The 72,089-nt window shown below is 46.4% G+C and overlaps 1 protein-coding gene and 3 long non-coding RNA genes across 4 annotated transcripts in view; all 4 read left to right on the top strand.

The window, feature by feature from the left end:
* The first annotated feature begins 33,975 nt into the window (after positions 1-33,975).
* Positions 33,976-35,406, top strand: LOC118472188 (uncharacterized). The gene is made up of 2 exons (XR_004850173.1): positions 33,976-35,047; positions 35,152-35,406. It is a non-coding gene; the product is annotated as an uncharacterized lncRNA (long non-coding RNA).
* Positions 35,407-39,598: 4,192 nt separating this feature from the next.
* Positions 39,599-43,095, top strand: LOC109940128 (uncharacterized). Its single transcript, XR_002262643.2, has 2 exons — positions 39,599-42,733; positions 42,838-43,095. It is a non-coding gene; the product is annotated as an uncharacterized lncRNA (long non-coding RNA).
* A 3,590-nt stretch (positions 43,096-46,685) lies between these two features.
* LOC109940127 (uncharacterized) lies at positions 46,686-59,023 on the top strand. The gene is made up of 2 exons (XR_002262642.3): positions 46,686-48,456; positions 56,689-59,023. It is a non-coding gene; the product is annotated as an uncharacterized lncRNA (long non-coding RNA).
* A 13,044-nt stretch (positions 59,024-72,067) lies between these two features.
* LOC103631060 (ATPase 8, plasma membrane-type) overlaps positions 72,068-72,089 on the top strand; it is a gene marked incomplete at its 5' end in the record, with an annotated part of 19,594 nt that continues 19,572 nt past the window's right edge. The window contains one exon of the mRNA XM_020539940.1: positions 72,068-72,089. This exon is cut by the window's right edge and continues 263 nt beyond it. Coding sequence (XP_020395529.1) covers positions 72,068-72,089 — 22 coding nt within the window.

Genomic DNA, 72,089 nt, shown 5'->3' with positions numbered 1-72,089 from the left:
TCCTTTCCCCAAAGTAAACAGTACCCACGGGAAAGAAAAGGGTGGCGCGGCTTATCGGCGGCGAGATAGGTCCGGCGAAGGGCAGGGTTGGCTCGTGGAGGCTCTGGCTGTCACAGCGAGGTGCGGCTCGACGGCGGGGGTGGCCGGAATCGCTCGGTCCACGCGCGCAGGCGGGTGTTCTCGTCGGTGGCGAGTATATCGGCCAATCCACGGCGATCTGGTTCAATCCAAGGGCACTGTGAGCTTCACGGGGTAACGTAGAGACCGTGTGCACGAGGAATCGGAAAATGGTTGAGCGGATTACCCGGTCCACGTGCGTCGGCGGGGGAAAGAACTCCGGCGAGCACGGTTTCGCTATTCCGGTGATGCGGGTCCTCGGTTCAAGCTTGAGTAAGCTTCACGGCCTCACCAGGAAGCTATCTGAGGGCTTGGATCGAACGGAGGAGGACGGGAAAGGGGCTGGCCACGGTGGTTGCTCTCGGGCGGCACTGGCGGGTCGCGGGGAGGTCGCCTGAGCTAAGGGCTGGCTCGGGAAAGTCAGGCGAGGTACGGAGGAGGCAACGGGGAAGGCAGCCGAGCACTGGGGCGGGCTTTATAGCCGTGGCGCGGGCGTGGTCACGGGCGGCCGCGGGCGAGCGGGGGTTCGCGCACGGGCGTGCTCTGAGCGCGCCCCCGGATGTCAGCCCGTCGAACACGTGGAAGCTCGCTTCTGCCATGGTTCAACGGCGGATTTGAGCACCATAGCGTGCGTATCTTGGCAAAGCCACTGTGTACGGTCGCTTCCCTACTCCATATCCTACCTTTTTGCTGTGAGTTCCAAGTCAAGATATGGTCGGGGTAGGGAGATAGAGGGGTGAGAAGTTGGCTGTGTCAGCTAGGTCCAAGCCGAGACAAAAATGGTGTCAAGTCATGTCTAACGCCCTAGGGTAGGTGTCACCTCTTTCCAGGGCATTCTAGGGTTAATTTGGCGCCACTTTGTCAATTGGGTCGAAGTGTTTTGAATTTTGGATTAAGGTGAACATGTGGGATCTTTGTTCAAGGGTTAGTTTTTAGACTTAGGCAAATTCTGAATTTTCCCTTGTGCTCAACCTTAGGTGAACTTTTTGGGGCTTTTCTGAAAACTTTTTGGGGGTACTTCCTTACTATTAATTGTAGGTTATGAAGCATATTACAACTTTTATATTTGGCCCAAGCCATGATCATAAGGTTTACATGACCTTTTGATCCTAGCTTCAAATAGGGTTCCTATTGCCCAAGAGGGGTTGGCTTTAGGGTTTTGGGGAAATTTCCCACTTAGATGTGCATGACAAGCTATGGCATGATATCCAAGATGGTTTGCACTTGCTTAGGACCTTGAATTCCAAGTTTGATGTACTTGGCCCAATTCAATCCTCATGTCATAATAGGTTAAAAGGGGGTAGCCCTGGGTGGACACCCTAAGTAACACCTGGGGTGTTACAGCCCTCCCCCCTTAAAGGAATCTCGTCCCGAGATTTTAGGTAGAGTCCCTTGGAGGGGTGCTTGAAGGTGTGTGGGTGTGCTACCCCTTTTTATACTCAAGTTTCTCTTATTAACTGCTCTTCGAATGTCATTCTCTTTGCAACTTCAGAAGGAAGCCCTTTTAAAGTTAAATCCACAACTTAGACTACCCTTGTTATCTAAGTTTTTCTTATAATTGAGTTCAAAGGGCAGGTGGGGGTGGGGTTTTGGGGTTACGTACCGACTCCTTTGGGTAGAAAGTCGGGGAAGCGGGAGCGTAGAAAATCCTCCGTCTCCCATGTAGCTTCCTCCGCTGAATGGTGACTCCACTGAACCTTATACATCTTGACTGATCTTGCCCGAGTTGATCTCTCCTTCTGATCCAATACCTTGACGGGGTACTCTTGGTAGGACAAGTCTGGTTCTATCTCAATGTCCGGTTCCGGTAGCACTTCAGTGGGTAGACAAACACATTTCCGCAGTTGAGATACATGGAACACATCGTGAACAGCTGACATGCTGGGTGGCAATTTTAGTTGATAGGCAACGGGTCTACAAGCTTCCTTGATCTCGTAGGGTCCAATGTAACGAGGAGCTAACTTGCCCTTGATCCCAAATCTCTGGACACCCTTGGTTGGTGATACCTTAAGATAAACATGATCTCCCACCTCAAACTGTAGAGGCTTCCGCCTCTTATCATGATAGCTCTTTTGCCTGGCCTGAGCAGCTTCTAGGTTCTTCTTGATAATTTTGACCTTGGCTTCTGCTTCAAGTACCAAATCTGGCCCAAAAATTTCCCTCTCTCCTGCTTGAGACCAATTTAGTGGGGTCCTACACCTTCTCCCATATAATGCCTCAAAAGGTGCCATCTTCAGACTGGACTGATAGCTGTTATTGTAAGAAAACTCTATCAAGGAAAGACACTTGTCCCAATCCTTTCCGTAGTGTAGTGCACATGCCCGCAACATGTCTTCCAAAATCTGGTTCACCCTTTCGGTCTGGCCATCGGTTTGGGGATGATAGGCTGAGCTTCGTATGACCTGGGTTCCAAGTGATTCCTGCAATTGCTCCCAAAATCGTGCCACAAATGGTGCTCCTCTGTCCGAGACTATAGTCCTTGGTATCCCATGCAGACGAACTATTTGGTCAATGTAGATCTCTGCATATTTCTCTGTCCTGTGGGTGGTGTGCACTAGTAAGAAATGAGCAGTCTTAGTCAATCTGTCCACAATAACCCAAATAGAATCATGGTGCCTGGATGTATTAGGCAATCCCACTATAAAGTCCATGCAAATGTCCTCCCATTTCCAAGATGGTATGGGAAGGGGTTGCAAGGGACCTGCTGCCTTCAAATGACTGGCTTTGATTCTCTGGCAGGTGTCACACTCAGATATGTACTTGGCAATTTCTCTCTTCATTCTGGTCCACCAATATAAAGATCTGAGGTCATGGTACATCTTGTTGCTACTAGGGTGCATGGAGAATTTGGAAAGGTGAGCTTCATCCAGTATCTTCTTTCTGAGCTCAGGGTCCTTGGGAACAACCAATCGGTCTCCAAACCATAAAATTCCCTTGCTGTCCTAACGGAAGCACTTGTATTTCTCTGCCTTTTGCTTGATCATGTCTTTGACCACCTGAACACCCTTATCCTCAACCCATGCCCTGACTATTTGCTCTTGCAATGTAGGTTCTACCGAGATATAACTCAAATCACCTGAAGAAACAACTTCCAGGTTCAGCTTGCACAACTCATCGCATAGGGTGGTGACTTTTGTATCCATGCTCATACAATTGCACTGGGCCTTTCTGCTCAAGGCATCTGCCACAACATTGGCCTTGCCAGGATGGTAATGCACTTCCAAATCATAGTCCTTGATTAACTCCAACCATCTCCTTTGCCTCATGTTCAGATCTGCCTGAGTGAAGATGTATTTGAGGCTCTTATGATCAGTGTAGATGTTACAGTGAGCTCCCATCAAGTAGTGTCTCCATATCTTAAGAGCATGAACCACAGCTGCCAATTCCAGATCATGTGTGGGGTAGTTCTGCTCATGGGGCCTGAGTGCCCGGGAAGCATAAGCAATGACTCTGTTCTCTTGCATCAAGACACATCCCAATCCTGTACCAGAAGCATCACAATAAACTTCAAATGGCTTGGTGTTGTCAGGTTGAGCCAGCACTGGGGCTGTTGTCAAAATGCTGCCTCAAAGTGTGAAAGGCATCCTCGCACTTTTGGCTCCAATCATATTTGACTCCCTTCTTCAACAGTTCAGTCATTGGTTTGGCAATTCTGGAGAAATCCGGAATAAATCGTCGATAATACCCTACCAATCCCAGAAAACTCCGAATCTGCCTCACTGTAGTCGGGGGTTTCCAATCCATTACCTCTTGTACCTTCTCAGGATCAACTGATATCCCATCCTGAGAAATTGTGTGACCCAAGAATTTAATCTCCTTAAGCTAGAACTCACATTTAGACAACTTAGCATAAAGATGATGATCGCGCAGTCGCTGAAGCACGATGTGCAGGTGCTCAGTATGTTCGTCTTCATTCTTGGAATAGACCAGAATATCATCAATGAAAACGACCACGAACTTATCCAATTCTGGCATAAACACTGAGTTCATCAGGTACATAAAATAAGCCGGGGCATTGGTCAGCCCAAAAGACATCACCAAAAATTCATACAACCCATATCTGGTAGAGAAAGCTGTCTTGGGAACGTCACTAGCACGGATCTTGATCTGATGGTAACCCGAGCGAAGGTCTATCTTGGAGAATACCTTGGCTCCTACCAACTGATCGAACTGAACATCAATGCGGGGCAGTGGGTATTTGTTCTTGATAGTCACCGCATTGAGAGGGCGGTAGTCGACACACATCCTCAAACTTTCATCCTTTTTCTTCACAAATAATGCTGGACATCCCCATGGTGAAGTACTTGGGCGAATAAACCCCTTGTCCAACAACTCTTGCAATTGCTTCTTCAATTCTGCCAATTCCGTGGGAGGCATCCTATAGGGTCTCTTAGAGATAGGAGCAGTCCTGGGTTGTAACTCGATGGCGAACTCAATATCTCGATCAGGTGGCATTCCTGGCAATTCATCCGGAAAGACATCTGGGTAGTCACGGACCACTGGGATCTTTTCCACTGGGGACTCTATCATAACGAAGGCACATGAACGGGTACATCCCTGGTCGGGCAAATATAAAACAGTCTCACCATAAGCAGGGGAATGAATTTCAACGGCCCTGGCTGCAATATCCAATACTGCTTGATGCCTGGTCAACCAGTCAGCTCCCAATATAATATCCACGCTATCCAATCCTAAGATGAGAAGGGTGGTTCTAATTACCAGACTACCAAATTTTATAGGCACTTGCCTGTTGATTTGATAAGTGGCAACTCTACCTCCTGGTGTTGAAATGGTAATGCCCCCATCGGTGTGGTGAAAGGGCAACTGGCACTTGGCACTAAATTTGGCACTGATAAAACTATGCGATGCACCAGAATCAAAAAGGATAATAGCAGGATAATTCAAAACTGTAAAGATACCAGTCATGACGGGTGCTCCCTCTGGAATGTCAGCCATGGTGGTGAAGTTTAGCCTGCCCTGCCTCACTTGCACCTTTTGCCTCTTGCCTTGATTCTGATTAACATTCTGCCCCTGCCTCTGCTGGTTCCTAGGGCAATTTTTGGCATAATGCCCGGTGTTGCCACATGTGAAACACCTCTTGTCATTTGCCTGGCGGTACTGCTGCTGCTGATTGTTCCTCTGAGCTGGAAACTGGGTGTGGTTGGGTGCCTGCTGCTGCTGCTGTGGTCGGATCACCCATCTTCCTTGCTGTTGCTGGGGTCCCCTGTTCTGAGTGTTTGACACAATCCTGAAGCGCTGTGGCTGAGCTAAGGGTCCTGCCACAGGGGTCTTCCTCTTCTTCTCTGCATGTCGAGCTGTAATGCAGTCCTCCTGGGAGATAGCCATGTTGACCAACTCATTGTAACTGTTGGCCCTGACGGTGTTGAGATGATCACGGAGCTTAGTGCTGAGCCCCCTCCTGAACCTGTCTCTCTTCTTCTCATCCGTGTCTGCGTGATACCCAGCATACTGGCACAAGTCATTAAAAGCCTGGGCATACTGCAACACTGTCCTGTTGCCCTGAGTGAGTGCCATAAACTCGTTGAGCTTTCGGTCCATAATCCCGGCTGGTATGTGGTGCCCCCTGAAAACTGCCTTGAACTCCCTCCATTGCACCTCTCGATCCTCTGGCTGTATGCCAAGAAAATGGTCCCACCAAGTCCTTGCGGGTCCGCGAAGCTGCTGGGTGGCGAACCTGACTTTAGTGACCTCTGAACAAGCCCCATGGAGTAGCGGGAATTTGGATTCCACCACTCGCAACCACACATCTGCATCAAGTGGGTCCTCTGCCCTTGTGAACAATGGTGGCTGGGTACTGAGGAACTCCTGGTAGGTAGCTGCCGCGGGGTGACGCTGATGGTCTCCACCACCATAGTGCTGAGGCGGTGGCTGACGCTAAGCTAGCTGCCTCAAGATCTCGTTCTGCTGAGCCATCAGCTCCTGCAGAGTGGGAGGCGGTGGCGGCGGTGGAGGAACGCGCTCATTCTAGCCACGACGCTGCCTGCCGGCCATCTGAAAAACCACATACATACTTAACACCATATCTCCAAGTTCAAGATTTAATCACGGCGAAAAGAGTCAAAAGCAAAATGATAGACTCCAATTTTAACAAAAGGATTTAAAAAGGCATAATTTTTTTTCCTTCCAATTTAGACTGATAACAGCATCCATCAAACATGCTTCCAAGAGAGTTTAGCACGATTACATCAATTGTCCCAAAAAGACTCAACTCTATCTAGCCTAGTACCCCAAGGGTGCAAAAGCTAAGCTAGCTGCGAGGAGTCCTACTATTACCGATATCTAACTCTATCCTAGACATCTAGTGAGCAAATGAGGCAACACTCGACTCGGGGGAAGGTGGTCTCCCTGAGCCAGCAGTGTCCACACTAGAGGCAGGCTCATCTCCTCCCTCGATGTCGACGTCCTCGTTGGCCTCCATGTCGTGGATCTCCTGGTGATGCATATCCAGGTGCTCATTAGCCTCAGCAAGCTGCTGCTGAGTGTTAATGAGTTGATCCTCGAGAACCTCAATGGTGTTCTCCCTGGTGCCCACTAGTTCCTCCAACTCTTGGATATCAGTGGACAGCTGCTCCACCTGCAAGTCCTTTTCCACCATTTCAGTGGACAAGTCAACCACAAGCTCCTCCCTGTTGTCCAAAGTAATCTTTGTCGCCTCCAATAGTGCCATCAGATGGGACATCGCCTCACCGCGCATTACTTGCAGACGGTACAGAGCATTCATGCACCGTACGGTCAAGTGCGCAGTCTGTCCTGGGTAGATGGCCCAGATATCCTTGGCATGCTCCACCCTATCCTTCCACATTGGGTCATCCTCCCTTTCGGCGGGGAACAAGCCAATGGGGTGGGTAGCCAGCTCCAAAGGATGGAATCCGCAGAAAGTGGTCAATCCATGCAGAGCGATCGCCTCGATCGTGTCCTCAGCTCGGTATCCAAAAGACTCGGAGTCCAAAGAGTGCCAGCCTGGCTATAGGGGATGAGGCTCCAAGGTCATCCTCACCCTACAGCGGGGCACTCGGTGCTTCTCGAACTGCTGCACCGCGTACTGAGGGGGTGTCGCGTAACCGGCCCCCTGAAGTACTTCCCACAAAATGCGGGGAAAACCCTCTCGTGCAAGCCCGTCAGTGTGGGATAGTGTGTTTCCGTCCTCTGAGGATCCGTGGGAAGTCATCTGTGTACGGTTAAGCGTAAGTAAAAGAAAAGGAATTATAAAAGAACAAGAAAAATAAAACTCAGCCTTTCTCTAGTTAAATAAAAGGTACTGGGGACCTAGTTGGTTATTATCTTGTTTCTAAGTCTTTACTCAGTTATCCATTCGCTTAATTAAGAATGCATGCATGCTCGTCCTGAACGACCTCACAACAAGATAAAAGGAATAGGGAAGAACTCCCATCCTGTAAGAGTGGCCTGTAGGGCCTAATTACTTAGCCACCTAGCTACCCATCTATCACCCTAAGGCTTCACGTCCTAGGTCTATCCTGCTCGTTCTACTATCTATCCAACATTGTTTCTATCAAATTTTATTTTGGAAAATGATGGTATTTACATTTTATTGATTCCTCTGTGGTGGTACAAGCTCCGATACCAGCTGTGGCGGAACTGCCCGAATTATTCCCACTTAAGTGCCTAAGTCCCGCCTCAGAGGCTAGACCACACTTAAATGGGAATAACCCGTCAATCCCTCGGATCTAGTCCGACACGGCCACTGACAGGATCAAGTACCACAATCTCACTCAATGGTGAGTCATAGAGTAAATACAATATATAAAGCATAAAACCATGCATGAAAGAGTATTAAATTATTACATCATCATAGGAGTTTTGCAAAAGTAGTCATCATTGTTCGAAGTGCAGCGGAATAAAACTAACGGTAAATAAACAGAGAGATGGGGAAGCCTGTCCCATCACTCCTCATGCTCCTCCTCAGCCGAGGCGGGGTCCCACTCGACAGTCCAACCCGGTGGCAAGATGGACGGCCAAGTCACTCCAGCAACCATGTCCTCCAGAGAACCTGTAAAAATTATGCCACAAGCAAGGCTGAGTATACTAATACTCAGCTAGACTTACCCGGTGTGAGTTGTCTACTCCTCTACCTCTAGACATGCAGCTGTTTAGCTGTGGGGTTGGGTTGCCAAAAGCACTAGCTGAGTTTCTAAGTCAAGTTTTCACTTTGTCAAAATTAAGTGTGACTCTCTTAAGGCTAAAGATGTACTATCTATTCATACATAGTAGCAAACATTTTTAGCAATCAACATCTTGTATCATCTCAGCACCATTCCACTTGTTACTCAATGTAGCAGCATGGATCAAGCAGTCTCATTAGCTGCGAGAAGCAGACGATTCGAATCGAGTTTTTAAACCTTGCAAGGTAAACCTAAACACACGACATGTAGGGGCACTCCGTCCCCACACACATCAACCGTCCCCATCGATTCCCCGTCAGCAGAGAGGGGCTCACCGCCTTGGCGTACAATGCCTCACTGACCCCGACTGCCGTCGTGCAGTGACCGCACTTGTACCCACCATAACCGGAATGGGAGACCTCGTCTCAGGTCGCGTGAGGAGGGCAATCTGCTGCCAGGTTCAATCAGGTACTAGGCTTACCGATTTACCATATTTCTCGGTATATGTTTAGTACGTTCAAACGCTTGACTCACAGTACCACACCTTAATCCTTATTCAAATTTTTATCCCGTGAACAACCAATCCCCATGGATTGTTGTCCACAACCAGCATCATTATGAGAAGAAAGTGGATACAACCAATTTCCTGATCTCGCGCGAGTGCTAGAAAAATCACTCGTCTTCTACCGAGATCCTAATTAAAATAAAGCAACTACTCGACCTAGCATACTAGTATCCATCTCAAAAGGATTCCTTTGATCATGCAACTAGGGTTTCAAACAATTCCTACACCTAAGTGCACAATCAATCCTACAATCATTAAGTGAAGTAAAATAGCATAAATAACAGGTTATGCATAAACTGGGGCTTGCCTTCCAAAGCAGTGGCAGGCAGGTCCTCTGGTGCAGGCTCTGGTGCTGGGTCCGGGGCTACCTCCTGAACAGCTCCTTGCTCCGGCACGAGGACGTACTCTCCGTCAGCAAGGTTACAGTCTATCGAAATGCAATGAACATGTATGTCATGATTATGCAAGATTTAATAACATTATGCTAAAAGAAACTAAGTCAATAAGTAACTTAGGGTTTCTTAGTCATGCGGGGCTTCCAGTGGGTTAGGCTTATTACTTTTTAGGCTTAGGTTTTTATGGGGGATAAACATAGTGGATTTGTATTGTCTTTATACATTTCAGTGGACAATTTACGAGGGTTTTAGGATGACATTAATTACCATTATTCATTTTCCTTTCTTTTAATTTCTACTTATGGTTTCTAGTGTAGGTTTGAACTACGACAGTGGTTTAATATTTTCCAAAAATTCTGTAAAAATTTACAGTGGGTTGCCATTTGCTATTCTAGCCTGTTTTAAGAATTTGAGGCTCAACATATAAAGGCTATGCTTAAGACAAAAAGAATAAAAGTTGGGTAAATGGGCCACTTTGTACTACAACTCTTTATTAGATGTGGCGTCTGTCCTAAGGGTTATTTTTGTTGGCATCTAACAGTAATAATAGGCTTCTGTGCCAAAAACCACAGAAGGCTAAGGGGTGGTTATTTAGTTATGATTTTCTAAAGTTTAATGTCAAAAAGGCACTTTCTACTACATTGTTATTTGAAAAAAGTCAAACAGCAGATTTCATATTTTTCCTAAGTTCTTAATAACAAAACATTAACTATCCCAAGGGTGGGGGTGTTTTCACTTTGGGGTTATTTTTGTAGGGTTTTTCTAAGTTTCCCTTGTTTTATTAAAATAAAAGGTATCCTACTTATTTTATACTAAAACAGGGTATGATATATTTTTCCAGTGAACTACATTGAATAAGTATCTTAACAAAAATAGGGGTGTCCTCTGATTCACTATTTAACTCACATTTTCTATTTTCTTTAACCTTAAGCATATTGCAAAATAAGGGGCAAAAACTAACTTAATGGGGTGGACAGAGAGGTTTAGCATTTTTATTTGGGTCAGTAGGTGGATATAAACTTCTCCAAATTTTTCTATCCCTAGTCAATTAGTGCAACTAATTTTAGCCCTATTATTGAGCTTTTGGCCAAAACTATAATTAAATCAGAGCTTTAAAGTTTTCTATAGTACATAGGGGGTTTTATATTTTTCTTAAGTGGGTTACATTATTTAGAGTCTAACAAAATTGGTTTGACCAAATTTGGATGAACTAAACAGAAGTTATGAATTTTTAAAGTCTCTGTTCAAATTAAAAACAGATTTAATAAGAGTTTCCTGGAAAACAATTTACACTGAGGTCCCTGGGTTAAAGCTAAATCAATCTTCGCAGTTCTACCCTTGCGCCACTATTCCCCTGGGTCGCTGACAGTTCAAAAAGCCCCCTGACTTTCTCTTCCTCTCACCCGCAGTCCTTTCCCCAAAGTAAACAGTACCCGCGGGAAAGAAAAGGGTGGCGCGGCTTACCGGCGGCGAGATAGGTCCGGCGAAGGGCAGGGTTGGCTCGGGGAAGCTGTGGCGGTCACAACGAGGTGCGGCTCGACGGCGGGGGTGGCCGGAATCGCTCGGTCCACGCGCGCAGGCGGGTGTTCTCGTCAGCGGCGAGTGTACCGGCCAATCCACGACGATCTGGTTCAATCTAAGGGCACTGTGAGCTTCACGGGGTAACGTAGAGACCGTGTGCACGAGGAATCGGAAAATGGTTGAGCGGATTACCCGGTCCACGTGCGCCGGTGGGGGAAAGAACTCCGGTGAGCACGGTTTCGCTATTCCCGTGACGCGGGTCCTCGGTTCAAGCTTGAGTAAGCTTCACGGCCTCACCAGGAAGCTATCTGAGGGCTTGGATCGAACGGAGGAGGAGGGGAAAGGGGCTGGCCACGGTGGTTGCTCTCGGGCGGCACTGGCGGGTCGCGGGGAGGTCGCCGGAGCTAAGGGCTGGCTCGGGAAAGTCAGGCGAGGTACGGAGGAGGCAACGGGGAAGGCATCCGAGCACTGGGGCGGGCTTTATAGCCGTGGCGCGGGCGTGGTCACGGGCGGCCGCGGGCGCGTGGGGGTTCGCGCACGGGCGTGCTCTGAGCGCGCCCCCGGATGTCAGCCCGTGTCGAACACGTGGAAGCTCGCTTCTGCCATGGTTCAACGGCGGATTTGAGCACCATAGCGTGTGTATCTTGGCAAAGCCACTGTGTACGGTCGCTTCCCTGCCCCATATCCTACCTTTTTGCTGTGAGTTCCAAGTCAAGATATGGTCGGGGTTGGGAGATAGAGGGGTGAGAAGTTGGCTGTGTCAGCTAGGTCCAAGCCGAGACAAAAATGGTGTCAAGTCATGTCTAACGCCCTAGGGTAGGTGTCACCTCTTTCCAGGGCATTCTAGGGTTAATTTGGCGCCACTTTGTCAATTGGGTCGAAGTGTTTTGAATTTTGGATTAAGGTGAACATGTGGGATCTTTGTTCAAGGGTTAGTTTTTAGACTTAGGCAAATTCTGAATTTTCCCTTGTGCTCAACCTTAGGTGAACTTTTTGGGGCTTTTCTGAAAACTTTTTGGGGGTACTTCCTTACTATTAATTGTAGGTTATGAAGCATATTACAACTTTTATATTTGGCCCAAGCCATGATCATAAGGTTTACATGACCTTTTGATCCTAGCTTCAAATAGGGTTCCTATTGCCCAAGAGGGGTTGGCTTTAGGGTTTTGGGGAAATTTCCCACTTAGATGTGCATGACAAGCTAGGGCATGATATCCAAGATGGTTTGCACTTGCTTAGGACCTTGAATTCCAAGTTTGATGTACTTGGCCCAATTCAATCCTCAAGTGATAATAGGTTAAAAGGGGGTAGCCCTGGGTGGACACCCTGAGTAACACCTGGGGTGTTACAGGTTCACGCCAACCGAGAGCACAGTTACACCACCGTTCAGCCTCTTGCCACTGAGGGTACACGCTACTCTCGCCATCTCTCCACTCCCATTCCGTGTTGGCCTTTCTGGTATTGGTCTGCCCGAGGCAAAGCTTACCCATGATGAGGCATGTGGCCAGTTAAAGGGTCCTCGGTCAGCAGGCCAACATCGACATGGTCCTTAAGTGACTCAGACGGAGACACTACACCGAGACTTCCTTCTCGTGCAAGTCACCCACCCGGTCTCGTCTTTATCATTTAAAACCCAAAGTTTGGTACCTATCAGAGGTACATATTTTCCGATATTGAACCCATCATGGCCATGATGGATTCACCATCAAGTCTTTTCTTTTGAAAACTTCCCATCCCATATGAAGCACCATCTTTGTTTAACACAAATCATTTTGTTTTCTAAGGCAAGACTAAGCATTAGAAAACTTTTGTATAAAACAGGTATCAAGGAATGGTAAATAGTTCCAAGGAAGGAAATGCAGAAATTGTTTATCACCCAACTCCTATCACCTAATGCATCATTTCAAGTGATAAAGAGTTTAAAACAACAAGGAAAGGGGTAAATGCATCAGGGCTTGCCTTGTGTTGTAGGAGACTCGGGATCTGTTCCACAAATATCAAAGTAGAAACTGTTCTCGACTGGTGGAATTTCAGCTTGTGGGCAGTTTCTTCTTCGACAATCACTTCTTCTTCGTTTTCTATACATAGCAATATACATACATGAATGCCCATGTGATGCTATGAATATGCAGTTACAATAGAATACACCAAGTTATATCTTGAATATAACTTTCCATCACAGTACACCTCAGTCACTAGGGTTTCCTAAGTTAGTACCCTATTAGGGTCAGGCAAACTCTACCTTAGAAAGCTAGGGTTTTGGGTTTGGGATCAAACAATGTCCAAAACATGCCAAACCTTACCCAAGGGCTGTAATTTTCATATTAAGCTTACCCAAAAAGTTTATGATTTTTGGAGCTACCAACTTAATTCTAAAATTCTAAAAGGCTAGATTTAGGCATCTTTAAATGCTAAATAATTCATGGTTGGGACTAAAAATATTGGAACTATTTTTATTAAATACTAGAGGAATTTAGGAGTCCAGTAAAATTGGTCTCATGATTTTATCATTTTTCTAGAATTTCCTATAAATTTCCTAAACCTAACAGAAAAAGAAAAATGAAAACTATGAATAGTGAAGGGATCAAACCAGCCCAAGTCATCCCATCAACAGAATAAACGCGCCCGCGCTGGAAAATTTGCGCAGAGACCCTCGGAGATTTGAATAACTGGTAAAGAACCCTTAGCACTAATTCACTGTTTCTCTGACATTTACACAACACCCCTTGCACTTTTGTTTCTTCTCCAAACCGAACCCTGACAACGGCGCATTCATCGTCGGCCATCTCTTCGCGGGAACTCGCCGCAAACGGCGATGAATGTCTAAACCAAGCGTTGCGCTAGCATCCCTGATCCCAGGCGATCCTAGTTCATCCCCTAATTGAGCTAGTCAGACCCAGAATACCCTCTGCTCAGGATGACGGCAAATACCGAGGGAAGGTCGAGCTGTTCCCGGCGACTAGGTACGGTAGCGTTCAATTTCTAAGTACGAGGAGCATCACTATACTCTAAGGAAGCTAGAACAAACGGTAATTGGGCTGGAACTACCTCAAGCGACGCTGGCCACGGAGGAGCTATCCACGGCGGCGATGGCGATCGAATTGGGGGAAAAGCTAAATTCAGGCGCTATGGTGGCTAATTGGAGGCGAGGGCTGGTGCTCTGGCTTCGTAACAACCTAGCGGAGTAGGCTGGGGCATCAATTTATAAAGGCTTTGAGCGGCGGCTTCGAATTTGGATGGGAAACGCTGGCGGCCGGAGAGAAGAGGAAGTCACTGGCGCGAGTTACAGTGGCGGTCACTGAGGCAATGCCTCAGGCGATGGACAGGCTTCCTATGCCGGTTCACTGCGACGTGGTAATGCTTCGAGGCACGTGGCATTCGAGCGGCAGGCGGCAAACTCCGGCGAGGTCACCTAGACCGGCCGCAGGGCAAGTGGGTACGGCAACAGGTCGGCCACATTGCCCCAACTTCATCCCTGGCGCGAGATCTTTTTACCCTGAGTCGTTATCCGCTCGTCCTTAGGCACGAATCGCTTTCTCGGCACGAATCTAGGCGCAGGGGTCACCGGCAGCGAGGTGCAGTGCATCTGCTGATCTTCTTCAGACTACTGTACAATCAGGGTCTTCCTCAGAGCGCCTAACAGAGCATTTTCAGATATGTTTTTCACCAATTCTTATGTGGCAACTGTCTAATCAGTCTGCATCAAAATTAATCTCCTACAAACCATCTTTGATTTTGTTATAAAGACCTTGATCAAATTCTCATTGAATCACACAGAATTCAGCCTCCAAAGTTCATCCGAGCTCACTGTCAGCCCAACCCTAACCCCTGATCCGAATGACAACCTGACTTTGAGTCCATTTTACTCCAAATTTTGTACAGCACCAATACTTAGTCACTTAATCAAAGTTGTACTCCTAACATGGCTCTACAATTTTGATGTATTGACCTAGGGCAAAATCCTCATGAATTACTAAATACAAGGCTCCAAAGTTGGCTCAATCTCACTGAAATTCAGACATAGCCACATAGGTGTTCTTGAGACTTTTTGCAATTAAGTCCAAATTACTCCACACCACTTGAAAATTCTCTGATATAAAAGTTGCTTGGTTTTTTATGTTCTACCACTTTGATATTTACATTTTGGTCCAAAAGTGTATAGAATTTGAATTCACTCCCTAGGGTACAAATTAGGGTTTTCTAGGGTTTCTTTTAGGGTATTGGGCACTCTAAGGTTTTTGTGCCACTCAAGTCTATCAATCTTGATCTCTTATGAATATTTTCAATGGCTTTTGAGGTATTACTCATTTTGGCTTACTATTACCCTCTTGCCCTAAACCTAGGGTTGGTTACCCTACCCTAGGGTTAAGTACACTTCAAGTCACCACATCACAACTTGTTTTGAAGTTTTACCTAGTAAATGCATTCTAGGTGTTGCAAACAACATGAAATGTCAATGCATATGATGTCATGCTCAAGTTTTAGTGCCAGTAAGAGCAACTCTAGTAGTTCTCTAAAAGACTTCCTAAATCAATAATTTAGGTAGTTAACATGAAAATATTCTCCAACAGTTCTCTAAATGAACTTTCTAAATTTAACAACTTGGCATCTAACCTCATTTTCTCTCTACATTTGGCAACCATTTAACAACTCCCTAAACAAAAATGTTGACTGCATTATATAGTTTTTGTGACTTATTTTTTATGTGGATAGATACAAAACAAAATTACAACCTATATTTAGAGAACTATTGGAGAACTCACATTTTTTTACTACAAAAGCCATTTAGCAACTTCTTAAATCTGTGATTTAGAGAGCTAAAATTTATATAACTATTGGAGTTGCTCTAACACCAGGAGTGTTACATCCTTCCCCCCATAAAAAAATCTCGTCTCGAGATTTAAGGTCCTAGGGTAAGTAGTGGAAAAGGAAACACGTCACATCTTTATTTCCTTATTTATCTTACAGAGCAGGGGGTGATATGGGGTTTATTCCAACTTTACAATCATATATACACATTTTACAAGTTACATGAAGCTAAAATCCTAGGAAAATTTTTCTCCAAGAAGTCTTGAGTCTCCTAGGTAGCTTCATCTTTAGTATGCTGGTTCCATTGTACCTTATAAAATTTGAGGGTTCTTTTTCGAGCGATCCTATACTTCTGATCCAAAACTCGAATGGGATGTTCTGAATAAGTCAAATTTGGTTCCAAAGCAACATCCACCACATCGATGGTTCGATCAAGAATCCGAAGGCACTTTTTCAACTGGGATACATGGAACACATTATGTACTGCAGATAATGTTTCAGGCAGTTGAAGTCTGTATGTCACTGTTCCGCATTGTTCAAGAATGGGAAACGGGCCAATGTATCGGGGTGCCAACTTTCCTTTTACCCCGAATCGATTAACACCCTTCATCGGTGATACTTTCTTGTATACATGATCCTTGACTTGAAAGAACAAAGGTCGGCGTCGTTTATCCGCATAATTTTTCTACCGAGTTTGAGCCTCTTTCAAGTGGTGTCTTATCTGCTGAACTTTTTCTTCTATTTCTTTGACTAAGTCAGGCCTGAAATACCACCGTTCTCCAGGTTTTGACCAATTTAAGGGTGTCTGGCATCATCGCCCGTACAGTGCTTCAAATGGTGCCATCTTAATGCTTTCTTGATAGCTATTATTTTAAGAAAATTCTGCCAATGGCAGACAGTCATCCCATTTCTACGGAAACTCCCGAACACATGCTCATAGCATATCTTCAAGTATCTGATTTACTCTCTAAGTTTGTCCACTTGTTTGAGGATGATAAGCCGAACTATGGAGCAACCTAACACCTAAGGATTTATGTAGCTCTTCCCAGAACTTGGATACAAATTGCGGTCCCCGGTCCGACACTATCGTTTTTGGAACTCCATGTAAACTGAGAGTACGAGCAATGTATAACTGGGCATAGACAGCAACTGGGTGATCTGTTTTGACAGGAAGAAAATGTGCTACCTTTGTAAGCCGGTCAACTATAACCCAGATAGAATCAAATCCTTTAGTTGTCCTGGGTAATCCCACAATGAAGTCCATACTAATATCTTCCCATTTCCATGTTGGGATGGGCAAGGATTGTAATGGTCCAGCGGTCTTCATATGCACTGCCTTGACACGTCTGCAGGTGTCACATCTTGCCACATAGCGTGCGATTTCAATCTTCATTTTTGTCCACCAATAGTGTTATTTTAAATCTTGATACATCTTAGTACTTCTAGGGTGAATGGAATATTGACTAAGATGGACTTCATCCAAGATCTGTTGGCGGACTTCACCATCTTTTGGCACAACTATGCAATCTTTAAACCATATTATTCCTTGGTCATCTTTTCTGGAGCAATTTGCTTTGCCGGCTTCCATTTTCTCATGAATGCACTTCATACCCTTGTCGGTTCTTTGGGCATCAATAATTCTCTATAGAAGGATTGACTCAAGCTTCAACTGTGTCAAAGTTTTGTGTTGGCATAGAGTGGTGTCAGGTGTCCGTACCGTAAGACAATGACAGGAAGCTCTGCGACTCAACGCATCTGCCACCACATTGGCTTTTCCTGGGTGATAATGGATTTCCAAATCATAATCTTTAATTAGCTCAAGCCATCTTCATTGTCTCATATTCAGTTCTGACTGGGTAAAGATATATTTCAGACTTTTGTGATCTGTATATAAATGACAAGTATTTCCCAGCAGATAATGACGCCAAACCTTGAGGGCATGAACGACTGTAGCTAGTTCCAAATCATGAGTTGGATAGTGCTCCTCATGCCAGCGTAATTGTCGTGAAGCGTAAGCTATGACTCAGCCCTCTTGCATTAGGACACATCCGAGTCCACTGCCTGATGGGTCACAATACACATCAAAAGGCTTCTCAATATCTGGTTGAGCCAACACCGGGGCAGTGGTTAACAACACCTTCAGCTGCTCAAAGGCTTCATTGCATTTTGAGGACCAATCAAACTTTGTATCATTCTTCAATAAACCCATAATGGGTTTAACAATCTTGGAGAAATCCGGAATGAATTTGCGGTAATATCCAGCTAGTCCAAGGAAACTCCGAACTTGATGTACTGTAGTTGGTGAGTTCCACTCTAAAATATCCTTGACTTTGCTGGGATCGACCGCAATCCCTTTTGCAGACAATACATGTCCAAGAAACTGGATTTCCTCCAACCAAAACGCGCATTTGCTGAATTTGGCATACAACTGATGTTCCCTTAAACGTGTTAGCACGATCCGTAAGAATAGATCAGAATGTCGTCAATGAAGACCACCACAAATTTATCCAACTCGGGCATAAATACCGAGTTCATTAAGTATGTGAAGTGGATGGAGCATTTGTTAATCCAAAAGACATGACCAAATATTCAAATAACCCATACCGTGTGGTAAATGCGGTCTTGGGTATATCCGTGGGTCGAATACGGATCTGATGATAGCCTGACCTGAGATCAATCTTGGAGAGTACCCAAGCTCTAGTAAGTTGGTCAAATAAGATATCAATTCGAGGAAGAGGGTACTTGTTCTTGATGGTAACCTCATTGAGAGGTCTATAGTCCACGCACATTCGTAGTGTCTAGTCCTTCTTCTTGACAAAAATTGCTGGACATCCTCACGGTGATGAACTTGGTCTAATGAACCCTTTTTCAAGCAAATATTGTAGTTAAGTCTTAAGTTCTGCCAGTTCATTTGGTGACATTCGATACGATCTTCTAGAAATAGAAGCCGTACCGGGCTTCAATTATTTCACAAATTCCACATCCCTTTCTGGAGGCAACCCAGGCAAGTCTTCGGGAAAGACATCCGAAAATTCACATACCACCGGAATATCCTAGATTTCTTGTACGATAGCCTCATAAACTCGTCCAGATGCTTTGGCTGAGACAACTACAGGGATGGACAATTGGATCTCTTCATGACCATGGATTAATTTAATGGTCCTTAAGTCTGTATTGATGATGGCCTTATGCTGGGCTAACCAGATCATGCCCAAAATTACATCTATGTCTTGCCCCTTTATAACAATCATGTTTGTAGGAAATTCTCGTCCGGCCAATGTTACTGGTATGTGGAAGGCTACTTCCTTAGTAAATATCTGTCCCCCTGGTGAGTGGATAACAAATCTCTCCCTTGATTCAGTGCAATGTATGCAATATTTCTCCACAAAAATCTTGCTTATGAAGGTATGTGATGCACCACCAAGAGCGCTTCACCCATCACACAGACATTACATCACATCGGTGGAAAGAATAAGTGGAAGCGAATTACAATAACTTAATTTACATTCATAAAATATAGAGGGAAAGAGTATTATTACAGTACCGGGTGCTATGAGTGCATAAAATATTATTACAAACCAGGGAGGCAAAACACCCTCCCATACAAAAGTTTAGTGTTTTCAAACTGAGAGGCAGACATCCTCCCGCACACATGATCACTGCTTTGGCTCCTCTTTTGGTACCACCTTTGAACAGAAACAGCAAAACTCCGCTGTTTCCTCACCTACAACAACATGGGTTCGAAAACCCTAAGTACGGAGTGTACTTTCGCAAGTCTTACCCGACAAAGGAAAAACACTCTCAAGGATATGCTGGATTTTGGGATTCAAGGTAGAGCTGATCAAACATCAAAGACTCTGTTTGTAGAAATGCTTACTAATAGTGGATCCTTAAAAATCCAGTTTTATTGTCAGGTTAAGTAAAGTTGACTGCATCTAGAATTTTTTTTCTATCCTAGTTCAAGCACTTGTCCTACACTGGCCGTCTTTTATCCACCCTTCAGTTCACTGGATTGCTACGTGTAAGTCAGTGACCAAATCTTCATGTCCGAGAAGTAACGGTGATCCAAATCGATTAATACTCAGCCGAGGATCTCCAACCTCACGACATATGTAGCACTTAAGTATGTCAACTCGCCACCGGGTTTCTCAAGACCAGACCGGGTTCATGCCAACCGAGAGCATAGATACACCACCGTCCATCCTCTTGCCACGGAGGGTACACGCTACTCTCGCCATCTCTCCACTCCCATTGCATGTTGGCCTTTCTGGTATTGGTCTGCCCGAGGCAAAGCTTACCCATGATGAGGCATGTGGCCAGTTAAAGGGTCCTCGGTCAGTAGGCCCACATCGACACGGTCCTTAAGTGACTCAGATGGAGACACTACACTGAGACTTCCTTCTCGTGGAAGTCACCCGCCCGGTCTCGTCTTTATCATTTAAAACCCAAAGTTTGGTACCTGTCAGAGGTACATCTTTTCCGATGTTGAAACCATCATAACCATGATGGATTCAACATCAAGTCTTTTCTTTTGAAAACTTCCCATCCCATATGAAGCACCATCTTTGTTTAAAACAAATCATTTTGTTTTCTAAGGCAAGACTAAGCATCGGAAAACTTTTGTATAAAACAGGTATCAAGGAATGGTAAATAGTTCCAAGGAAGGAAATATATTAATTGTTTATCACCCAACTCCTATCACCTAATGCATCATTTCAAGTGATAAAGAGTTTAAAACAACAAGGAAAGGGGTAAATGCATCGGGGCTTGCCTTGTGTTGTAGGAGACTTGGGATCTGTTCCACAAATATCAAAGTAGAAACTGTTCTTGACTCGTGGAATTTCAGCTTGTGGGGCAGTTTCTTCTTCGACAATCACTTCTTCTTCGTTTTCTATACATAGCAATATACATACATTAATGCCCATGTGATGCTATGAATATGGAGTTACAATAGAATACACCAAGTTATATCTTGCATATAACTTTCCTTCATGGTACACCTGAGTCACTAGGGTTTCCTGAGTTAGCACCCTATTAGGGTCAGGCAAACTCTACCTTAGATAGCTAGGGTTTTGGGTTTGGGATCAAACAATGTCCAAAACATGCCAAACCTTACCCAAGGGCTATAATTATCATATTAAGCATACCCAAAAAGTTTATGACTTTTGGAGCTACCAACTTAATTCTAAAATTCTAAAAGCCTAGATTTAGGCATCTTTAAATGCTAAATAATTCATGGTTGGGACTAAAAATCTTGGAACTATTTTTATTAAATACTAGAAAAATTTAGGAGTCCAGTAAAATTGGTCCCATGATTTTATCATTTTTCTAGAATTTCCTAAGCCTGACAGAAAAAGAAAAAAGAAAAAAGAAAACTATGAAAAGTGATGGGCTCAAACCAGCCCAAGTCAGCCCATCAACAGAAGAAACGCGCCCGCGTTGGAAAATTTGCGCAGAGACCCTCGGGAATTTGAATAACTGGTAAAGAACCCTTAGCAATATTTCACTGTCTCTGACATTCACACAACACCCCTTGCACTTTTGTTTCTTCTCCAAACCGAACCCTGGCAACGGCGCGCTCGCCGTCGGCCATCTCTTCTCGAGAACTCGCCCCAAACGGCAATGACTATCTAAACCAAGCGTTGCGCTAGCATCCCTGATCCTAGGCGATCCTAGTTCATCCCCTAATTGAGCTAGTCAGACCCAGAATCCCCTCTGCTCAGGATGACGGCAAATACCGAGGGAAGGTCGAGCTGTTCCCGGCGACTAGGTACGGTTGCGTTCAATTTCTAAGTACGGGGAGCATCACTATACATTAAGGAAGCTAGAACAAATGGTAATTGTGCTGGAACTACCTCTGGCGATGCTGGCCATGGAGGAGCTATCCACGGCGGCGATGGCGATCAAATTGGGGGAAAAGCTAAATTCAGGCGCTATGGTGGCTAATCAGAGGCTAGGGCTGGTGCTCTGGCTTCATAACAACCTAGCGGAGCAGGCTGGTGCATCAATTTATAGAGTCTTTGAGCGGCGGCTCTGAATTTAGAAGGGAAACGCTGGCGGCCGGAGAGAAGAGGAAGTCACTGGCGCGAGCTACCGTGGCGGTCACTGAGGCAATGACTCAGGCGATGGACAGGCTTCCTATGCCGGTTCACTGTGACGTGGTAAAGCTTTGAGGCATGTGGCATTCGAGCGGCAGGCGGCAAACTCCGGCGAGGTCACCTGGACCGGCCGCAGGGCAAGTGGGTACGACAACATGGCGGCCACAGTGCCCCAACTTCATCCCTTGCGCGAGATCTTTTTACCCTGAGTCGTTATCCGTGCGTCCTTAGGCACAAATCGCATCACCGGCACGAATCCAGGCGCGGGGGTCACCGGCAGCGAGGTGCAGTGCATCTGCTGATCTTCTTCAGACTACTGTACAATCAGGGTCTTCATCAGAGCGCCAGATAGAGCATTTTCATAGATGTTTTCACCAATTCTTATGTGGCAACTGCGTAATCGGTATATAGCAAAATAAATCTCTTACAAACCAGCTTTGATTTCGTTATAAAGACCTTGATCAAATTCTCATTGAATCACACAGAATTCAGCCTCCAAAGTTCATCCGAGCTCACTATCAGTCCAACCCTAACCCCTGATCTGACTCACAGCCTGACTTTGAGTCCATTTTACTCCAATTTTTGTATAGCACCAATGCTTAGTCACTTAATAAATGTTGTACTCCTAACATGGCTCTACAATTTTGATGTATTGACCTAGGGCAAAATCCTCATGAATTACTAAATACAAGGCTCCAAAGTTTGCTCAATCTCACAGAAATTCAAACTTAGCCACATAGGTGTTCTTGAGACTTTTTGCAATTAAGACCAAATTACTCCACACCACTTGAAAATTCTCCAATATAAAAGTTGCTTGGTTTTTTATGTTCTACCACTTTGATATTTACATTTTGGTCCAAAAGTGTATAGAATTTGAATTCACCCCCAGGGTACAAATTAGGGTTTTCTAGGGTTTCTTTTAGGGTTTCGGGAACTCTAGGGTTTTTGTGCCACTCAAGTATATCAATCTTGATCTCTTATGAATATTTTCAATGGCTTTTGAAGTATTACTCATTTTGGCTTACTATTACCCTCTTGCCCTAATCCTAGGGTTGGTTACCCTACCCTAGGGTTAAGTACACTTCAAGTCACCACATCACAACTTATTTTGAAGTTTTACCTAGTAAATGCATTATAGGTGTAGCAAACAACATGAAATGTCAATACATATGATGTCATGCTCAAGTTTTAGTGCCAATAACACCAGGGGTGTTACAGTTTCCTCTCCGATTTAATGATCCTTAGACGAAGGTCACGAAGGACAAACCTTCATCATTTTTGTCATATAAAAATAAGTTTAAATAGACAGATGAAAGAATGTATAAGGATTGTCGGGGACCATAATTAGGGGTACCCCCAAGACTCCTAATCTCAGCTGGTAACCCCCATCAGCACAAAGCTGCAAAGGCCTGATGGGTGTGATTAAGTCAAGGCTCGGTCCACTCAAGGGACACAATCTCGCCTCGCCCGAGCCCAGCCTCGGGCAAGGGCAGCCGACCCCGGAGGATTCACGTCTCGCCCGAGGGCCCCCTCAAGCAATGGACACACCTTCGGCTCGCCCGAGGCCCAGTCTTCGCCAAGAAGCAACCTTGGCCAGATCGCCACACCAACCGACCGTATCGCAGAAGAATTTAGTGCAAGGACGGCCTGACAGCTTATCTTGACGCACGCCCCTCAGTCGATAGAGCCGAAGTGACCGCAGTCACTTCGCCGCTCCACAGACCGGCCTGACAAGAGGACAGCGCCGCCTGCGTCGCTTCCGACTGTTGTGCCGCTCGACAGAGTGAGGCTGACAGAAGTCAAGTCCGGCTCCGGGCGCCATAGGAAGCTCCGCCTCGCCCGACCCCAGGTCTCGGCCCCCGTCTCGGCCTCGGACGACGAACTCCGCCTCGCCTGACCCAGGGCTCGGACTCGGCCTCGGTTCCGGAAGACGGCAAACTCCGCCTCGCTCGACCCCAGTGCTCGGACTCAGCCTTGTCCTCAGACGATGGTCTCCGCCTCGCCCGACCTGGGGCTCGGACTCGACCTCGACCTCGGAAGACAGACTCAACCTCGACCTAGGAGGAGCCACCGCCTTGCCCGACCCAGGGCTCGGGCCGACCACGTCACAGGGGGGTCATCATTACCCTACCCCTAGCTAGCTCAGGCTACGGGGAACAAGACCGGCATCCCGTCTGGCTCGCCCCGGTAAACAAATAATGATGGCGTCCCGCGTGCTCCATGACGACGGCGGCTCTCAGCCCCTTACGGAAGCAAGGAGACGTCAGCAAGGACTCGACAGCCCCGACAGCTGTCCTTCCGCAAGGCTCCAGCGCTCCTCCGACGGCCACGACATCACATGAACAGGGTGCCAAAACCTCTCCGGCTGCCACGACGGCATGTACTTAGGGCACTAGCTCCTCTCTGCTAGACACATTAGCACACTACTACATCTCCTATTGTACACCTGGGCCCTCTCCTTATGCCTATAAAAGGAAGGCCTAGGGCACTCGTACGGGGGGGTTGGTCGCGCGGAGAGGACGGGACGGCGCGTGCAAGCCTCTCGCTCCCTCCCACGCGGACGCTTGTAACCCCCTACTGCAAGCGCACCCGACCTGGGCGCAGGACAAACACGAAGGTTGCGGGTTTCCCCTTTACGCCTGTCTCCTTTTTCCCCCCTCCGTGCTCCGTCTCGCGCCGACCCATCTGGGCTGGGACACGCGGCGACAATTTACTCGTCGGTCCAGGGACCCCCCGGGTCGAAACGCCGACAGTTGGCGCGCCAGGTAGGGGCCTGCTGCGTGTTGACGAACAGCTTCTCGTCAAGCTCCAGATGGGTAGTCTCCAACAACCTTTCTAGCCCGGGACGGTGCTCCATTTCGGGAGTCTTGAGTTCATGTCCCTCGATGGCAGCTACGACATGATACTCTTTCCCCCGTCGCGCGACAGCGACAATGGCGGCCGACAACCCGCCCGCCGGCGGCGGAATCGACGACGTCTTCCCCACGTGGCGGAAGAACAACATTCGGGTTTGCCCCGTCGCCTCCCCCGCCGACGGAGGAGGAGGAGGGGCAACCAAGGCCAAGCAGGAGGTGGCACCTCGTCGGCTGTCGAGCGAGTCGACGGCGCCGGCGCCCCAACGGGGGACACGTCGGGCATCGACCTCGTGTCTGAGACGAAGACGAGCGTCGTTTCCCCACAACACGCCAACTCCAAGCGGACGGACGACGCCAGCACGCTCGCAAAGGACTTGCTGGGCGTCACCCTCGTACCCGAGACGACGGTGCAGTCTGCCCCTGACGCGACTTCGTCACCGCCCGTCGACCAGGAGGTACCGACCGATTCACATCTCGTGCCTTTTGGATTCAGCCTCGACCCACCAAGCGACTTCGCTTTGGTGGAAGCCTTCATAGAGGCGTGTCCAAACCCTCCGGGGTACGGTATGCGGTCACCCTGGGACCGGCTGACGGCCGTCTCGACCTACGGACCCTCGGGTTCCGAGGAAGATGACGAGCCCGACTTTTGTTGGGATTTCTCCGGACTCGGTAACCCCAGTGCCATGCGGGACTTCATGACCGCATGCGACTACTGCCTTTCCGACTGTTCCGACGGTAGCCGCAGCTTCGGCGACGAGGACTGCGGCCTAAGTCGTGAATGTTTCCATGTCGATCTAGGGGGTCCCGGTGAAGGCAACCATCTTGGTATACCGGAAAACGGTGATCCCCCTAGGCCTGCGCCTCGCATTGACATCCTTCGGGAGCTAGCTGTGGTCCCAGTCCCTGCGGGGGGTCAGGACGCACAGCTCGAGCAAATCTGCGAGATGCAGGCCAGGCTCGACGAGGGAGCAGGAACACTTGAGCCGTTCCGCCGGGACATCGGGCAGGAATGGGCAGGCCAAGCTCCGGCCGGGGAAGCGCGTCATCTACCCCAGGGCATCCAGCACCGCATCGCCGACGATGTCAGGGCAAGGCCGCCACCAGCTTCCAGTGGGGTCGGCCAGAACCTGGCTGCAGCGGCAGTACTTCTCTGCGCGATGCCGAAGCCATCAACCACCGAGGGGCAGCGTATCTAGGGAGAGCTCATGAATCTCCTGGAGGATGCCGCGGTCCGACGGCCCGAAAGCTCTGCCTCCCGAAGGCAGGGATACCCCTCGGAGCATCGCGCCGCGACTTCCCGATTCATGCGGGAAGCCTCGGTCCACACCGGGCGCACGCGCAACACAGCGCCTGCGGCCCCGGGTCGCCTCGGCAACGAGCACCACCACCGCAACCGTCGAACCCACCTCGACGAGAGGGTGCGTCAAGGCTACCACCCCAGGCGTGGGGGATGCTACGACAGCGGGGAGGATCAGAGTCCCTCGCCCGAACCACCCGGTCCGCAGGCTTTCAGCCGGGCCATACGACAGGCGTCGTTCCCGACCCGGTTCCGAACCCCGACTACTATCACAAAGTACTCGGGGGAGACGAGGCCGGAACTGTGGCTCGCGGACTACCGGCTGGCCTGCCAACTGGGTGGAACGGACGATGACAACCTCATCATCCACAACCTCCCCCTGTTCCTCTCCGACACCGCTCGAGCCTGGTTGGAGCATCTGCCTCTAGGGCAGATCTCCAACTGGGACGACCTGGTCCGAGCCTTCGCCGACAACTTCCAGGGCACGTACGTGTGCCTTGGGAACTCCTGGGATCTCCGAAGCTGCTGCCAGCAGCCGGGACAGTCTCTCCGGGACTACATCCGGCGATTCTCGAAGCAGCACACCGAGCTACCTAACGTCACCGACTCGGATGTCATCGGCGCGTTCCTCGCTGGCACCACCTGCTGCGACCTGGTGAGCAAGCTGGGTCGCAAGACCCCCACCAGGGCGAGCGAGCTGATGGACATCGCCACCAAGTTCGCCTCTGGCCAGGAAGCGGTTGAGGCCATCTTCCGGAAGGACAAGCAGTCCCAGGGCCGCCAGCCGGAAGATGTCCCCGAGGCGTCCACTCAGCGCGGCACCAAGAAGAAAGGCAAGAAGAAGTCGCAAGCGAAACGCGACGCCGCCGACGCGGACCTTGTCGCTGCCGCTGAGTACAAGAACCCTCGGAAACCTCTCGGAGGCGCCAATCTCTTCGACAAGATGCTCAAGGAGCCGTGCCCCTATCATCAGGGGCCCGTCAAGCACACCCTTGAGGAGTGCGCCATGCTTCGGCGCCACTTTCACAAGGCCGGGCCACCTGCGGAAGGTGGCAGGGCCCACAACGACGATAAGAAGGAGAATCACAAGGCAGGGGAGTTCCCCGAGGTCCACGACTGCTTCATGATCTATGGTGGGTAAGTGGCGAACGCCTCGGCTCGGCACCGCAAGCAAGAGCGTCGGGAGGTCTGCTCGGTAAAGGTGGCGGCGCCAGTCTACCTAGACTGGTCCGACAAGCCCATCACCTTCGACCAGGGTGACCACCCCGACCGCGTGCCGAGCCCGGGGAAATATCCGCTCGTTGTCGACCCCGTCATCGGCAACGTCAGGCTCACCAAGGTCCTCGTGGACGGAGGCAGCAGCCTCAACATCATCTACGCCGAGACCCTCGGGCTCCTGCGGATCGATCTGTCCTCAGCCCGAGGTGCCCTCGGCTCAGCCCGAGGCACCCTCGGCCCCCGAGGGTGAGGCACTGCGTGTCGAGGAAGAGCAGAGCGGGGTCACGCCTAATCGAAACTGGCAGGCCCCGTACCTGCAATATCTCCACCGAGGAGAGCTGCCCCTCGACCGAGCCGAAGCTCGGCGACTGGCGCGGCGCGCCAAGTCGTTCGTCTTGCTGGGGGACGAGAAGGAGCTCTACCACCGCAGCCCCTCAGGCATCCTCCAGCGATGCATATCCATCGCCAAAGGCCAGGAGCTCTTACAAGAAATACACTCGGGGGCTTGCGGTCATCACGCAGCGCCTCGAGCCCTTGTTGGAAACGCCTTCCGACAAGGTTTCTACTGGCCGATCGCGGTGGCTGACGCCACTAGAATTGTCCGCACCTGCCAAGGGTGTCAATTCTATGCAAGGCAGACCCACCTGCCCGCTCAGGCTCTGCAGACAATACCCATCACCTGGTCGTTTGCTGTGTGGGGCCTGGACCTCGTCCGTCCCTTGCAGAAGGCACCCGGGGGCTACACGCACCTGCTGGTCACCATCGACAAATTCTCCAAGTGGATCGAGGTCCGACCCCTAAACAGCATTAGGTCCGAATAGGCGGTGGCGTTCGTTACCAACATCATCCATCGCTTTGGGGTCCCGAACTCCATCATCACCGACAACGGCACCCAGTTCACCGGTAGAAAGTTCCTGGACATCTGCGAGGATCACCACATCCGGGTGGACTGGGCCGCCATGGCTCACCCCATGACGAATGGGCAAGTAGAGCGTGCCAACGGCATGATTCGGCAAGGACTCAAGCCACGGATCTACAACGACCTCAACAACTTCGGCAAGCAATGGATGAAGGAGCTCCCCTCGGTGGTCTGGAGTCTGAGGACAACGCTGAGCCGAGCCACGAGCTTCACACCGTTCTTTCTAGTCTATGGGGCCGAGGCCATCACGGTTCCCCGAGGGCGAGGGCCTACGACGACCAAAGCAATCGAGCTAACCGAGAAGACTCACTGGACCAGCTGGAAGAGGCTCGGGACATGGCCTTACTACACTCGGCGCGGTATCAGCAGTCCCAGCGATGCTACCACGCTCGAGGGGTTCGGTCCCGAGACCTCCAGGTGGGCGACTTGGCGCTTCGGCTGCGACAAGACGCCCGAGGGCGGCACAAGCTCACGCCTCCCTGGGAAGTGCCGTTCGTCATTGCCAAGGTTCTGAAGCCCGGAACATACAAGATGGCCAACAGTCAAGGCAAGGTCTACAGCAACGCTTGGAACATCCGACAGCTACGTCGTTTCTACCCTTAAGATGCTTTCAAGTCGTTCGTACACCTTGTTCACACACAAAGTCTAACCATCAAGGAAGGGTTAGCCTTGCCTCGGCAAAGCCCGACCCTCCCTCGGGGGCTAGAAGGGGGGAACCCCCTCCGCGTCAAAATTTTCCTCGGAAAAGATCTTTTCTGCCAGAACGTCTTTCGTGCTTTTCGACTACTTCGAAAGTGGGATCCTGAAAACGATGGAGTACACGTAAGCAGCCAAGGCTGACCGAACCGAGGGACTCCTACGCCTCCGGGATACGGATACCTCACTCATCACCTTCTGCGATAAGTAACTCACGCTCGGATAAGCGATTCTGCGGACCGAACAAGTCTTCACGCTCGAAAACTCTTCTGTCGAAACGATTTTCCGTGCCTTCTCGACTATATCGATAGCAGAATCCTACGGACGAGTAAGAGTACACCTAAGCGGCAAGGCCGACCAAGCCGAGGGACTCCTACGCCTCCGGGATACGGATACCTCACTCATCACCTTCCGTGAAAAGTAACTCTCGCTCGGACAAACAATTCTGTTACTAACAAATAAGTCCAGATACTCGAAACAAGAGGAAAAGAAACGCAGCTTTACAACACGACGATAATATGTTTGGGCCTCGGCGGCCGTAGAAAACATACGCACACTACAAGACGAACCGATCCTGCAGGCTCAGACGTCGACGGAAGGGGAGCAGCAGCACCCTCGGCGTCAACTCCACCTTCGGCGAAGTCCGACCAAGCCTCGGACGGCAACGCGGTCGGAGGATCTCCACTCCGAAAGACGACGTCAGCACCGCGCCCGGGCCATCACCGCCAGGGTCTTCTCCAGGAATCCAGCCCGAGCAGACGGCTCGGCCGGCCGCCCCGAAGCCTCAGCCAGCTATCCCCCGAGGACACCAGCCCGGCTCGTGGCTTCGGCAACTTGACTCCGGCGTCGATCCCGCCAGTGGATGGCCCGGCCAGGCTCTGGCCGACGAAGTCTTCTTTTCGAGCCAACTCTGCCTCTGTCCATGCTAACACTGCTGCCTCCGGCTTCGGCTCATCGAAGAGCGGCCGAGGGTTCCCTTAACCAAGCAAGAGAAGCCTCGGGCAGCAAGGCCGACCGAGCCGAGGGACTCCTACGCCCCCAGGATACGGATACCTCACTCGTCACCTTCGCACGAGGCAACTCACACTTGGTTAAGCGGTTCAGTTAGCCGACAGGCGAGTCCTAGTGCTCAAAATGAGGAAAAAACACGGCTCCGTGCCAAAAATACATACATGTTCAGGCCCCGACAGCCACAATGAACAGACACCGGCACTCAAGGTGCCATTACAAACGGAACTCCGATTCCACCTCCGCAGGTACGAACAACCCCCCACGATTGGAGGGCCTGCGGAGCAACAGAAGGCCGACGGATGGCTCGCCGCCGCCCAAAGAGCAGCAGCGACAACGACTTCTGCTCCGAGCGGCCGAACAGCAGCAGCGATGACCTCAGGGCAGATGCTGCTGCCACAAGGTCCTCGCCCACGTCCCCACTCGAGGGGCGAGGACAAGCAGAATGCCGTAGAGTTGGAGGTCAGTCCGCGGGCGGCACCGACTATCTCGTCGGTGGATAAACCTCTTCTGGCTGCCTCGGCGGGAGGTGGCACCGAAAGCGGCGCCGAAGCCGCTCGGGCCGGAGAGCCAGACACGCGGCAGCTGCCAGCGCCACGAACGGCGAACGCCCTTCCCCCGATCACTGAGGGAAGGAGTGGGCCGCTGCCCGCGTGGAGACAGGCCCCAACTCGGCGCACTCCCCTCCCCAGCACTGATGATGAACATCCTTGAAGCAGAGGGAGGGGCGAAGGCTGCAGCCCGGCTTGCTTCTCCCCACCCTGGAACTGGTGGTCACCGTCTTGGGTGACCACCGGCAAGGGGATGCGGCCGGGCTGCCTGATGAAAATTCTTGAAGCCGAACGATGGCTGAAAGGTACCAACTTCCGCGAAGTTGCGTTCCTCCAACGACGACAAGGCGGAAGAACAGCGGGCGCCCCCCATCCGGGGGCTCGGAAGGTGGAAAAACGAGATGCATGAGGGGAGCGCAAAGACATGGTTGCCTTTCAAGGGGGTCACCCTCCTTTTAAAGGCAACTCTCCCCACTTGCGTCCTCAGCCGTCGCGGGCTGAGTCTTCTCCAACACGCTCCAAGGTCCTCCCCCTACGACACGGGGGCTGGGTCCCACGCATCGTGCAAGCTGGCCCAGGATAGAAGGAGCCAAAACCACCGCGCGCGATGCGCGCAACTGCCCAATGGTTACGAGCATTCCTCCACTTTCGCCCAGACCAGCGGGTGAAAGGGCGGACCGTCATGCAGGAGGCATGCAACCGCACCAAGGGGGTGCACCCTTTCGACTTCGACGCGTCCAGCATGGAGGCCCAGGCCCACACGTCATGTAACCGGCGCGCCGGTTGCTACGTGCAAGAAACTACACAGCCACTTGCGTCAGTACCGCGCCCTCTCGACTGCGGAACCGGTACCGTGACTCGAGGCGACCCTGCGCATGACCCGACAGTGCCAACCGAGCACACCAGTCATGGGTCAGTCAGCCGCGGGAGAAGGCGCGACGGTCGATACGGCCAGAAATGGGCCGGCAGTAATGGCGGTGGCAGGCGGGCGGAAGCAGCGGTCAAGTCGTCAGCCAAACTCATGTCCCCTCCTGGGACAGCGAGAGAACCCTCTCCCACGGCGTGAAGACGACGCGCCCGTGTTCCGTTCCTCGAACGGCTCGCGCATGCGCAACGGATGCCCCGTGAACCACTCGTCCCATCACATTAACTCTGCGGCAGGACAGGCGGCACCTTTGGCAGGCGAAGCAGGCGACGCTTCGCTTCCGCCATAATGACCGCGTTAAAAAAAGGTGTGCCACGTCGTTCGATTTTGTATCCTTTCCCTTTTCCTCTTTCTCTCTCTTACAACAGGGCCAGGAAAGGGGATACCCGAAAGGGATCCTTCTCCGTGAAGGAAATGGGCCCCGAGCCCCCTACTGATCAGAGGTTCAAAGACTGGCCCCTCGGAAGGGTTCAACGGCCGCCTCAGAGCACTCGGGCTCCGCGCCCACTACTGATCAGGGGTTCGTAGGCTGGCCCCCAAAGGGTTCGACAGCCGTCTCAGACGCAGAGCGAGGGATGACCCTGGGTACGTTCGATACATAACCAAGGCTCGGGCTACGCTCCCGAGGTACCCTAGGACATTTCCGAGACCAACGGGAACGATTTTGTAACGGAATCCCACCAAAGGGAGGCATCGAGCCCTCGGACCCCGTCAAAAGGGGACCGGGTCCGGCAAATCACCCGCAGGTACTTTTGGAGCGCGCCTCCGGGCCACTAGCCGACCCCTAATGAATGGGGCACGGGCGTCCACTCGGATTAACCGTTAGCAACTCACTGGAGACACCATGTTCAGCGCCCTCCGAGGGCAACATGGCGCTTTCCCCCCTCCTCCTTGTGGAAAGGTGACGCAGGGGCGTATGTAAAAAAGTCGAGTCCGTCCTTGACCGTCCTCTCGCTCTGTGCGGAGGCTCAGGGGCTGCTCTCGCAAACCCGGCTCCGACCAAACCGTTGACAACGTCAACATACTAGCCCGAGAACTTGGGACTCGACTGTGCACCCGGGCTACGGCCAGTTCGCATGAGGGAACAACCAGACCGGCCGAAGCATTACGAAACGCGCTAAGACCTCGAAGGAGTCAAACCACTCCACCGAGGCCTCGGGGGCTACACCCGGCGGGTGCGCTCGCACGCACCCACCGGAATGAAATGCAACCGAGAAAGGTCGGTCCCCTTGCAAAAAAGTGTGACAAAAGCCTCCAAGCGAGTATTAACACTCCCTTCGAGGCTCGGGGGCTACTGTCGGGGACCATAATTAGGGGTACCCCCAAGACTCCTAATCTCAGCTGGTAACCCCCATCAGCACAAAGCTGCAAAGGCCTGATGGGTGCGATTAAGTCAAGGCTCGATCCACTCAAGGGACACGATCTCGCCTCGCCCGAGCCCAGCCTCGGGCAATGGCAGCTGACCCCGGAGGATTCACGTCTCGCCCGAGGGCCCCCTCAAGCAACGGATACACCTTCGGCTCGCCCGAGGATCAGTCTTCGCCAAGAAGCAACCTTGGCCAGATCGCCACACCAACCGATCGTATTGTAGAAGCATTTAGTGCAAGGATGGCCTGACACCTTATCCTGACGCGCGCCGATAACACCCCATGTGTTTATCGTCTGCTCGACCACGAGTGCGGACCTTAACACGTGATAGCGATGAATAAAATGGACACTAAATTTTAATTATCTCGCAAAGGTTCGAGTTTGGTGCCATTTTCATTTCGATAATCTATGTAATTAAAAGGGGTTCACAGGTTTTGTCGTTATTTAACAATTAAGCAGACCGAGGTAATTAGAACCGAACCGAGTAAAATGCTTAATTCAGTTTTGAATCAGATTTGAAGTATGCTGAAAATAATATCAACTAGCTGTTTTTGGGTCCTCATAACTTTTGATCTATAAACAGTTTGAAGGTGGACATTATAACAAGGTTGTAGAGCTATACTAGGGATACAAATTTGCTTAGGCAACCTGCCCCTAAAACCATGTGCAACTGGGTGTAAAACTAGTCCAAAGAGAGGCTGACAGGTTTGGATTTCAGACTTGGTGTAATTGTCCAAGTCGGAATTTTAGTGTGTTTGGCTCAACTTTGGAGCTTTGTGGTGCCTGATCCATGTGGTGTTGGGCTAATATTGTTGTATCAAGTTTGAAGACCACATGTTGGTGTGCAACTTTTGGTTAAAGGTCATATCCCTAAAGCTACTTGGAACTTGGAGAAAAGATGGTCCAAAGTGGAGCTGTCAGACTTGTGATTTCTGGACTTTGATTCAGAAATTGATGTGCAGTTTCAGCATTTTTAGCAAACTTCAGATCTCTGTTGTGATAAACTTTTGATGTTATGGCATGCACTCTCCACAGAGAAGTCTTAGAGGGTAGTGTGGTGAGTAACTTCTATTAAGTTTCATCTCCTTGAGCTTGTTTAGAAAGGGGAGAAAATGCTGCTCCAAGTCGCTATGTCAGACATTGGTGTGCTGAACCAAATTCAGCTAGGCTGAATTGTTGAGTTCGCTGGTGCTGCCCCAACTTTGGTGCTCGATAACTTGAGGTCAGTTGAGCTTTTGATAGTAACCATTAAAACAAAGTTGAAGACTTTGTATTAGTGAGCAATCTTGGTACAGGTCCGTTGTAGGTTGATGCACTGGTGTTGGAGTAAATTGTGTTCAAACTCTCTCTGTCAGGTGCGAGTTCAGCTTTTGGTTCAGTTAGCTGAATCTGAATTTCAGTATTTTCATCCCACTTTGAAGCACCATAACTTTTGATCCATGAATCTTTGACCTAAGGCTGCTGCAGCAAACATTTAAATCTATATGTTGGGAACAATCTTTGTTAACTAAGATTGGCATGTATTGCTTGCACTAGTGAGGATCAAAGGGGTTTAAAGATGGGGGGTTCATTTGGCGCCAGGTGCAGTTTTAGAATCTGAAACGTGATTCAGCTTTTCTGAATTTTTAGAAGACGCATATTCCTCTCAGTTTTGGACCCTTCTAATTATTAATTCCTGAACTTTGGTGGATGATCATTACACCAAATATAAAGAGTTATTATCGGAGAACCATTCTTATTAAGCATTGATTTCCTGTCATTACTTAGAACTGGAAGAAAATCGTCCTCCAATTCCCTCTGTTTTGCAAGGTTGAAACTGAAACTTGTGTCAGTTTTGGGGGCCAGGGTTCAACATGCTCGCCTATGTCTCAGCCATCCTCATCCCTTTTGTTTTCTAGAGCATGTCTATCTCCATGGAATATCCCCACCGCCTACTCTTCTTCTTATCCCAAGAGCTACCGTATTCTTTTTCTCTCATACGGATAGAGATAGCTGGAAGGAGAATTTCCTCACGTATCTCTCCCTCGGTTCTGTGCAACCGGCCACGTACTGAAGCTCTTCCTCACGCCACCTCTGCATCTCATTCACGTCATTTATTTCCCACGTATTCAGCTCCTGGAAACTTCCTTCACAAGATGCGTTGAACACCCTGGGAATCACCCACGCCACCCATCTCACCACTGCACCACTGCGCGCTTCATACTGCTGGCCGGGCTGCTCCAGCACCAGGAACGCTCGCTCCTGCTCGTCGACGTTAGATTTTCCCAGACGCGCGAGCTCCCCAGCAACTCCAACACGTTGCTCGCCTCGCTCAGTCTTCAAGCCATCGTGCCGCTGGTTCTAGCCAAAGTGGGGCGCGTTCTTTCCTTCGCCAGGCAGCGCCTCCAGTCGTCGTTTCTTTTCCACGGCTGCACGCTCACCGACTCAAGCGCTTGGCCATGGAGCTCGGTTTCGTGTGTGCCTGTGCTGGGTCACCAGGTCACGTGCTCGTCCGTTTTGATGTCGTGCACGCTCCGGCTTGTGGAACTCGCCAGCGTTGTCAGCTACTACTAGACCTCACAGTGGTACTATGATGCCGCCGTGGAGACGTCTACTATGCCATCTATTCTCTGTTGTCTCGCTACACCTGATTGTCATCCTCGTCCTTGTCTCGATCTCGCTACGGCAGCATCGGCGCTCTCGATATCGTCCTGAGTTCACTCCGCGTGCTGCGACGTCTCGCTCACCTCCTCGCCAAGCCGTCGTCGCCCTCGCGGTTATCGGGTCGATTCGATCAGGGTAAGCTGATCTATTATTCCCGCTAGTTAAATCTGGTAAAACTAGAAAAATCGTGATTGTTGTGTTTAGTGAGTTATAGATGTCTAGTGCTTTCGTAGGATTGTGTCGATGTCTTGCCGCTAAATATTTGATTCTCTTTTTTGTATCATCCGGTTACTTTATGCTCATACATGTGCATTGTGCATCTTATGATGTACGATAATTAATCAAGTAAGACGAAGGAAAAGAGTCAAGTCGATACCAAGCGCGGGCTAATCCGCAGGATGATGCTGATGAACGAACCGGAAGATGGATCTGAACGAGTGCCAAGCCAATGGATGCTCGTCATGTGGTCGGCTAACAAACACTAACCTAGTGTTACTCAGGCAAGCCCCGGTGCATGCAACCCCTTTTTTGTGTTTTTAAATTATTTTTACACACTTTAAGTCTAGTGAATGTGCATTAGGTTTATAGGAGTTGCTTGGAAACCCTTTAATGCATTGGCTACCTTGAAATCCTTTCCTTTTTTAGATACTTCTGGTGAAGTATCAAAATATAATTTACAAAAAATGCTTAGCCCTGCTTATAAGCAGATAGAGTTTGTCCTTTGCACTTATGCCTAGCTCAGGTTTATCCTGAGGAAGGATGATTTCTATCTGCAAGAATATTTTCATTGGGAGCATGGTGGGATCTTACTGCAAAGTTCCCTATAATGCTCTCTTCATCCTAAGGAACACAGAACAATCCTAAGGATGGAAGTATTTAACTCGCGACTTGGGCTAGGAACAGGTGATGCTCTGCCCGGGTCAATTAAGGATTGGATGTGTATGTAGGCCTGTATGATCAAGGACTATCTTAACTGGCCACATGCCCTATAAATGGGACAGAGTAAGCTTGAACCCGGCTATTCCATACGTGAAAAGACAACCGCGCACTGGGCGTGGGAGATGGTGGGAGTAGCGTGTACCCTCCTGGCTGGAGGCTGGATGGAGGAGTACTGTGCTCCCGGGTAGCGCGGACCGGTTCGCGTTGTGGAGGATCTGTGGGAACGGTTGACATATGCAAGGGTTAAGTGCTACATATGTCGTGTGGTTAGAGATTCTCAGCTGAGTAAATCGATTCGTATCGCCGTTATATCCCCGGAGAGTGGAGACTTGATCACTGCCCTGCAACCTAAGTCAGAATGTAAACCTTATGAATAAAAATGATGTTGTATTGATGAGATGGTGAAATTAGACTAGATGCAACCAGAGTCTATTAATATTTAATCTGGCGTTAAAATATTGAAAGTAAGGACTCACTTTAGTAAGCTATTTCTGCAAAAGTATCTAAGTTGATTCTTGCTAAGAGCCTCTCCTTGATTCCTAAATCCAGCATATCCTTGAGAGTCTTTTCTTTAGTCGGGTAAGTCTTGCTGAGTAATTCCATACTCAGGGTTTTATTCCCTGTTGTTTTTCAGGTTATAGTTTTGTGCTGTTGATGATGGTGTTAAGTGCCGGTGGGCTCGGCCTTCTTATAAGTCTAAGTAACTCTTCTATACTTCTTATTGAGGATGGTCACTTAAGCTAGCATATATTTCAAAACTACAAATAATTTATAACAGTTCAAAGTTACTTCTTTGAATCACTTTTTGTAATCAGTCCGATCATTTACATTGTAAAACTTGATGTAACTTGTAAAATTTGGTAATAAGATTTCCGCTGCAAAATGTTGGTGTGTGTGATTTGTGTTACTTAATCTTGCGATCCTGGTTGTAAGTGGTTTATCTGGGGTCCTTGGGACACTCGGACAGATTCTGTTAAGTTATCTGGTGCACATGCATAGTCGTCTGAGGTCTTTGAGACAAGGACAGGTGCATGTGGGCCTAATAACTTGGGAGGTTCTGCCACAGCTGGTATCGGAGCAGGATTAAGTTTATACGGTCACATACGTATTTTAAAAACAAAGTTTTGGTTTTAGAAAACCTATTTTCAACTAAACACGTTGTTTGGTTTTGAAAAATAGTTTTGAAAAAACTATAATGCTAGCGACATCCTCTTTTAAGCCCTAAACTAAGGACTATCGGGTGGCTTATTTAAAAACCATAACCCACAATCGGGTGGTATTGCATACATGTGTATTGTTATTTTTGAGGCCATTCAGTTCTGAATGGATCGACGCTCAGGTAAGGTGAGATGTGAGAGCATGACCGAACAAACGTCGGTCTAGGGAAGTGCTTAATTGTGGCGCTTGATTATATACATGTTCCACATATGTATATATGAAGGCTGCGATGTGGAGTAAATACTTTTTTTGGGAATGTAATTCAGTACCCCATGATATGTACGGGTATATAGACATGGGAATACTGAGAAGTGTAATGTACTTGTAACGACGCACCTACGCTCAGGTAAGAAGGTGAGTTACCATAATGGGTTGCCCTATGGTTAAAGTGTGGCAACAGCGCCTATGCGTGGCTCGACGCTTAATGATGAGCTAGCCTCAATATAGCAATATATGGAGTATAAACTGTGATAATGTGTGAACTGCATCATGGGAAAAATGGGCTGTGATGGAATTTTCTGCAGGTATACTAACCTCGAAAACGTATGTGTAGCTGACGACTAGTAAAATATCGAGAGTCGTAAGTATGCCACTGATATAGAACGTTATTGCCACATTATGTTGGCAAAATCAGTGAGGACGCATAAGACGAGCATGCATCCTGATTGTTGCATCGTGTTTGTCACCTATATATCCAAAATGCTTCTCTCATCTTTATTCCAGTAACCAGTGATTTTACCTAATATGGTGTAATGTTGTATTATAAACTTCAATGAAATAGCTATCCTCCATTCTTTAGGTAACCTATTTAGGTGTTATATATGTGTTTGCTCTGGTGCTTGATGTACTGATAGAAGGTTAGTAGTTTGTTTGCTTAAACCCAAAATTAGGCCATGTTCTTATTTAGTGAACCATGACCCAAAGCTGTTTTTTCCGTTATCACTCCATGACCAAACACATAAAAATAAATGCTTAGATAATTTCCTTGTTAGACATAAAGTGTACCCGGGCTTAAAACGAGAATCTTGAGTTATATCTCCTTCCAAAACCGTGTCCTTGTTTGGTTGATGCAAGCTGATGTCCCTTATCCAGTTTTGCCTCTTCTTAAGGATCATGTCGTTATTTTATCAACCTAACTTAGGAAAGGACTGCCCAATCTTTTTCTTGAATTTGATGCCTTTGGTTTCCTCATATCTATCAAAGGCATATCAACTTAATCTTATGATTATTTTCCCTCCGTATCTAGTCAGATACTAATCCCTGACCTTGTAATCTCTGCGATGGGCATAGAAATATGCTTGGACTGAAGTAACAGTCTCCCATCATACTCCTTTCATCAAGTTTAGGTTTTGGCTATATCGTGTTCATTTCATCGGGCCATGATCTATTTGGCTCTCTACTTGTAACCATTCTTATAGGTGGGGTATCTCTTTGTATATTGTCACCCTTGCTTACTCTAATGGTGTGGCGCGAGATTTCTTATTGATTACATCTGGTAATGGTGTTATGACTAAAATCGATGGCACCGCGATGAAACCCAGAGCCTCCTGTGGGTGATCAGCACATGGTTGCGCTACTTGGCACGCGCTGGTATCACCGTTAGTAGTCATAATCCATTATGAGACTACATCGATATGTTATCTCTGCACAAATTGTTCTTACCACGTGAGATTCATTATTGGTGCCAGTTTTGTAATGGTGTCATGGTTAAGGACTTATGGTACCGCGGCGAAACTGAGAGCCCCTTGTGAATGTACACGCAAGGTTCTGCTGCTTGGCGCATACCGATATCGAAGTCTCTAGTCATGATTGTTATAGAATTACACTTGTGTGTTATCTTCCGTGGATATCTTCCTTGAAAAGATTTCTATGTTGTTTGTCATGTGATCAAGCAACATCTATCATCTCTGTTGGATCAAAAGGGCATACCCCTTTCATGTGTGGTCTCTTTTCCTTGACTTTGATGGTGACTTCACACATACACGTTCCCTTTGCATCCTTTGTGTAAAGGTGAAGCCTTGGAGCTTTTTAGTGTTGGAAAGCAGCTAATTAGCTCTCAAAATGCAGATTGATTTTCCCTGCTGCTGAGATGCAGGAGTTTTTTCATTCACTCTCTTATTAATCCCTATATTCCTTAACCAAGTTGATAATTCATCTCGCATGAAGAAACGGATGAACAACCTGACCAAATGGATTTCTACCCAAGTGCATGATCTCTTGTTAATTAAAGTGAACTCTCAACCCTTGTCTTACCGATGGTACTGAGAGGACTTGCTCAATGTCAAAGGTAGTTCAACAAGTTGGTTTTACTAACTTGTAACTGCTTTGTGAACAAAGGTTGAGTTTAGAAATCGTCTTATCGAGTTGTCTAAACTCACTTTAGTTCAGCCTATCCTGAAGAAAAACTTGGTGAAGATCAAGTGAAGGATATGAACATATGCGCAGATCTTGTGCCATATTGGTTTAGATTATGAGCATATGCATCTTAACTTTACCTTGTTGGCCGAGGTATTTTTGCCATCCTCAGCTAACTGTTAACAGCCTAACCACAACTCTAGTCATGCCTTGATCGCCTCGTGTGTGCTTTTCCAGCATGTGTGATCAAGTCGAGCCATGCCTAGTGCTTGATAAAATGGACTGGTTGCAAAGCCCGCATCTATAGATCCCTTCGCTAGTGATTTTTCTAGTCTCTATCATTTTTCTTGGACTTGGATTTTCTGGCTGGCCATGGGTCAACTGTGATGTTATTCGACATTCACACCCGCCTCGTGTGCTGTGAACTTACCGTGACCCCTTGTTGGTAAACTTCTTTCTGTGTGTTTTACCCAAGACGTTGCATCTGGTTCCGTTTGGGTAAAGTCGCATATCTACCGCTCGCCCAACAGACTCAAATAGTACAGTGTCATCAGAAAAAGCAAACTGCACATGGAACCTTATGTGTTCCTCTGGCAGACATCGTCTCTATTGGTGGACATTTCTAAATTAGCTTAGGGCAATGCATGTTATGTCCACTAGAGAAACCATATTCTGAGACACTCGACTTTGCTTGGAGCTGTTTTATGGTTACCGCTGATATGGGCAAGAGTTATATTATTCTCTACTCTTAAAAGTCTTTCGTTCTGAATGTCGGGACGAGATTCTTTTAAGGGGGGAGGGTTGTAACACCCCATGTGTTTATCGTCTGCTCGACCACGAGTGCGGACCTTAACACGTGATAGCGATGAATAAAATGGACACTAAATTTTAATTATCTCGCAAAGGTTCGAGTTTGGTGCCATTTTCATTTCGATAATCTATGTAATTAAAAGGGGTTCACAGGTTTTGTCGTTATTTAACAATTAAGCAGACCGAGGTAATTAGAACCGAACCGAGTAAAATGCTTAATTCAGTTTTGAATCAGATTTGAAGTATGCTGAAAATAATATCAACTAGCTGTTTTTGGGTCCTCATAACTTTTGATCTATAAACAGTTTGAAGGTGGACATTATAACAAGGTTGTAGAGCTATACTAGGGATACAAATTTGCTTAGGCAACCTGCCCGTAAAACCATGAGTAACTGGGTGTAAAACTGGTCCAAAGAGAGGCTGACAGGTTTGGATTTCAGACTTGGTGTAATTGTCCAAGTCGGAATTTTAGTGTGTTTGGCTCAACTTTGGAGCTTTGTGGTGCCTGATCCATGTGGTGTTGGGCTAATATTGTTGTATCAAGTTTGAAGACCACATGTTGGTGTGCAACTTTGGTTAAAGGTCATATCCCTAAAGCTACTTGGAACTTGGAGAAAAGATGGTCCAAAGTGGAGCTGTCAGACTTGTGATTTCTGGACTTTGATTCAGAAATTGATGTCCAGTTTCAGCATTTTTAGCAAACTTTAGATCTCTGTTGTGATAAACTTTTGATGTTATGGCATGCACTCTCCACAGAGAAGTCTTAGAGGGTAGTGTGGTGAGTAACTTCTATTAAGTTTCATCTCCTTGAGCTTGTTTAGAAAGGGGAGAAAATGCTGCTCCAAGTCGCTATGTCAGACATTGGTGTGCTGAACCAAATTCAGCTAGGCTGAATTGTTGAGTTCGCTGGTGCTGCCCCAACTTTGGTGCTCGATAACTTGAGGTCAGTTGAGCTTTTGATAGTAACCATTAAAACAAAGTTGAAGACTTTGTATCAGTGAGCAATCTTGGTACAGGTCTGTTGTAGGTTGATGCACTGGTGTTGGAGTAAATTGTGTTCAAACTCTCTCTGTCAGGTGCGAGTTCAGCTTTTGGTTCAGTTAGCTGAATCTGAATTTCAGTATTTTCATCCCACTTTGAAGCACCATAACTTTTGATCCATGAATCTTTGACCTAAGGCTGCTGCAGCAAACATTTAAATCTATGTGTTGGGAACAATCTTTGTTAACTAAGATTGGCATGTATTGCTTGCACTAGTGAGGATCAAAGGGGTTTAAAGATGGGGGGTTCATTTGGCGCCAGGTGCAGTTTTAGAATCTGAAACGTGATTCAGCTTTTCTGAATTTTTAGAAGACGCATATTCCTCTCAGTTTTGGACCCTTCTAATTATTAATTCCTAAACTTTGGTGGATGATCATTACACCAAATATAAAGAGTTATTATTGGAGAACCATTCTTATTAAGCATTGATTTCCTGTCATTACTTAGAACTGGAAGAAAATCGTCCTCCAATTCCCTCTGTTTTGCAAGTTGGAAACTGAAACTTGTGTCAGTTTTGGGGGCCAGGGTTCAACATGCTCGCCTATGTCTCAGCCATCCTCATCCCTTTTGTTTTCTAGAGCATGTCTATCTCCATGGAATATCCCCACCGCCTACTCTTCTTCTTATCCCAAGAGCTACCGTATTCTTTTTCTCTCATACGGATAGAGATAGCTGGAAGGAGAATTTCCTCACGTATCTCTCCCTCTGTTCTGTGCAACCGGCCACGTACTGAAGCTCTTCCTCACGCCACCTCTGCATCTCATTCACGTCATTTATTTCCCACGTATTCAGCTCCTGGAAACTTCCTTCACAAGATGCGTTGAACACCCTGGGAATCACCCACGCCACCCATCTCACCACTGCACCACTGCGCGCTTCGTACTGCTGGCCGGGCTGCTCCAGCACCAGGAACGCTCGCTCCTGCTCGTCGACGTTAGATTTTCCCAGACGCGCGAGCTCCCCAGCAACTCCAACACGTTGCTCGCCTCGCTCAGTCTTCAAGCCATCGTGTCGCTGGTTCTAGCCAAAGTCGGGCGCGTTCTTTCCTTCGCCAGGCAGCGCCTCCAGTCGTCGTTTCTTTTCCACGGCTGCACGCTCACCGACTCAAGCGCTTGGCCATGGAGCTCAGTTTCGTGTGTGCCTGTGCTGGGTCGCCGGGTCACGTGCTCATCCGTTTTGATGCCGTGCACGCTCCGGCTTGTGGAACTCGCCGGCGTCGTCATCTACTACTAGACCTCACAGTGGTACTGTGATGCCGCCGTGGAGACGTCTATTGTGCCATCTATTCTCTGTTGTCTCGCTACACCTGATTGTCATCGTCGTCCTTGTATCGATCTCGCTACGGCAGCATCGGCGCTCTCGATATCGTCCTGAGTTCACTCCGCGTGCTGCGACGTCTCGCTCACCTCCTCGCCAAGCCGTCGTCGCCCTCGCGGTTATCGGGTCGATTCGATCAGGGTAAGCTGATCTATTATTCCCGCTAGTTAAATCTGGTAAAACTAGAAAAATCATGATTGTTGTGTTTAGTGAATTATAGATGTCTAGTGCTTTCGTAGGATTGTGTTGATGTCTTGCCGCTAAATATTTGATTCTCTTTTTTGTATCATCCGGTTACTTTATGCTCATACATGTGCATTGTGCATCTTATGAGGTACGATAATTAATCAAGTAAGACGAAGGAAAAGAGTCAAGTCGATACCAAGCGCGGGCTAATCCGCAGGATGATGCTGATGAACGAACCGGAAGATGGATAATCTGAACGAGTGCCAAGCCAATGGATGCTCGTCAAGTGGTCGCCTAACAAACACTAACCTAGTGTTACCCAGGCAAGCCCCGGTGCATGCAACCCCTTTTTTGTGTTTTTAAATTATTTTTACACACTTTAAGTCTAGTGAATGTGCATTAGGTTTATAGGAGTTGCTTGGAAACCCTTTGATGCATTGGCTACCTTGAAATCCTTTCCTTTTTTAGATACTTCTGGTGAAGTATCAAAATATAATTTACAAAAAATGCTTAGCCCTGCTTATAAGCAGATAGAGTTTGTCCTTTGCACATATGCCTAGCTCAGTTTTATCTTGAGGAAGGATGATTTCTATCTGCAAGAATATTTTCATTGGGAGCATGGTGGGATCTTACTGCAAAGTTCCCTATAATGCTCTCTTCATCCTAAGGAACACAGAACAATCCTAAGGATGGAAGTATTTAACTCGCGACTTGGGCTAGGAACAGGTGATGCTCTGCCCGGGTCAATTAAGGATTGGATGTGTATGTAGGCCTGTATGATCAAGGACTATCTTAACTGGCCACATGCCCTGGAAATGGGACAGGGTAAGCTTGAACCCGGCTATTCCATACGTGAAAAGACAACTGCACACTGGGCGTGGGAGATGGTGGGAGTAGCGTGTACCCTCCTGGCTGGAGGCTGGATGGAGGAGTACTGTGCTCCCGGGTAGCGCGGACCGGTTCACGTTGTGGAGGATCTGTGGGAACGGTTGACATATGCAAGGGTTAAGTGCTACATATGTCGTGTGGTTAGAGATCCTCAGCTGAGTAAATCGATTCGGATCGCCGTTATATCCCCGGAGAGTGGAGACTTGATCGCTGCCCTGCAACCTAAGTCAGGATGTAAACCTTATGAATAAAAATGATGTTGTATTGATGAGATGGTAAAATTAGACTAGATGCAACCAGAGTCTATTAATATTTAATCTGGCGTTAAAATATTGAAAGTAAGGACTCACTTTAGTAAGTTATTTCTGCAAAAGTATCTAAGTTGATTCTTGCTAAGAGCCTCTCCTTGATTCCTAAATCCAGCATATCCTTGAGAGTCTTTTCTTTAGTCGGTTAAGTCTTGCTGAGTAATTCCGTACTCAGGGTTTTATTCCCTATTGTTTTTCAGGTTATAGTTTTGTGTTGTTGATGATGGTGTTAAGTGCCGGTGGGCTCGACCTTCTTATAAGTCTAAGTAACTCTTCTATACTTCTTATTGAGGATGGTCACTTAAGCTAGCATATATTTCAAAACTACAAATAATTTATAACAGTTCAAAGTTACTTCTTTGAATCACTTTTTGTAATCACTCCGATCATTTACATTGTAAAACTTGATGTAACTTGTAAAATTTGGTAATAAGATTTCCGCTGCAAAATGTTGGTGTGTGTGATTTGTGTTACTTAATCTTGCGATCCTGGTTGTAAGTGGTTTATCTGGGGTCCTTGGGACACTCGGACAGATCCTGTTAAGTTATCTGGTGCACATGCATAGCCGTCTGAGGTCTTTGAGACAAGGACAGGTGCATGTGGGCCTAATAACTTGGGAGGTTCTGCCACAGCTGGTATCGGAGCAGGATTAAGTTTATACGGTCACATACGTATTTTAAAAACAAAGTTTTGGTTTTAGAAAACCTATTTTCAACTAAACACGTTGTTTGGTTTTGAAAAACAGTTTTGAAAAAACTATAATGCTAGCGACATCCTCTTTTAAGCCCTAAACTAAGGACTATCGGGTGGCTTATTTAAAAACCATAACCCACAATCGGGTGGTATTGCATACATGTGTATTGTTATTTTTGAGGCCATTCAGTTCTGAATGGATCGACGCTCAGGTAAGGTGAGATGTGAGAGCATGACCGAACAAACGTCGGTCTAGGGAAGTGCTTAATTGTGGCGCTTGATTATATACATGTTCCACATATGTATATATGAAGGCTGCGATGTGGAGTAAATACTTTTTTTGGGAATGTAATTCAGTACCCCATGATATGTACGGGTATATAGACATGGGAATACTGAGAAGTGTAATGTACTTGTAACGACGCACCTACGCTCAGGTAAGAAGGTGAGTTACCATAATGGGTTGCCCTATGGTTAAAGTGTGGCAACAGCGCCTATGCGTGGCTCGACGCTTAATGATGAGCTAGCCTCAATATAGCAATATATGGAGTATAAACTGTGATAAACTGTCATGTGTGAACTGCATCATGGGAAAAATGGGCTGTGATGGAATTTTCTGCAGGTATACTAACCTCGAAAACGTATGTGTAGCTGACGACTAGTAAAATATCGAGAGTCGTAAGTATGCCACTGATATAGAACGTTATTGCCACATTATGTTGGCAAAATCAGTGAGGACGCATAAGACGAGCATGCATCCTGATTGTTGCATCGTGTTTGTCACCTATATATCCAAAATGCTTCTCTCATCTTTATTCCAGTAACCAGTGATTTTACCTAATATGGTGTAATGTTGTATTATAAACTTCAATGAAATAGCTATCCTCCATTCTTTAGGTAACCTATTTAGGTGTTATATATGTGTTTGCTCTGGTGCTTGATGTACTGATAGAAGGTTAGTAGTTTGTTTGCTTAAACCCAAAATTAGGCCATGTTCTTATTTAGTGAACCATGACCCAAAGCTGTTTTTTCCGTTATCACTCCATGACCAAACACATAAAAATAAATGCTTAGATAATTTCCTTGTTAGACATAAAGTGTACCCGGGCTTAAAACGAGAATCTTGAGTTATATCTCCTTCCAAAACCGTGTCCTTGTTTGGTTGATGCAAGCTGATGTCCCTTATCCAGTTTTGCCTCTTCTTAAGGATCATGTCGTTATTTTATCAACCTAACTTAGGAAAGGACTGCCCAATCTTTTTCTTGAATTTGATGCCTTTGGTTTCCTCATATCTATCAAAGGCATATCAACTTAATCTTATGATTATTTTCCCTCCGTATCTAGTCAGATACTAATCCCTGACCTTGTAATCTCTGCGATGGGCATAGAAATATGCTTGGACTGAAGTAACAGTCTCCCATCATACTCCTTTCATCAAGTTTAGGTTTTGGCTATATCGTGTTCATTTCATCGGGCCATGATCTATTTGGCTCTCTACTTGTAACCATTCTTATAGGTGGGGTATCTCTTTGTATATTGTCACCCTTGCTTACTCTAATGGTGTGGCGCGAGATTTCTTATTGATTACATCTGGTAATGGTGTTATGACTAAAATCGATGGCACCGCGATGAAACCCAGAGCCTCCTGTGGGTGATCAGCACATGGTTGCGCTACTTGGCACGCGCTGGTATCACCGTTAGTAGTCATAATCCATTATGAGACTACATCGATATGTTATCTCTGCACAAATTGTTCTTACCACGTGAGATTCATTATTGGTGCCAGTTTTGTAATGGTGTCATGGTTAAGGACTTATGGTACCGCGGCGAAACTGAGAGCCCCTTGTGAATGTACACGCAAGGTTCTGCTGCTTGGCGCATACCGATATCGAAGTCTCTAGTCATGATTGTTATAGAATTACACTTGTGTGTTATCTTCCGTGGATATCTTCCTTGAAAAGATTTCTATGTTGTTTGTCATGTGATCAAGCAACATCTATCATCTCTGTTGGATCAAAAGGGCATACCCCTTTCATGTGTGGTCTCTTTTCCTTGACTTTGATGGTGACTTCACACATACACGTTCCCTTTGCATCCTTTGTGTAAAGGTGAAGCCTTGGAGCTTTTTAGTGTTGGAAAGCAGCTAATTAGCTCTCAAAATGCAGATTGATTTTCCCTGCTGCTGAGATGCAGGAGTTTTTTCATTCACTCTCTTATTAATCCCTATATTCCTTAACCAAGTTGATAATTCATCTCGCATGAAGAAACGGATGAACAACCTGACCAAATAGATTTCTACCCAAGTGCATGATCTCTTGTTAATTAAAGTGAACTCTCAACCCTTGTCTTACCGATGGTACTGAGAGGACTTGCTCAATGTCAAAGGTAGTTCAACAAGTTGGTTTTACTAACTTGTAACTGCTTTGTGAACAAAGGTTGAGTTTAGAAATCGTCTTATCGAGTTGTCTAAACTCACTTTAGTTCAGCCTATCCTGAAGAAAAACTTGGTGAAGATCAAGTGAAGGATATGAACATATGCGCAGATCTTGTGCCATATTGGTTTAGATTATGAGCATATGCATCTTAACTTTACCTTGTTGGCCGAGGTATTTTTGCCATCCTCAGCTAACTGTTAACAGCCTAACCACAACTCTAGTCATGCCTTGATCGCCTCGTGTGTGCTTTTCCAGCATGTGTGATCAAGTCGAGCCATGCCTAGTGCTTGATAAAATGGACTGGTTGCAAAGCCCGCATCTATAGATCCCTTCGCTAGTGATTTTTCTAGTCTCTATCATTTTTCTTGGACTTGGATTTTCTGGCTGGCCATGGGTCAACTGTGATGTTATTCGACATTCACACCCGCCTCGTGTGCTGTGAACTTACCGTGACCCCTTGTTGGTAAACTTCTTTCTGTGTGTTTTACCCAAGACGTTGCATCTGGTTCCGTTTGGGTAAAGTCGCATATCTACCGCTCGCCCAACAGACTCAAATAGTACAGTGTCATCAGAAAAAGCAAACTGCACATGGAACCTTATGTGTTCCTCTGGCAGACATCGTCTCTATTGGTGGACATTTCTAAATTAGCTTAGGGCAATGCATGTTATGTCCACTAGAGAAACCATATTCTGAGACACTCGACTTTGCTTGGAGCTGTTTTATGGTTACCGCTGATATGGGCAAGAGTTATATTATTCTCTACTCTTAAAAGTCTTTCGTTCTGAATGTCGGGACGAGATTCTTTTAAGGGGGGAGGGTTGTAACACCCCATGTGTTTATCGTCTGCTCGACCACGAGTGCGGACCTTAACACGTGATAGCGATGAATAAAATGGACACTAAATTTTAATTATCTCGCAAAGGTTCGAGTTTGGTGCCATTTTCATTTCGATAATCTATGTAATTAAAAGGGGTTCACAGGTTTTGTCGTTATTTAACAATTAAGCAGACCGAGGTAATTAGAACCGAACCGAGTAAAATGCTTAATTCAGTTTTGAATCAGATTTGAAGTATGCTGAAAATAATATCAACTAGCTGTTTTTGGGTCCTCATAACTTTTGATCTATAAACAGTTTGAAGGTGGACATTATAACAAGGTTGTAGAGCTATACTAGGGATACAAATTTGCTTAGGCAACCTGCCCGTAAAACCATGAGTAACTGGGTGTAAAACTGGTCCAAAGAGAGGCTGACAGGTTTGGATTTCAGACTTGGTGTAATTGTCCAAGTCGGAATTTTAGTGTGTTTGGCTCAACTTTGGAGCTTTGTGGTGCCTGATCCATGTGGTGTTGGGCTAATATTGTTGTATCAAGTTTGAAGACCACATGTTGGTGTGCAACTTTGGTTAAAGGTCATATCCCTAAAGCTACTTGGAACTTGGAGAAAAGATGGTCCAAAGTGGAGCTGTCAGACTTGTGATTTCTGGACTTTGATTCAGAAATTGATGTCCAGTTTCAGCATTTTTAGCAAACTTTAGATCTCTGTTGTGATAAACTTTTGATGTTATGGCATGCACTCTCCACAGAGAAGTCTTAGAGGGTAGTGTGGTGAGTAACTTCTATTAAGTTTCATCTCCTTGAGCTTGTTTAGAAAGGGGAGAAAATGCTGCTCCAAGTCGCTATGTCAGACATTGGTGTGCTGAACCAAATTCAGCTAGGCTGAATTGTTGAGTTCGCTGGTGCTGCCCCAACTTTGGTGCTCGATAACTTGAGGTCAGTTGAGCTTTTGATAGTAACCATTAAAACAAAGTTGAAGACTTTGTATCAGTGAGCAATCTTGGTACAGGTCTGTTGTAGGTTGATGCACTGGTGTTGGAGTAAATTGTGTTCAAACTCTCTCTGTCAGGTGCGAGTTCAGCTTTTGGTTCAGTTAGCTGAATCTGAATTTCAGTATTTTCATCCCACTTTGAAGCACCATAACTTTTGATCCATGAATCTTTGACCTAAGGCTGCTGCAGCAAACATTTAAATCTATGTGTTGGGAACAATCTTTGTTAACTAAGATTGGCATGTATTGCTTGCACTAGTGAGGATCAAAGGGGTTTAAAGATGGGGGGTTCATTTGGCGCCAGGTGCAGTTTTAGAATCTGAAACGTGATTCAGCTTTTCTGAATTTTTAGAAGACGCATATTCCTCTCAGTTTTGGACCCTTCTAATTATTAATTCCTAAACTTTGGTGGATGATCATTACACCAAATATAAAGAGTTATTATTGGAGAACCATTCTTATTAAGCATTGATTTCCTGTCATTACTTAGAACTGGAAGAAAATCGTCCTCCAATTCCCTCTGTTTTGCAAGTTGGAAACTGAAACTTGTGTCAGTTTTGGGGGCCAGGGTTCAACATGCTCGCCTATGTCTCAGCCATCCTCATCCCTTTTGTTTTCTAGAGCATGTCTATCTCCATGGAATATCCCCACCGCCTACTCTTCTTCTTATCCCAAGAGCTACCGTATTCTTTTTCTCTCATACGGATAGAGATAGCTGGAAGGAGAATTTCCTCACGTATCTCTCCCTCTGTTCTGTGCAACCGGCCACGTACTGAAGCTCTTCCTCACGCCACCTCTGCATCTCATTCACGTCATTTATTTCCCACGTATTCAGCTCCTGGAAACTTCCTTCACAAGATGCGTTGAACACCCTGGGAATCACCCACGCCACCCATCTCACCACTGCACCACTGCGCGCTTCGTACTGCTGGCCGGGCTGCTCCAGCACCAGGAACGCTCGCTCCTGCTCGTCGACGTTAGATTTTCCCAGACGCGCGAGCTCCCCAGCAACTCCAACACGTTGCTCGCCTCGCTCAGTCTTCAAGCCATCGTGTCGCTGGTTCTAGCCAAAGTCGGGCGCGTTCTTTCCTTCGCCAGGCAGCGCCTCCAGTCGTCGTTTCTTTTCCACGGCTGCACGCTCACCGACTCAAGCGCTTGGCCATGGAGCTCAGTTTCGTGTGTGCCTGTGCTGGGTCGCCGGGTCACGTGCTCATCCGTTTTGATGCCGTGCACGCTCCGGCTTGTGGAACTCGCCGGCGTCGTCATCTACTACTAGACCTCACAGTGGTACTGTGATGCCGCCGTGGAGACGTCTATTGTGCCATCTATTCTCTGTTGTCTCGCTACACCTGATTGTCATCGTCGTCCTTGTATCGATCTCGCTACGGCAGCATCGGCGCTCTCGATATCGTCCTGAGTTCACTCCGCGTGCTGCGACGTCTCGCTCACCTCCTCGCCAAGCCGTCGTCGCCCTCGCGGTTATCGGGTCGATTCGATCAGGGTAAGCTGATCTATTATTCCCGCTAGTTAAATCTGGTAAAACTAGAAAAATCATGATTGTTGTGTTTAGTGAATTATAGATGTCTAGTGCTTTCGTAGGATTGTGTTGATGTCTTGCCGCTAAATATTTGATTCTCTTTTTTGTATCATCCGGTTACTTTATGCTCATACATGTGCATTGTGCATCTTATGAGGTACGATAATTAATCAAGTAAGACGAAGGAAAAGAGTCAAGTCGATACCAAGCGCGGGCTAATCCGCAGGATGATGCTGATGAACGAACCGGAAGATGGATAATCTGAACGAGTGCCAAGCCAATGGATGCTCGTCAAGTGGTCGCCTAACAAACACTAACCTAGTGTTACCCAGGCAAGCCCCGGTGCATGCAACCCCTTTTTTGTGTTTTTAAATTATTTTTACACACTTTAAGTCTAGTGAATGTGCATTAGGTTTATAGGAGTTGCTTGGAAACCCTTTGATGCATTGGCTACCTTGAAATCCTTTCCTTTTTTAGATACTTCTGGTGAAGTATCAAAATATAATTTACAAAAAATGCTTAGCTCTGCTTATAAGCAGATAGAGTTTGTCCTTTGCACTTATGCCTAGCTCAGTTTTATCTTGAGGAAGGATGATTTCTATCTGCAAGAATATTTTCATTGGGAGCATGGTGGGATCTTACTGCAAAGTTCCCCATAATGCTCTCTTCATCCTAAGGAACACAGAACAATCCTAAGGATGGAAGTATTTAACTCGCGACTTGGGCTAGGAACAGGTGATGCTCTGCCCGGGTCAATTAAGGATTGGATGTGTATGTAGGCCTGTATGATCAAGGACTATCTTAACTGGCCACATGCCCTGGAAATGGGACAGGGTAAGCTTGAACCCGGCTATTCCATACGTGAAAAGACAACTGCACACTGGGCGTGGGAGATGGTGGGAGTAGCGTGTACCCTCCTGGCTGGAGGCTGGATGGAGGAGTACTGTGCTCCCGGGTAGCGCGGACCGGTTCACGTTGTGGAGGATCTGTGGGAACGGTTGACATATGCAAGGGTTAAGTGCTACATATGTCGTGTGGTTAGAGATCCTCAGCTGAGTAAATCGATTCGGATCGCCGTTATATCCCCGGAGAGTGGAGACTTGATCGCTGCCCTGCGACCTAAGTCAGGATGTAAACCTTATGAATAAAAATGATGTTGTATTGATGAGATGGTAAAATTAGACTAGATGCAACCAGAGTCTATTAATATTTAATCTGGCGTTAAAATATTGAAAGTAAGGACTCACTTTAGTAAGCTATTTCTGCAAAAGTATCTAAGTTGATTCTTGCTAAGAGCCTCTCCTTGATTCCTAAATCCAGCATATCCTTGAGAGTCTTTTCTTTAGTCGGTTAAGTCTTGCTGAGTAATTCCGTACTCAGGGTTTTATTCCCTGTTGTTTTTCAGGTTATAGTTTTGTGTTGTTGATGATGGTGTTAAGTGCCGGTGGGCTCGACCTTCTTATAAGTCTAAGTAACTCTTCTATACTTCTTATTGAGGATGGTCACTTAAGCTAGCATATATTTCAAAACTACAAATAATTTATAACAGTTCAAAGTTACTTCTTTGAATCACTTTTTGTAATCACTCCGATCATTTACATTGTAAAACTTGATGTAACTTGTAAAATTTGGTAATAAGATTTCCGCTGCAAAATGTTGGTGTGTGTGATTTGTGTTACTTAATCTTGCGATCCTGGTTGTAAGTGGTTTATCTGGGGTCCTTGGGACACTCGGACAGATCCTGTTAAGTTATCTGGTGCACATGCATAGCCGTCTGAGGTCTTTGAGACAAGGACAGGTGCATGTGGGCCTAATAACTTGGGAGGTTCTGCCACAGCTGGTATCGGAGCAGGATTAAGTTTATACGGTCACATACGTATTTTAAAAACAAAGTTTTGGTTTTAGAAAACCTATTTTCAACTAAACACGTTGTTTGGTTTTGAAAAACAGTTTTGAAAAAACTATAATGCTAGCGACATCCTCTTTTAAGCCCTAAACTAAGGACTATCGGGTGGCTTATTTAAAAACCATAACCCACAATCGGGTGGTATTGCATACATGTGTATTGTTATTTTTGAGGCCATTCAGTTCTGAATGGATCGACGCTCAGGTAAGGTGAGATGTGAGAGCATGACCGAACAAACGTCGGTCTAGGGAAGTGCTTAATTGTGGCGCTTGATTATATACATGTTCCACATATGTATATATGAAGGCTGCGATGTGGAGTAAATACTTTTTTTGGGAATGTAATTCAGTACCCCATGATATGTACGGGTATATAGACATGGGAATACTGAGAAGTGTAATGTACTTGTAACGACGCACCTACGCTCAGGTAAGAAGGTGAGTTACCATAATGGGTTGCCCTATGGTTAAAGTGTGGCAACAGCGCCTATGCGTGGCTCGACGCTTAATGATGAGCTAGCCTCAATATAGCAATATATGGAGTATAAACTGTGATAAACTGTCATGTGTGAACTGCATCATGGGAAAAATGGGCTGTGATGGAATTTTCTGCAGGTATACTAACCTCGAAAACGTATGTGTAGCTGACGACTAGTAAAATATCGAGAGTCGTAAGTATGCCACTGATATAGAACGTTATTGCCACATTATGTTGGCAAAATCAGTGAGGACGCATAAGACGAGCATGCATCCTGATTGTTGCATCGTGTTTGTCACCTATATATCCAAAATGCTTCTCTCATCTTTATTCCAGTAACCAGTGATTTTACCTAATATGGTGTAATGTTGTATTATAAACTTCAATGAAATAGCTATCCTCCATTCTTTAGGTAACCTATTTAGGTGTTATATATGTGTTTGCTCTGGTGCTTGATGTACTGATAGAAGGTTAGTAGTTTGTTTGCTTAAACCCAAAATTAGGCCATGTTCTTATTTAGTGAACCATGACCCAAAGCTGTTTTTTCCGTTATCACTCCATGACCAAACACATAAAAATAAATGCTTAGATAATTTCCTTGTTAGACATAAAGTGTACCCGGGCTTAAAACGAGAATCTTGAGTTATATCTCCTTCCAAAACCGTGTCCTTGTTTGGTTGATGCAAGCTGATGTCCCTTATCCAGTTTTGCCTCTTCTTAAGGATCATGTCGTTATTTTATCAACCTAACTTAGGAAAGGACTGCCCAATCTTTTTCTTGAATTTGATGCCTTTGGTTTCCTCATATCTATCAAAGGCATATCAACTTAATCTTATGATTATTTTCCCTCCGTATCTAGTCAGATACTAATCCCTGACCTTGTAATCTCTGCGATGGGCATAGAAATATGCTTGGACTGAAGTAACAGTCTCCCATCATACTCCTTTCATCAAGTTTAGGTTTTGGCTATATCGTGTTCATTTCATCGGGCCATGATCTATTTGGCTCTCTACTTGTAACCATTCTTATAGGTGGGGTATCTCTTTGTATATTGTCACCCTTGCTTACTCTAATGGTGTGGCGCGAGATTTCTTATTGATTACATCTGGTAATGGTGTTATGACTAAAATCGATGGCACCGCGATGAAACCCAGAGCCTCCTGTGGGTGATCAGCACATGGTTGCGCTACTTGGCACGCGCTGGTATCACCGTTAGTAGTCATAATCCATTATGAGACTACATCGATATGTTATCTCTGCACAAATTGTTCTTACCACGTGAGATTCATTATTGGTGCCAGTTTTGTAATGGTGTCATGGTTAAGGACTTATGGTACCGCGGCGAAACTGAGAGCCCCTTGTGAATGTACACGCAAGGTTCTGCTGCTTGGCGCATACCGATATCGAAGTCTCTAGTCATGATTGTTATAGAATTACACTTGTGTGTTATCTTCCGTGGATATCTTCCTTGAAAAGATTTCTATGTTGTTTGTCATGTGATCAAGCAACATCTATCATCTCTGTTGGATCAAAAGGGCATACCCCTTTCATGTGTGGTCTCTTTTCCTTGACTTTGATGGTGACTTCACACATACACGTTCCCTTTGCATCCTTTGTGTAAAGGTGAAGCCTTGGAGCTTTTTAGTGTTGGAAAGCAGCTAATTAGCTCTCAAAATGCAGATTGATTTTCCCTGCTGCTGAGATGCAGGAGTTTTTTCATTCACTCTCTTATTAATCCCTATATTCCTTAACCAAGTTGATAATTCATCTCGCATGAAGAAACGGATGAACAACCTGACCAAATGGATTTCTACCCAAGTGCATGATCTCTTGTTAATTAAAGTGAACTCTCAACCCTTGTCTTACCGATGGTACTGAGAGGACTTGCTCAATGTCAAAGGTAGTTCAACAAGTTGGTTTTACTAACTTGTAACTGCTTTGTGAACAAAGGTTGAGTTTAGAAATCGTCTTATCGAGTTGTCTAAACTCACTTTAGTTCAGCCTATCCTGAAGAAAAACTTGGTGAAGATCAAGTGAAGGATATGAACATATGCGCAGATCTTGTGCCATATTGGTTTAGATTATGAGCATATGCATCTTAACTTTACCTTGTTGGCCGAGGTATTTTTGCCATCCTCAGCTAACTGTTAACAGCCTAACCACAACTCTAGTCATGCCTTGATCGCCTCGTGTGTGCTTTTCCAGCATGTGTGATCAAGTCGAGCCATGCCTAGTGCTTGATAAAATGGACTGGTTGCAAAGCCCGCATCTATAGATCCCTTCGCTAGTGATTTTTCTAGTCTCTATCATTTTTCTTGGACTTGGATTTTCTGGCTGGCCATGGGTCAACTGTGATGTTATTCGACATTCACACCCGCCTCGTGTGCTGTGAACTTACCGTGACCCCTTGTTGCGTTTGGGTAAAGTCGCATATCTGCCGCTCGCCCAACAGACTCAAATAGTACAGTGTCATCAGAAAAAGCAAACTGCACATGGAACCTTATGTGTTCCTCTGGCAGACATCGTCTCTATTGGTGGACATTTCTAAATTAGCTTAGGGCAATGCATGTTATGTCCACTAGAGAAACCATATTCTGAGACACTCGACTTTGCTTGGAGCTGTTTTATGGTTACCGCTGATATGGGCAAGAGTTATATTATTCTCTACTCTTAAAAGTCTTTCGTTCTGAATGTCGGGACAAGATTCTTTTAAGGGGGGAGGGTTGTAACACCCCATGTGTTTATCGTCTGCTCGACCACGAGTGCGGACCTTAACACGTGATAGCGATGAATAAAATGGACACTAAATTTTAATTATCTCGCAAAGGTTCGAGTTTGGTGCCATTTTCATTTCGATAATCTATGTAATTAAAAGGGGTTCACAGGTTTTGTCGTTATTTAACAATTAAGCAGACCGAGGTAATTAGAACCGAACCGAGTAAAATGCTTAATTCAGTTTTGAATCAGATTTGAAGTATGCTGAAAATAATATCAACTTGCTGTTTTTGGGTCCTCATAACTTTTGATCTATAAACAGTTTTGATGCGGACATCAACACCAACACGAGCACATCTACACCAGCAGCACCTTCTCCAGCCCAGGCGCCACCCCTTCCACCTGGGCCAGTGACTCGGGCCCGTGCAAGAGAATTGAACTACATCATGTTGTTAAAGAACGAAGGCCCGGAAGAATAGACGACCAGCCCAATTGCGGCCCATAATGGACGACCTAGGGTTGGCCGCCCCTAGGGGCTGCGCCCCCTCTCTATTTATTCAGGAGCTGCGCCTCCTTTATTTCCTGAGTTTTGTTTTACGTTAGCCTTAGCTACTCTCGAACACGCGCAAATCTGCGCTGTCTTCGTGTATTCAGAACTCCACCCTCGAGTAATAGATTAGATTGCTCGCATCTTGTTCTTGTTCGTTCTTCGATTGCGCACAGGAAACGATCTTCGTGATCAGGCCGATCTCGCATCAGCAAGGTCGGTACCCACAGGGAGTTGGTTCAGCGATTGCATTGGCGCCTCGGGCTTGCTCGTCGTAGTCGGATCGCAAGGGTCATCTTCCGCCAAATCGGAATTATCTCTACTCGCCGAAAGATCGGGCACCTCAGCTACATCAAGTTTGAAGGTGGACATTATAACAAGGTTGTAGAGCTATACTAGGGATACAAATTTGCTTAGGCAACCTGCCCGTAAAACCATGAGTAACTGGGTGTAAAACTGGTCCAAAGAGAGGCTGACAGGTTTGGATTTCAGACTTGGTGTAATTGTCCAAGTCGGAATTTTAGTGTGTTTGGCTCAACTTTGGAGCTTTGTGGTGCCTGATCCATGTGGTGTTGGGCTAATATTGTTGTATCAAGTTTGAAGACCACATGTTGGTGTGCAACTTTGGTTAAAGGTCATATCCCTAAAGCTACTTGGAACTTGGAGAAAAGATGGTCCAAAGTGGAGCTGTCAGACTTGTGATTTCTGGACTTTGATTCAGAAATTGATGTCCAGTTTCAGCATTTTTAGCAAACTTTAGATCTCTGTTGTGATAAACTTTTGATGTTATGGCATGCACTCTCCACAGAGAAGTCTTAGAGGGTAGTGTGGTGAGTAACTTCTATTAAGTTTCATCTCCTTGAGCTTGTTTAGAAAGGGGAGAAAATGCTGCTCCAAGTCGCTATGTCAGACATTGGTGTGCTGAACCAAATTCAGCTAGGCTGAATTGTTGAGTTCGCTGGTGCTGCCCCAACTTTGGTGCTCGATAACTTGAGGTCAGTTGAGCTTTTGATAGTAACCATTAAAACAAAGTTGAAGACTTTGTATCAGTGAGCAATCTTGGTACAGGTCTGTTGTAGGTTGATGCACTGGTGTTGGAGTAAATTGTGTTCAAACTCTCTCTGTCAGGTGCGAGTTCAGCTTTTGGTTCAGTTAGCTGAATCTGAATTTCAGTATTTTCATCCCACTTTGAAGCACCATAACTTTTGATCCATGAATCTTTGACCTAAGGCTGCTGCAGCAAACATTTAAATCTATGTGTTGGGAACAATCTTTGTTAACTAAGATTGGCATGTATTGCTTGCACTAGTGAGGATCAAAGGGGTTTAAAGATGGGGGGTTCATTTGGCGCCAGGTGCAGTTTTAGAATCTGAAACGTGATTCAGCTTTTCTGAATTTTTAGAAGACGCATATTCCTCTCAGTTTTGGACCCTTCTAATTATTAATTCCTGAACTTTGGTGGATGATCATTACACCAAATATAGAGAGTTATTATTGGAGAACCATTCTTATTAAGCATTAATTTCCTGTCATTACTTAGAACTGGAAGAAAATCGTCCTCCAATTCCCTCTGTTTTGCAAGTTGGAAACTGAAACTTGTGTCAGTTTTGGGGGCCAGGGTTCAACATGCTCGCCTATGTCTCAGCCATCCTCATCCCTTTTGTTTTCTAGAGCATGTCTATCTCCATGGAATATCCCCACCGCCTACTCTTCTTCTTATCCCAAGAGCTACCGTATTCTTTTTCTCTCATACGGATAGAGATAGCTGGAAGGAGAATTTCCTCACGTATCTCTCCCTCTGTTCTGTGCAACCGGCCACGTACTGAAGCTCTTCCTCACGCCACCTCTGCATCTCATTCACGTCATTTATTTCCCACGTATTCAGCTCCTGGAAACTTCCTTCACAAGATGCGTTGAACACCCTGGGAATCACCCACGCCACCCATCTCACCACTGCACCACTGCGCGCTTTGTACTGCTGGCCGGGCTGCTCCAGCACCAGGAACGCTCGCTCCTGCTCGTCGACGTTAGATTTTCCCAGACGCGCGAGCTCCCCAGCAACTCCAACACGTTGCTCGCCTCGCTCAGTCTTCAAGCCATCGTGTCGCTGGTTCTAGCCAAAGTGGGGCGCGTTCTTTCCTTCGCCAGGCAGCGCCTCCAGTCGTCGTTTCTTTTCCACGGCTGCACGCTCACCGACTCAAGCGCTTGGCCATGGAGCTCAGTTTCGTGTGTGCCTGTGCTGGGTCGCCGGGTCACGTGCTCATCCGTTTTGATGCCGTGCACGCTCCGGCTTGTGGAACTCGCCGGCGTCGTCAGCTACTACTAGACCTCACAGTGGTACTGTGATGCCGCCGTGGAGACGTCTATTGTGCCATCTATTCTCTGTTGTCTCGCTACACCTGATTGTCATCGTCGTCCTTGTATCGATCTCGCTACGGCAGCATCGGCGCTCTCGATATCGTCCTGAGTTCACTCCGCGTGCTGCGACGTCTCGCTCACCTCCTCGCCAAGCCGTCGTCGCCCTCGCGGTTATCGGGTCGATTCGATCAGGGTAAGCTGATCTATTATTCCCGCTAGTTAAATCTGGTAAAACTAGAAAAATCATGATTGTTGTGTTTAGTGAATTATAGATGTCTAGTGCTTTCGTAGGATTGTGTTGATGTCTTGCCGCTAAATATTTGATTCTCTTTTTTGTATCATCCGGTTACTTTATGCTCATACATGTGCATTGTGCATCTTATGAGGTACGATAATTAATCAAGTAAGACGAAGGAAAAGAGTCAAGTCGATACCAAGCGCGGGCTAATCCGCAGGATGATGCTGATGAACGAACCGGAAGATGGATAATCTGAACGAGTGCCAAGCCAATGGATGCTCGTCAAGTGGTCGCCTAACAAACACTAACCTAGTGTTACCCAGGCAAGCCCCGGTGCATGCAACCCCTTTTTTGTGTTTTTAAATTATTTTTACACACTTTAAGTCTAGTGAATGTGCATTAGGTTTATAGGAGTTGCTTGGAAACCCTTTGATGCATTGGCTACCTTGAAATCCTTTCCTTTTTTAGATACTTCTGGTGAAGTATCAAAATATAATTTACAAAAAATGCTTAGCCCTGCTTATAAGCAGATAGAGTTTGTCCTTTGCACTTATGCCTAGCTCAGTTTTATCTTGAGGAAGGATGATTTCTATCTGCAAGAATATTTTCATTGGGAGCATGGTGGGATCTTACTGCAAAGTTCCCTATAATGCTCTCTTCATCCTAAGGAACACAGAACAATCCTAAGGATGGAAGTATTTAACTCGCGACTTGGGCTAGGAACAGGTGATGCTTTGCCCGGGTCAATTAAGGATTGGATGTGTATGTAGGCCTGTATGATCAAGGACTATCTTAACTGGCCACATGCCCTGGAAATGGGACAGGGTAAGCTTGAACCCGACTATTCCATACGTGAAAAGACAACTGCACACTGGGCGTGGGAGATGGTGGGAGTAGCGTGTACCCTCCTGGCTGGAGGCTGGATGGAGGAGTACTGTGCTCCCGGGTAGCGCGGACCGGTTCACGTTGTGGAGGATCTGTGGGAACGGTTGACATATGCAAGGGTTAAGTGCTACATATGTCGTGTGGTTAGAGATCCTCAGCTGAGTAAATCGATTCGGATCGCCGTTATATCCCCGGAGAGTGGAGACTTGATCGCTGCCCTGCAACCTAAGTCAGGATGTAAACCTTATGAATAAAAATGATGTTGTATTGATGAGATGGTAAAATTAGACTAGATGCAACCAGAGTCTATTAATATTTAATCTGGCGTTAAAATATTGAAAGTAAGGACTCACTTTAGTAAGCTATTTCTGCAAAAGTATCTAAGTTGATTCTTGCTAAGAGCCTCTCCTTGATTCCTAAATCCAGCATATCCTTGAGAGTCTTTTCTTTAGTCGGTTAAGTCTTGCTGAGTAATTCCATACTCAGGGTTTTATTCCCTGTTGTTTTTCAGGTTATAGTTTTGTGTTGTTGATGATGGTGTTAAGTGCCGGTGGGCTCGACCTTCTTATAAGTCTAAGTAACTCTTCTATACTTCTTATTGAGGATGGTCACTTAAGCTAGCATATATTTCAAAACTACAAATAATTTATAACATTTCAAAGTTACTTCTTTGAATCACTTTTTGTAATCACTCCGATCATTTACATTGTAAAACTTGATGTAACTTGTAAAATTTGGTAATAAGATTTCCACTGCAAAATGTTGGTGTGTGTGATTTGTGTTACTTAATCTTGCGATCCTGGTTGTAAGTGGTTTATCTGGGGTCCTTGTGACACTCGGACGGATCCTGTTAAGTTATCTGGTGCACATGCATAGCCGTCTGAGGTCTTTGAGATAAGGACAGGTGCATGTGGGCCTAATAACTTGGGAGGTTCTGCCACAGCGCGCGCCCCTCAGTCGATAGAGCCGAAGTGACCGCAGTCACTTCGCCGCTCCACTGACCGGCCTGACAAGAGGACAGCGCCGCCTGCGTCGCTCTGACTGCTGTGCCGCTCGACAGAGTGAGGCTGACAGCAGTCAAGTCCGGCTCCGGGCGCCATAGGAAGCTCCGCCTCGCCCGACCCCAGGGCTCGGCCTCGGACGACGAACTCCGCCTCGTCCGACCCACGGCTCGGACTCGGCCTCGGTTCCGGAAGACGACAAACTCCGCCTCGCTCGACCCCAGGGCTCGGCCTCAGCCTTGTCCTTAGACGATGGTCTCCGCGTCGCCCGACCCGGGGCTCGGACTCGACCTCGACCTCAAAAGACAGACTCGACCTCGACCTCGGAGGAGCCACCGCCTCGCCCGACCCAGGGCTCGGGCCGACCACGTCACTGGGGGGCCATCATTACCCTACCCCTAGCTAGCTCAGGCTACGGGGAACAAGACCGGCGTCCCATCTGGCTCGCCCCGGTAAACAAATAATGATGGCGCCCCGCGTGCTCCATGACGACGGCGGCTCTCAGCCCCTTACGGAAGCAAGGAGACGTCAGCAAGGACTCGACAGCCCCGACAGCTGTCCTTCTGCAAGGCTCCAGCGCTCCTCCGACGGCCACGACATCACATGAACAGGGTGCCAAAACCTCTCCGGCTGCCACGACGGCATGTACTTAGGGCACTAGCTCCTCTCTGCTAGACACATTAGCACACTGCTACATCTCCTATTGTACACCTGGGCCCTCTCCTTACGCCTATAAAAGGAAGGCCCAGGGCACTCGTACGGGGGGCTTGGCCGCGCGGAGAGGACGGGACGGCGCGTGCAAGCCTCTCGCTCCCTCCCACGCGGACGCTTGTAACCCCCTACTGCAAGCGCACCCGACCTGAGCGCAGGACAAACACGAAGGTCGCGGGTTTCCCCTTTTACGCATGTCTCCTTGTTTCCCCCCTCCGTGCTCCGTCTCGCGCCGACCCATCTGGGCTGGGACACGCGGCGACAATTTACTCGTCGGTCCAGGGACCCCCCGGGGTCGAAACGCCGACAAGGATGCAAAGGGACAAAGATAATAATTGTCACATATCAATGTTCTATCATTATTATTATCTTTATCGAGCATAAATAGACATTGTCAAATGTTTGTATTACAATTGTACCTTCGGCTTGCCAGAAGGTGGGAGAGCAAGGATGATGTGAGAGAAAGATTACAATCCAGCGTGAACAGTATGGTGCTACTGTTCATCTATTTATAGGCACGAGGCACAACCCAGACAAAATTACATTCATGCCCTTGACATTTACTCGTGATTATAATACAAATTATCACGGACTAAGTGGTCTTTTCCCCCTTTGAGTCGGTGTCGTCCTTGGTCTTCGTCACCATATCAACCCAAAGCTTTCGGGCAATAGCTTCGACGCTTACTCCTATCACCTTCGGGTTGCTCCTTTACACCACGTGTACTTTTGCCATTAGAGAAGGTCATTTATCCGGGAGCCGAAACCTCCTGTAATAATCTATATCATACTGAAAACATATGGTTAGTCACGTTTTTTAGGACCTTCGGAAGAGGAAGGCCCCCAACAGATGGTATCTTCATGCATAGATATGCTGGATGAAGTATTGCTTCAAAGGAATTTAATGTCCCTTGACCAATGATTGCATTGTAGGGATATTCCATATCAATAATGTCAAAAACAACTTGCTTTGTCCTTGTGTTATGAACATAACCGAAGGTGATTGGCATTGTTATCCTCTCGAGTGCCACTATCTGCCATCCTCCAAAGCCACACAAGGGGTGTGTTGCATCATATATTTTATCATCCTGCTCCTGCATCTGCCTAAAAGCTTTTGCAAAGATGATATATGTTGCACTTCCTGTGTCTAAAAGGATGTTGTGCACCAGGAACCCCTTGATGACACAAGATATGACCATTGCATCATTATGAGGGTAGTCCTTGAGCTGAAGGTCTTCCTGGGAGAAGGTGATTGGTACATGAGACCACTTAGACTTGATGAAGGGTCCCTGCACTCCAACATGTTGTACCCTTCTTTGTGCCTCCTTCTTCTGCTTCTTATTAGCTGGTTCAAACTTGAATGGCCTATGGTTGGGAGCACCAACTTCGTAGCCGAAGGTGCCACGGCTTGGGTTCCTTCCGAAGCCATTGTCACGGAAGTGAGTTCACCGGAGGTGGGCGCCAATATTGGTCACTTGTTCTCAAATGTTGTGAATCAAGAACAAGGCAACACAAAATTATTAAGGACCTTCGTCCTCAGAAGCATTGCCTCTTTTCGGATTTAATGATCATCGGACGAAGGTCGTGAAGGACATGCCTTCATCATTTCATGGGCAAATAAGAATACATAAAGACGAAGAATATAGTTCATTAATTCATTCACATTTATATTTCATAATATACACATGAATATTAACAGAGTTATATATTACATTGGTACCTTCGGCTTACTCGAAGATGCTGATGCGGAGTGAATACAAAAAAACAGCGTGAACAGTACAAGAATACTGTTCACCTATTTATAGGCACGGGACGCAGCCCGGGTAAAAGTACATTTATGACCTTTAACATTTGTCCATAATTGTCGGGGACCATAATTAGGGGTACCCTCAAGACGCCTAATTCTCAGCTGGTAACCCCCATCAGCATAAAGCTGCAGAGGCCTGATGGGTGCGATTAAGTCAGGGATCAGTCCATACGAGCGACTCGATCACGCCTCGCCCGAGCCTAGCCTCGGACAAGGGCAGCCGACCCCGAGGGATTTCCGTCTCGCCCGAGGCCCCCCTCCAACGGCGGACACGTCTCCGGCTCGCCCGAGGCCTTGCCTTCGCTAAGAAGCAACCCTGACTAAATCGCCGCGCCGACCGACCCTATAGAGTGTAAAACTGGTATACTAGCCGTGCTCAATGTCATGAGCAGCTCGGACCCTCACATGATTAACTTATGGAATTAAATTCAATTTGTCATTTGCATCGCATTGGGATTATTTTATTATTACTTTTATTTATTATTACTATGGTTTGGTATTTACTCACACTTAGTAACTGCTAATAAAATTTTGACCAACTTATAAAAGCAATGCTCAACTTCAACCTTTATTTTGTTGATCAGCCTTACACTTCACATGAACTCCCACCTTTGGTGAGTTCATGCATATTATTTCCCACAACTTGTTGAGCTATGAACGTATGTGAGCTCACCCTTGCTATCTCACACACCCCCCACAGGAGAAGAATAGGTGGTTCAAGAGGAGCCACCCAACGAGGAGTACGACTTTATCTAGGTGGCGTCTCCCAATCAGCTTTGTGGCGCCAAGAAAATAAGATTTAGTTCGTTTTATATTTATCATTTATTTTGTAAGACTTCCGCTATGTAATAAATACATTTATGATATTTATGACATTTATCTCTATGCACTCTATAATTATATGTGTTGTTCTTCCTTGGCGAACATATGAGATGCACCCGACTTTATCCCTTAAAACCGGGTGTGACAGAAGTGGTATCGGAGGAAATGTTGACTGTAGGACGAAACCTAGATAGAAATGGACAATACCCTTACCTACTTACCTTACTCTGATTGTTTCTATACTCATCTTGATCCTCTCTCACCTTCTATTGTTCTACTCTAATTACTCTTACCTTTTCTATTCTAAGACAAGGAGGATTACACACTTTGGAATCCTACATTTATGACCCCTAAAGAGATAGGAGACCCAAGACAAAAATTAAAAAATAAATATTTTCTCTATGTAAAATGTTGGTTGATTGTTCTGATGATTATGCCTGATTTGCTTCTTTGATTGATTGAAATAGTATAGTTGGGCATTTTAGCATGTACCACCATAAGGTAATGTATTAGCTTTAGTAGGTGACACACTTAGCTAATAAATCCCCCAAAGTAACATGCCTCATAATTACTCGCCTTACCATATGTTTCTAACTCGGATGGTCAATACCAGGAAGGGTGGTGGAATTGATATACCCCCCAATAGACACAGTCGGAGGATATATAGACAACCACAACAACAAGAAGAAGAGATGAATCCTCCCAATCCTCCACTAGCCGGAGCTGACCCAGCTGTTGCAGCCCAGATGTGGATAATGCAACAAATGGCTGATACTATGGCGGATATGCACGTGCAGATGGGGCAGAAACGCCAAAAGAGGGAGGAGATGCGCCAGGAGAGGAGGGTGCAACAACAGCAGCAAGTCCCATTGCCACCACCGCCACCACCACTTCCACCCCGGGACAAGCACCAGGAATTTATGAGCCACAAGCCGCCTACCTTCGCCAGCTCTCCAGATCCTCTGCATGCCGATGATTGGTTGGATCAGTAGAGAAAATGCTAAACATTGCTCAATGCTCTGACCGGGAGAAGGTTCTCTATGCTTCTGGTCGTCTGACTGGTCCTGCTGCTAACTGGTGGGATTCTTATGTTGCTGCCCATGATGCTGCTGATACTATTACTTGGGCTGAATTCACCACTCAATTCAGAAACTACCACATTCCTGCTGGGTTGATGAAGATTAAAAAGAAGGAATTTCTGTCATTGAAGCAAGGCAACATGTCTGTCAGCGAGTACCACGACAAATTCATTCAGCTGTCAAGATATGCTCCTAATGAGGTGGCTGATGATGAAAGAAAGCAAGAGCACTTCACAGAAGGACTCAATGGGCCACTACAGTACGCAATGGTTGCTCACACGTTCCATCATTTTAGAGGCTGCTTGATAAAGCTCTAGCTATTGAACACAAGCGTGTTCAACTAGGAGATCTGAAGAGGAAGGCCATTGCCAAGGGGCAGGGTAGCAGCAGTATTCGCCCTCGCTACGTGCCGCCCTAGGGTACAGCAGCTCGTCCAGGAGGAGGACCACGTCCAGCTCAGTATGCTCCGCAGGGGACTCCACAGATGCCCCACACTCGTCAGGTTGGCCCCCGTGGAACCCCGGCGAGGCCTACAGGACAGAAGACAGGCCCTACATGCTTCACGTGTAGTCAGATTGGGCAATATGCTAATGCTTGTTCGGTGGGGAATTCTAGTGCACCAGCTCAGAACAAGCAACAGACTCCTGGCAAGGGATTCTCTATTGCCAGGGTTAATCAAGTCAACACTGATGCTACTGCTGAAGGGGCTGACATCGCACTTGGTATGTTTTATATTAATGCAATTCCTGCAACAATATTATTTGATTCTGGTGCTACACATTAATTCATGTCAGCTCGATATGCCAACACAAATGAGTTTCCACTGAAAAATATGAAAACACCAATGTTAGTAATTACACCTCAAGGGTCTGTTGAGGCAAATTACATGACACATAGATTGACGTTGACAATTATGGGAAGAGAATTCTCGGCTACCCCTATAATATTAGGAGAAAGCAGTATAGATCTGATCCTTGGTATGTCATGGTTAAGAAAGGCAAAGACCGTTATACAATGAAGTAGGGGTACTGTAGAACTCACCAGCCCTAAAGGAGAAAGATTTGAAGTTGAAATTACAATAACTACCTCTACCAGACGTGCGGTATTCTTATTAGATGGGAAGTTTGTTGGTGACAACATCCGTGTGGTTAGGGATTTTCCAGATGTCTTTCTAGAGGAGTTACCAGGGATGCCACCAGAGTGGGAAGTCGAGTTTGTCATTGATCTATTACCTGGTACTGCTCCCATTTCAAAAAGGCCATATAGGATGTCACTGGAAGAGTTAAAAGAACTTAAGACACAGTTAACAGAGTTGCAGGAGGCAGGGTACATTCGTCTAAGTTCCTCACCTTGGAGGCACCGGTACTGTTTGTACAAAAGAAGGATGGTTCGCAACAGATGTGTGTGGACTATAGATCACTTAATGATGTCACCATTAAGAACAAGTACCCGTTACCTCGTATTGATGACTTATTTGATCAGATGAGAGGTGCTAGGGTGTTTTCTAAGATTGACCTCAGGTCGGGCTACCATCAAATGAAGATTAGGCCATCTGATATTCCCAAGACGGCTTCCTCAACCTGATATGGTTTATTTCACAGTCATGTCGTTTGGCTTAACCAATGACCAGCCTACTTCATGAATTTGATGAACAAGGTGTTCATGGAGTATCTCGATAAATTTGTCGTGCTATTCATCGATGACATTCTTATTTATTCCAAAAATGATAGTGATCATGAGGAACATTTACATATGGTGCTACAGAAGTTATGGGATAATCAGCTTTATGCCAAATTTACCAAGTGTGATTTCTGGCTTGATGAAGTACATTTTCTCGAGCATATCATCTCCAAAGGAGGAATTTCTGTGGATCCGGCAAAAGTAACAGTGATATTTGATTGGAAGATACCCAGTACAGTCTCGGAGGTCCGGAGTTTCCTGGGACTCGCAGGCTATTACCGGCGATTCATTGAAGGGTTCTCCAAGATTGCGAAGCCTATGACCTCATTGTTAGAAAAGGGCAAGGAGTTTAAGTGGACTGAGTAATGCTAAGATAGTTTCAACCAATTGATATCTAAATTGGTGGCAACCCTAGTGCTGATTATGCCAGATCTACAGAAGAATTTTGATATATATTGTGATGCAAGTCACCAAGGCCTAGGATGTGTGCTTATGCAAGAAGGACATGTCATCGCCTACGCGTCTCGCCAGTTGCGGAAACATGAGTTGAATTACCCTACTCATGACTTAGAACTCGCAGCCATTGTGCATGCTCTCAAGATTTGGAGACACTATATTATGGGAACCAAGTGCCAAGTCTACATCGATCACAAGAGCTTAAAATACATCTTCACTCAGAAGGATCTCAACCTTAGGCAACGCCGATGGTTGGAGCTCATCAAGGATTATGACTTGGAAATTCACTATCATCCGGGCAAAGCGAATTTGGTTGTGGATGCCTTGAGTCGGAAGGAGCATGTCCATGCAACTATTGTGACCCAGTTACCCGATGAGTTAGTAGAAGATTTTGAGAGGCTCAATCTAGGAATAGTTGCTCATACTGAAGGAATTACCATAGAAGTGGAACCTACCTTAGAGCAAGAAATACGAAAGGGTCAGATCGGTGATGCCAAAATTCAGGAGATCAAAGATCTGATAACTGAAAGTAGAGGCCCAGATTTCATGGAGGATGAGCAGGGCACAATATGGTTCAAGAACCGGATTTGTGTTCCTGATATCGACAGTCTTCGTGAAACCATATTGAAGGAGGAACATGACTCAGTTGTTCCATCCACCCTGGTAGTACCAAGATGTACCAGGACTTGAAGCAGAAGTATTGGTGGTATGGACTAAAGAAGGATGTTGCTTCACATGTAGCACTATGTGATGTTTGCCAGAGGGTGAAAGCAAAACATCAAAGACCTGCTGGTTTGCTACACCCGCTTAAGATACCTGAGTGGAAATGGGAAGAGATTGACATGGACTTCATTGTGGGTCTACCCCGCACATCTACTATGTATGACTCTATATGGGTGATTGTGGATAGGCTAACTAAAGTAGCCCACTTTATTCCAGTGAAGACCACGTATTCAGGAGCCAAACTAGCGGAGTTGTATATGGCAAGGATTGTATGCCTACATGGTGTGCCTAAGAAAATTGTGTCAGACCGGGGATCACAATTTACTTCTCGGTATTGGCAGAAGTTGCACGAGTGCTTGGATACAAGATTGAATTTTAGTTCGGCCTACCATCCTCAAACTGATGGGTAGACCGAGAGGACCAACCAAGTACTAGAGGATATGTTAAGAGCTTGTGCTCTTAAACATGGTGGTAGTTGGGAAAGAGTTTGCCCTATGAGGAGTTCTCTTACAATAACAGTTACCAAGCTAGTTTGAAGATGTCCCCATTTGAGGCTTTGTATGGCAAAAAATGCGGGACTCCACTGTATTGGGATCAAACTGGTGAAAGGCAGTTCTTTGGACCAGTGATTATACAAGAGGCAGAAGAACAAGTCCATCAAATAAGGGAGAATTTGAGAACTGCACAGTCAAGGCAGAAAAGCTATGCGGATACCCGGAGAAGATTATTAGAGTTTAAGGAGGGTGATCACGTATATTTGAAGGTCACCAATCCGGGGTATGAGAAGATTCAAAGTTAAAGGGAAGTTGTCTCCTCGCTTTATTGGACCCTTCTTAATCCTAAAGCGAGTGGGAGAGGTTGCCTACCAACTGAAATTATCTGATCATCTTGCGGATGTACATGATGTCTTCCATGTATCACAATTGAAGAAGTGTCTCAGGGTACCCGAAAAGCAGCTATCTATGGAGGATCTTAGTGTCCAAGATGATTTGACTTATACTGAATATCCTATCAAGATTCTTGATACCTTGACCCATGTCACAAGATGTAATGTGATAAAAAATGTGCAAAGTACAATGGAACCATCATGGAGAAGATGAGGCTACATGGGAAAGAGAAGAAGAACTACAAATAGATTTTCCCCACCTCTTTCATAGTGCTTCCTAAATGTCGAGGTCGAGATTCTTTGTAAGGGGGTAGGATTTGCAATACCCAAATAGTAAGAGTAATGAAATGTACAAGAAAAGAGAGATATAAAAGGTTCATGTGACCACTGGTGTTGTTATTTTCATTTTTGTATATTTCAAATCATGGGATTAACCCTGACTACCAATAAACATACTAAATAAAAGAATGTGCATCATGCTGGAGTTTAGTTGTTTGTGCATTTAATAAAATAGTAATATGGATAAAAAGATAATAAAGAATTGAGAATTTGGATTTAATCCCAAAAGTCCAAAATGGGGAAAAAATTGGAAATAAAATAAGAAAGAGAGAAATATTATACAAAACAAAATAAAAATTATAAATAAATAAATAATTACCATACTATGTTCAAAATAAACATTTTAAAATGAAGATAAATTTGTCACCAAGATTTGGGCTTAAATTGGAATTTAAGTTTGAATTTGAAATGGATAGGAAAAATAAAATGGAAAAGAAAAAGGAAGAGTGTGAGGCCTTGGGCCGAATCTGCACATGGCGGCCCACCTAGCCCACTCTCGCGCAACCACATGAATAACTGGCGCTGACACCTGGGCCCCGCCCGTCAATCAACGCATGCGCTCCGCTCATAATCTAGCGCCGACATGTGGGTCCCCCTGGCCAGCCACTCCTCTCTTGCGCTCGCTTCTTTCCATTCACTGGCACGTGGACCCCCCATGTCAGCTCCGCCCTCAACAGATTCTCCGAGCATGGCGGCATGCGCAATCCTCACGCGAATCCATTGATGCGTCGGCCACGTCGCGCGCATATAGGGAGCCACGACCCCCGGGTTCGCCTCTCCCTCCTCTTCTTCCTACCTTCGCGACCACCACCGCAGCAGAGAGGGGTTGGGGAGCGAAGCCGACAGAAAGGGAAGAAGAGCTCCACCGCGGTTGGATCCCACGTTGTTCACCGGGAAGGGCTCAAGGGCGTGTAGCGGCTTTTCTGAAGCTAGTGGAACTTTGTAAAGGCCTCGTAATGTTACCCTGCCTCGCCTCCTCGGTAGAAGTGTATGGGATTGTCCTTCTCTTGGCAGATGGGTAACATGACTTGTGGGTAAAGATGCGCAACCTCTGCATAGTGTAAAGCTGGTATATTAGCCGTGCTCACGGTCATGAGCAGCTCAGACTCTCACATGATTAACTTATGGAATTAAATTCAATTTGTCATTTGCATCGCATTGAGATTATTTTATTATTACTTTTATTTATTATTACTGGTATTTACTTACACTTAGTAACTGCTAATAAAACTTTGACCAACTTATAAAAGTAATGCTCAGCTTTAACATTTATTTTGTTGATCAGCCTTACACTTCACATGAACTCTCAGCTTTGGTGAATTCATGCACATTATTCCCCACAACTTGTTGAGCTATGAACGTATGTGAGCTCACCCTTGCTGTCTCACACACCCCACAGGAGAAGAACATGTGGTTCAAGAGGAGCCGCCCAACGAGGAGTACGACATAATCTAGGAGGCGTCTCTCAGTCAGCTTTGTGGTGCCAGGGAAATAAGATTTAGTTCGTTTTATATTTATCATTTATTTTGTAGACTTCCGCTATGTAATAATTACATTTATCTCTATGCACTCTGTAATTATATGTGTTGTTCTTCCTTGGCGCACATATGAGATGCACCTGGCTTTATCCCTTAAAACCGGGTGTGACACGGGCGCGGCCATGCGTGGCGCGCGCGCCGGTCACCGCCGGGGAAGGGAGAGGGGCCGCAGGGGAGGGGGGATTCAGAGGGGGAGCGGTGCCGCCGCCGGGGAAGGGCATTGGAGGGGAGGGAGCCGCTGCACAGATGGAAAAAGGAAGAAACGATGAAACGCTAGGTGCAACAATGGAGGTTTTTCACCGGGGATGAAGACCCTCGCCGGAGTCGACGAGAAATCCGTCGATTGACGGAGATTCGGGGGGTTCGATCGACAAACCAGACGCACCGAGATGAAGCCCTCGACGAGGCGAACACAGTGATACACTCGAATTTTGTAGACGATGCAGATATTGGGATTAATTGCTCGCCGGATTTGTTACCGGAGTTGGAACTGCTTTCGAACTTTGGTGAGCAATTCCGAGAGCTGTGAATTGTATCTGGGAAAATTGTGAATTGTATCTGGGAAAATCGTTTCGTGCTCTGGAACGTGATTGACGAGAAGAAGCCGGGCATGTATATATATCTAGGGTTCAGACGAGATGAAAATTCAGGTCAAATTCGGATTTTACCATTTGTAAAATTTAGAAAAGGCTAGAAATCCATATTTTGTGCTCAAAATATTATATACGCTTCCAAAAATTCCAGAAAAAATCCTAGAAATGTTTTGGCACCTAATGAACTCAAAAAACATACTTGGAGGTTCTAAAACATTTTAAGTACCTTAAATAAATAGATTTTTGTTTCCGGAAAATAGAAAAATATTCTGAAAAATATGAAAATTTACCAAGAGCTTCTATAAGATATATTAACATGTTTCAAACACATTTTGCACTTAAAAACACCATGCAACGGCATGAATGCAACAAACAAAGTGCCTCTAGGGCTCGTCCCACTAGGTTGATCCCAATATAAAACAAAAATAATTCTTCATTTTTAGGAACAAGAGAAGGAAAGAAAAGAAATGAGAAAGTAACACCTGAATTTGGTGGATATTAAAAAAAATTATACCCCAAATTAAGGGTGTTACAATCAGTCCTCAACTTTGTTAATTAGTCCGAAGCTCCAACTTTATTCATTAGTCCGAAGTTGTATTTCCTTGGCTACGCTATACAACAGAATGATAACACTACACCATCTATGCCGTGT

This window comes from Zea mays, chromosome 6 (assembly GCF_902167145.1).
Source record: "Zea mays cultivar B73 chromosome 6, Zm-B73-REFERENCE-NAM-5.0, whole genome shotgun sequence".
Taxonomy (NCBI): Eukaryota; Viridiplantae; Streptophyta; class Magnoliopsida; order Poales; family Poaceae; genus Zea; species Zea mays.
This window is presented reverse-complemented; position numbering and strand designations above follow the sequence as displayed.